This window comes from Triticum urartu, chromosome 2, assembly GCF_003073215.2.
Source record: "Triticum urartu cultivar G1812 chromosome 2, Tu2.1, whole genome shotgun sequence".
Taxonomy (NCBI): Eukaryota; Viridiplantae; Streptophyta; class Magnoliopsida; order Poales; family Poaceae; genus Triticum; species Triticum urartu.
Window position 1 is genome coordinate 742,730,751 of NC_053023.1, and position 72,089 is coordinate 742,802,839.

General features: G+C 46.1%; 4 protein-coding genes across 4 annotated transcripts; 1 reads left to right on the plus strand and 3 right to left on the minus strand.

Moving 5' to 3' along the window:
• Positions 1-12,011: 12,011 nt before the first annotated feature.
• On the minus strand, positions 12,012-13,195 carry LOC125534580 (transcription repressor OFP13-like). The gene has a single exon (XM_048697766.1). It carries the CDS (start codon positions 12,911-12,913, stop codon positions 12,209-12,211), a length of 705 nt encoding a protein of 234 aa, XP_048553723.1. The 5' UTR covers positions 12,914-13,195; the 3' UTR covers positions 12,012-12,208.
• A 17,474-nt stretch (positions 13,196-30,669) lies between these two features.
• On the minus strand, positions 30,670-31,805 carry LOC125534581 (transcription repressor OFP13-like). The gene has a single exon (XM_048697767.1). The coding sequence runs from the start codon at positions 31,591-31,593 to the stop codon at positions 30,886-30,888; it is 708 nt and encodes a 235-aa protein (XP_048553724.1). The 5' UTR covers positions 31,594-31,805; the 3' UTR covers positions 30,670-30,885.
• Positions 31,806-50,677: 18,872 nt separating this feature from the next.
• On the minus strand, positions 50,678-51,917 carry LOC125540402 (NDR1/HIN1-like protein 10). The gene has a single exon (XM_048704014.1). The coding sequence runs from the start codon at positions 51,560-51,562 to the stop codon at positions 50,939-50,941; it is 624 nt and encodes a 207-aa protein (XP_048559971.1). The 5' UTR covers positions 51,563-51,917; the 3' UTR covers positions 50,678-50,938.
• A 6,104-nt stretch (positions 51,918-58,021) lies between these two features.
• LOC125540403 (NDR1/HIN1-like protein 10) lies at positions 58,022-59,231 on the plus strand. The gene has a single exon (XM_048704015.1). It carries the CDS (start codon positions 58,255-58,257, stop codon positions 58,876-58,878), a length of 624 nt encoding a protein of 207 aa, XP_048559972.1. The 5' UTR covers positions 58,022-58,254; the 3' UTR covers positions 58,879-59,231.
• Positions 59,232-72,089: the final 12,858 nt, after the last annotated feature.

Consider the following 72,089-nt stretch of genomic DNA (forward strand, 5'->3'; position numbering starts at 1 on the left):
CCTTTACAGTCATAAAGGGACAGTTGTATAGAGAAAGCGCGACTGGAGTCGGTCAGAAGTGTATAACACCAGAAGAAGGTTAGATAATCCTTGATGATATCCACTCGGGGACCTGTGGTCATCATGCGTCCTCTCGGACCATTGTGGCTAAAACATACCGAGCGGGATTTTACTGGCCAAGAGCGAATGAAATGGCAAAAGAGATAGTAGACAAGTGTGAAGGGTGCCAGTTCTACTCCAACATGTCACACAAGCCTGCATCAGCCCTGAAGACCATTCCACTCGTCTGGCCCTTCGCTGTTTGGGGACTAGACATGGTTGGCCCATTGAGAACAGGCAGGAGCGGTTTCACACATGTGCTTGTGGCAGTCGACAAGTTTACCAAATGGATTGAAGCTAAGCCTATCAAGAATCTTGATGCTTGCACTGCTATCAGTTTCGTCAGAGAGTTAACATTCAGATATGGAGTCCCACATAGCATCATCACCGACAATGGGTCAAACTTTGATTCAGACAAGTTCAGAGCTTTTTGCGCCTCTCAAGGCAAACGAGTCGACTACGCATCGGTCGCCCACCCCCAGTCGAATGGACAAGCAGAAAGGGCAAATGGTCTGATTCTCAAAGGACTAAAGCCTCGGCTGATGCGTGATCTCAAGCACGCAGCAGGCGCTTGGGTCGATGAGCTTCCGTCGGTTCTATGGGGATTGAGGACTACCCCGAATCGGTCGACTGGAAGAACTCCGTTCTTTCTGGTTTACGGAGCGGAAGCAGTCCTGCCGAGTGATCTACTTCACAATGCACCCCGAGTCGAGCTTTATACCGAAGATGAAGCAGAACAAGCCCGGCAAGACGCAGTCGACCTCCTGGAAGAAGAAAGAGAAATGGCTATGATTCGATCGACCATTTATCAGCAAGACTTGCGTCGATTCCATGCCAGAAATGTGAAGAGTCGAGTCTTCCAAGAAGGAGATTTGGTCCTCCGAGTGGATCAACAAAAACCACACAAGCTCGCTCCTACTTGGGAAGGTCCCTTCATCGTCACCAGAGTCCTCCACAATGGAGCGTATCACCTTTAGAATGTCGATCGCCAGATCGATGAGCCATGAGCTTGGAATGCAGAACTGCTCCGCCCCTTTCACACTTGAATTCTCACTCGGATGAGATGTAATAAGAAAAGTTTCTGTAGTCTATTTATCAAAGAAAAGAGTGTTACAAATTTTCCTATAATTGTTGTTGCTTTTGTTTGCGTGTGAAATCCCCCAGTGGGTGGCTTAGGTGCGAATCCGTTTCGCCTAAGTTTGTAAAAAAAAATCCTACCGAGTGGCGAGCCAGACTCCCACTCGGAGGCTTAGCTGCAGCCCAGTGCTCGCCTAAGTGTTTAAAAATCCTACTGAGTGGTGAGCCAGACTCCCACTCGGAGGCTTAGCTGCAGCCCAGTGCTCGCCTAAGTGTTTAAAAATCCTACCGAGTGGAGAGCAAACCTCCCACTCAGAGGCTTAGCTGCAGCCCAGTGCTCGCCTAAGTGTTTAAAAATCCTATCGAGTGGTGAGCCAGACTCCCACTCGGAGGCTTAGCTGCATCCCAGTGCTCGCCTAAGTGTTTAAAAATCCTACTGAGTGGAGAGCAAACCTCCCAGTCGGAGGCTTAGCTGCAGCCCAGTGCTCGCCTAAGTGTTTAAAAATCCTACCGAGTGGTGAGCCAGACTCCCACTCGGAGGCTTAGCTGCAGCCCAGTGCTCGCCTAAGTGTTTAAAAATCCTACCGAGTGGAGAGCAAACCTCCCACTCGGAGGCTTAGCTACAGCCCAGTGCTCGCCTAAGTGTTTAAAAATCCTACCGAGTGGTGAGCCAGACTCCCACTCGGAGGCTTAGCTGCAGCCCAGTGCTCGCCTAAGTGTTTAAAAATCCTACCGAGTGGAGAGCAAACCTCCCACTCGGAGGCTTAGCTGCAGCACAGTGCTCGTCTAAGTGTTTAAAAATCCTACCGAGTGGTGAGCCAGACTCCCACTCGGAGGCTTAGCTGCAGCCCAGTGCTCGCCTAAGTGTTTAAAAATCCTACCGAGTGGTGAGCCAGACTCCCACTCGGAGGCTTAGCTGCAGCCCAGTGCTCGCCTAAGTGTTCAAAAATCCTACCGAGTGGAGAGCAAACCTCCCACTCGGAGGCTTAGCTGCAGCCTAGTGCTCGCCTAAGTATTTAAAAATCCTACCGAGTGGTGAGCAGACCTCCCACTCGGGGGGCTTAGCTGCAGTCCAGTACTCGCCTAAGTTTGAAAAAATCCTACCGAGTGGAGAGCAGACCTCCCACTCGGGGGCTTAGCTGCAGTCCAGTACTCGCCTAAGTTTGAAAAAATCCTACCGAGTGAATAGCAGACCTCCCACTCGGGGGCTTAGCTGCAGTCCAGTACTCGCCTAACTTTGAAAAAATCCTACCGAGTGGAGAGCAGACCTCCCACTCGGGGGCTTAGCTGCAGTCCAGTACTCGCCTAAGTTTTTAAAATCCTACCGAGTGGAGAGCAGACCTTCCACTCGGAGGCTTAGCTGCAGCCCAGTGCTCGCCTAAGTACGGAACACATCCCAATCCGCAAGGACGACGAGGTGCAAATCGACTGCTACCTTCTCCTTCGGAGTTGCACCACAAATACAAAGTTATTTCGAGTGAAGAACAAGTTCCACTCGACAGATAATTCATAAAGATATTCAACGATAAATCAAGTTCAGATAAGATCCAAAGGTTCTAGACCGCAGATCAAAGTACTCGAGCCTCCAGCTCGATAGAGTTAACGGTTACAAAATCCACTCGGCATTCCGAGGCAAATTTAAAGTGAAGCATAAAAGTTTTTATTCCTCATGCCGAGGACTGGAAGGGGCGACGAACTCGTCCAAGTCGATCCCGTCTGCAATGCGAGTGGCAGCAGCAATGAAAGTCTCCATGAAGTCTTGAAAGTTGTGCTTCCTGGTATTGGCAACTTGGATGGCGGCCAACTTTTCTTCTCGCGCCTCCTTGCAGTGGACGCGGACTAGAGACAGAGCGGCGTCAGCGCCACATCTAGCAGAAGATTTCTTCCATTCCGCCACTCGACCTGGGACTTCATTCAGTCGAGTCATCAGGGACTCGAGGTCATTCTGAAGCCGTCCTAGGCCAGAGCGACGTGTCGATCCGTGACATCGCAACCTTCAACCGAGCAAGATAGTCAACAACGCCGGCAACACGAGATTACAGTCGGAGCACGTTCATAGCAGCCTCGTCCTTCACTGGAGAATTGATGGGGTCCAAGTCTGTCTCCACTCGACTGGTCTCCTCTTCGAAGTTCTGGCAGAATTCTGTAAACACAATTCAAGGATAAGTTAGTGGCTCTACGCAGATTTGGTAACTGCAAGTCAGTCGGGCCGGAGTAATTACCCTCGAGTATGACGAACAGCTTCTTGGCGAGTCCACCGAGATAAGCCTCCAGATCGTTCCTCTTCCCCGCCAGTTCACTTGCCTTGTCATTCAGAGCTATATTGCCATTCTTCAGACGGCTGGCCTCTCGATTAGCCGCGTCGAGAGCAGTTTTCAGCCTGGAGTTTTCCTTTTCAAGAGTACCGACTGAAGCCAATTTTTCTTCAGCAAGCTTCGTTTTGTTCAAGGCCTCCTTCTGCGCTTCGGCAAGGTCTTGATCCTTCTTCTTCAGAGCCTCCTCCATTTTGTCTGCGAAACAGCAAGTGAGATCAACATCGAGGACGGCCAGAAAGAAAGGACAGTCGACAAAATCTCACCAGCCATACCTTTTGCTTCGTCCCTCGCCTTTTGCAAGTTCTCCTGAGCAAGCTTCAAGTCAAGGTTCAGCTGGATCTATTTGTTCTCCAACTCAGTGTAGCGAGCCACAAGTTCGCAGGATTTCTGCAAAAAATCAGTCGACAGACATCCAAGATAAGTTGCTTCCGAGTAACCAAGAGACAATGATGGTGTTTCTAAGACTACAGCCGAATCAAAAACATTCGACAGTAGTCTCGGGGACTACACCCAGTGGGTGCACTCAGCGTGCCCCCACTGGTTCGACCAAAAAAAATCGACTGCCCGCAGCTGACCGTGTACAGTTCCATTCGACATGGCCTGACCAGACCGAGTGAAGAAGTTCAGCTAAAGCAACACAATATAAAGACTATAGTCGACTGCCAGCAGTCCACCGTAGTTTCGGGGACTACACCCAGTGGGTGCACTTAGCGTGTCCCCACTTGTCAAAAAGATTAATAGACACACCCAGTGGGCGTACAGATATAAAGATCTTCAGAAAAGAGATTCTTCAGATAGCATATCCTAACAGAACAAGCGGTGAATCAACTGACCTGGACGTTGCTCTGAAGAGCTGAGCTCGCGTCATAAGCTGCTTGGCTGGCTTCCCGAACAACCTTCACTTGCTCCATCATGATCCCCGCCTGACGTATAGCCTCTTTAGTGGCACCCACTTGGTCCTCAGAGACGTGGTGTGTGGCAAAAAGCGAAGGCAGATTTGCAGTCGACGTCGAAGGCTGGACACTCGTCAGAGGTTCAGCGAAGGTCACAGAAACCCGAGTGGTATCACCACCCTCCCGGACTGCGGGCTCAGGCGCCGGAGTAGTTTGTGGGGTCTTGCCAGCCGGCGCCCTCCTGTTCCTTCGCGCCGTTAGCGGCACTTCGTCGTCATCATCAGGGAGGTCAATGACATGAGGAGGAGCTACAAGAAAAATCCAATCGACCGGAATTATGAAAAATCGTCAGTCAACTAAAAGCAGAGCATCAGTAATCGTACCGGGGTTGGAGGTAACAGCGTCTTCCATCTCTTGATCATCGTCCTTGGCGGAGATCTCCGAGGTGGTAGCACTGCAAATTTCGAAAGTCAGTCAGCTTATTCAATGAGTCGACCAAGAGTCCGTCATGTTCGACAAAGGAAAACAAATTCTACTATTACCCAGAAATGGTGGGGACAGTCATCTTCATCTTGGGCAGAGCCTTGGGCGGCTTGGACGGCGTCGCGCGTGGGTGCTTGGGAGCTTTTTCTGTCGGCGCTGGAGATGAGGTCCGAGGGCGCTTCGACGACTGCCCAACAGGGACAGTCGCCTTACCACGTTCCCGCGCAGGGTCGTGTGTAAGCTTGGATCGCCGTTCCGAGCGGGGAGGTTCGACTTCTTCCTCCTCCTCTTCACTGGAGTCGTCGTCGTCATCCCTCTCTCCTTCGCCATCAAATTCCTACTCTTCTCCCTCGTCTCCACTTTCGCCTCCACTCGCCTCTCCTTCCTCGGCCTGCTCCTGTGCTCCATTGGGTGTCGAGTACATCTCAGTAGTGGCCTAGAGGACAATAAACGAGACAAAAGTTAATCGACTGATCCAAAAAGAACTAATAAAGAAAGCAAGATCACAGTCGGAAACGCAAGATCAGACCTTGTCCACTTCGTATGTTTGGTCGAGTGGAGGAATCCTCCTGGCTCCTCGGGGGTTGTCCTTGTTCCCTGTGATACTCGACAGCCACCCTTCCAACATCTTGTCAGTGACCTCCTCTGGGTGAATCCGAGTGGTGTCTTCGAGACCCGAGTACAGCCACATCGGGTGGTCACGAGCCTGAAGCGGTTGGATGCGCCTCCGAAGGAAGACTTCCAACAAGTCCATGCCAGTCACACCCTCGCGGACAAGGTGAACCACTCGACTGACCAGCACCTTGACTTGCGCCTTTTCCTCCGGTGTCACTTTCAGAGAGGCGGGTTTTTGTGCTCGATTCAGAGAAAAAGGGGGGAGCCTAGTCGACTGTCCTGGGGTCACCTCGTCTTTACAGTAAAACCAAGTCGAGTGCCACCCACGGACTGACTCGAAAAAAGTGATAGACGGAAAGGAACTTTTTCCCTTCATCTGGATCGCCAGACCCCCGCACAGCTGGATCACCTGCGTCCGTTCGTCACTCGACTTGACCTTCTTGACCGACTAAGAGCGGCAAGTGAAGATGTGCTTGAAGAGTCCCCAATGGGGGCGGCAACCCAAGAAGTTTTCACACAAGGAAACGAAAGTAGCAAGATACACAATAGAATTGGGAGTAAAGTGATGGAGCTGCGCTCCGAAGAAGTTCAAGAAGCTCCGGAAAAAAGGATGAGGAGGCAGAGAGAATCCACGATCGATATGGGTGGCGAGGAGGACGCACTCACCATCAAGAGGATTGGGTTCGACTTCTTTCCCTGGGAGGCGCGCAGATTCGTGGGGAATGAATCCCCCCTCGACCAGATCATCGAGATCATCCTGCCGAATCACCGACGGCATCCAGTCGCCCTGGATCCAATCCTTGGGCAGAGCAGTCCTCAAGGAAGATCCGCCCCCAGCGGACTTCTTCCCCTTCCCCTGCACCGCCGCCTTCTTCACGCGCTCCAGAGCTGACGTCTTCTCCTTCACCATCGTCGCCGGCGAAACTCGAACAGACCTACAGCACCAAGGTGGGAGCGGAGGTGGCGGAGGATCTTGTGAAGGAAGGGGGAAAAGTGAAGGCGCACTGTTCGGGGGTCCCGAGCCGGCAGCTTATAAGAGGTCGCTTCCAAGTGGCTGACTGGTAGGCCTAGGCAATCCCGTCAAATCCCGCAACGGGCGCGCGCGGTACGTGGCGAAAAAGATGGCGCGGGGATTGAGGAGCTTCCGTCCTATCCCATCCGATTATTGCGGCCGCCCCCGTCCCGCGCGCTTCCCGAAATTCAAATCCCGCAAAATCCGCGGGCCGCAGAACAACTCGTCAAACAGAAGATCCCTTTCACACCGTCACTCGGAACTTCACAAGTAAAGAAATTCACTCGACAAGTGGCCAAGAATGGATCAAGGCGACTGAAAGAAGTTGACGACGTCATCCGTGACAATTGATCCAAAACAAGACGTTCATATAACATGAAGAACCAGTCGGAAAGATCCCCAACTCCTTCCCCACTCGAACCTCTATCCATTCGGGGGCTAATGATGAAGCTATGTACCTAGGATAGGGGCATGGGCCTGTCCTGAGTACCCTACCCAAGGACATCCCTAGAAGAAGTCACCTTTCAATCGACTTGGAGGTATCCCACTCGACAGATTCAAGACACTCGACCACGAAGCAATCACTCGACCAAATTCCAACCACTCGACTGCCAGGAGATCTAAAGTCACCCTGCACGCAAACGGTCGGTGTTTAAGTAGCTTTTATGGTCATCATAGCACTTTATTAGGGGCGTTCCCAGTAACCCCCAGTCTTAATATACTTTAAACCTTGCATTACTGAGGGCTGGAGGGGCCTGACGAACTCTATATAAGCCACCCGCCTCCTCAGTATCAAGGGTTGGCACCCCTGTTATTCATACACACATAATTCAGTCGACCGCCTCCGGGCACCGAGACGTAGGGCTGTTACTTCCTCTGAGAAGGGCCTGAACTCGTAATCCTCGTGTGCTTACAACTCCTCCATAGTTAAGATCTAGCCTCTCCATACATACCCCCCTATATCATTGTCAGAGTTAGAACCACGACAATCACTGCGATCATGTCGTCCTGACATGTTGAATTTCGAACTGAATCTGTTAGTATATGTGTGTTTTTCCTTCCGTTAAACTTGAGACACCATAGCGGGTGCACCCCTAGTTGTTAATCTGCGGACTCCTATAAATATGATCATACATATATTGTTCCACTACGCAGGTTGTGTTAAATTCACACGGTGGCAGGCTTAGCAGCATACATAACTTTCAGAATTCTGAGATCTGTCCTATGAAACTACTACTAGTACAGAGTATATGTATCTCTGACGGTGGTCGGTGACCTTTGCGCTGAAATCTTATGTCTGACCAATTCGATCGACGCGTTGCTGTTTGCTGACACAGTGAGGCCGTGCTTGGAAGCAGTGTAATCAAATACTGACGTATTTATTTTACACGTGTAACTCAACGGCCATTAGCAGATTTCCAGTCGGAAACAAAACGATGGACAAATGTCTGTATTTCTTTCTACAGAGGTATTTGAGGCTAAGGCCATGTGTGGATTATCGTGTTTCTTTCAAATACACCTGTAAAAGATACACGCCTCTGCGCCTCTGTATAATTTCCGGCAGGAAATCACTCTAGTCCGGCAAGATACACTTGTAACGGCCTGTTGAATTACATTCGATCCAAGCGCGGCTTAAAACGATAATCCAAACAAGGCCTGAGTGGGCAAGTAACTCCAGCGGTTCATATACATCTGACAAATCCAGCAAGCCTCTGGCGAGTTTTTCCTATCTTGTTATCTTAGTTTGCCTTTCCCTGTATCTTAAGACTGCTTGTGGATTTCTCAACGCCGAATGGTCAGGTTCGCGAGGCGAGGATAATATTTAAGCTTGAGAGAGACTTGGGGTCATGTTTTCCTCTTGATTAATACATAAGGATTAGCAAAACAATTAGAATTTGTGCATAGACATAAAAAATTTACTAGATTTATTGAACAGAAAATACGTACAGTACAACTAGACGCACATAGCTGCACGCGCACGTTGCTTGGACTGTATTATTGATTCGTCGTCACCATCGTACGTGTAGATGATCCATGAAGAAAACACATGCATGCACCTTCAGCTGCACTAGCGGTGAGCTGAAAGCTCGTTGCTCACTGGGTTGATAAGTATCTTGTGCTACTGTTAGAGTGATCGCCAGTTTGGAGTATCTCGATTCTCGAAGAGTTGGTGAGGCGCGGATGGGCCAAGGGACGGAGCACTACAGTTGGGCTGTGGATTCAGTTGAGGCCATCAAGATTCAGGCCACCACCACCCAACCAACACAGTGGCGTCCATTGCTGTATAAATACGCTGTACCTGTGCAGCCCTCAAATTTTTTTTTTTGCTGTACCTGTGCAGCCCTAAAAAAAATGCTGTACCTGTGCATATAGAAACAAACTGATGATTTTTCTGATCCCAAGGATCGGCCGACCTGAAAGCTACCTGCACTCACGTCCCGGCGATTTCTTTCCATGTTCACCTGCCTCAGTCTGTCAGCAAACAGAGGCAATGATCTCTGCTCTGCTCATCACTTGGGCGGATCAGGTATAGTACCCCGTCAGGGAAAATGGGCTACTGTTGCTCAACTTATCAAGAAAAAGAGAAGCAAACTTTGTCTGCTCTGCACCCTGACCGATCGCAGATTAAGCAGTCTAGATGGCATCAGAACGTGCGTAAGAAAAACGACCAGTCCTAGTTACTGCGCTGGGGGCATTATTTGTCCCGATCATCATCGGCCGTACGTAGATAAGGTGCTCGACGATATGCGTCGTCTTGGGGCTTGGGGCTTGTTTGTTCCGGTGAGACGCGTCGTCGTTGCTGCTCGATCCACGAACGATCGAGAAGCACCTCCGTCAGCTGCACTAAAAGCTATCTGCATCTGGACTGACAAATTCGGTTTCTCAAACGCCCGCGAACTGGCGCGTCCGCAGACAGTGTCTTATCACGCCCTAAATTACTTACTCTGCATTTGAGTTTCTCATACTTCAACCTCTATATCCATACAAAGCATGCAAATGAGATTCTATGTACTACATACTACGTACTATCCTAGCTAATCTTGATTGTCGGAGTTGTCCGTGATGTCGGTGCCGGGCGCCAGGTGAAGGCTCCGGCTCATCCTCCTCCTGCTCGACCTCATCCATGTAGGCGAACATCTTCTCCTCCTCCGCGGTGTGTTGCGCCTCCATCTCCTGCCGGCGACGGCATCTGGCCTCCGCACCGACTCCGGGCGGAGGGAACCGAGGATGGCCTGCTACTCCGCCACATCATCGGCGTCCCCCACATCTTCCTCCGGCTCCACCTCCTCCTCAACCTCCTCCAGATCCACTGCATCTGAAGGTAGCCCCTCAACGATCCGGGCTTCGTGCCTTGCCCGGATCTACTCAAGGACCTACAGCAGGCGCTCTGGAGGTAGACAGGGGTAGCCCCTTATCCGGCTGCGTGGGGGCGTGGCTACTAGTGGTGGCGAACGAGGAGTGGAAAGTGGCGGCGGTGGCAGACGAACGGAGAAAAATGTGAAGGGGTAGGGTTTCGTTGCCGGCGGTCGGCATAAATAGCTGGGCTATGCACTAAGCGGCCCGCCGGAGCCACGTGGCTACATCGGTCCGTTGGAGGAGACGAGTTTTAGACGGCTGGGTTTTTAGGCGATTCTGCATGGGACCCCGGCGTCAGTCCGACGTGGCGGGCGCGCCCATGTGCTTCATATTCGCCCCGTATTTGGGTTGGATATGAGGGTATCGGTTAGTTCGAGCATTTGGGGTCAGTTTAAGGCATCTAGTTGGGTCAAAATTTCATGACCGGTCAGCACTAACGTTAGAGACGGGTTTGGCTGTAGATGCTCTAACACTACTAGTGTCTGGTGGTGATGGTGAGGTGAAAGGTCGTTGCTGGATTACTCGGCCTGACTGCCTGAGACGTGCATGCTACTGTTAGGAAAAGAAGCACTGTTTGGCTAGGCTGTGGATATTACAATTATATTCAGGCCACCACCCAAGTTGAAACAGTGGCGCCTGCCAATCAACGCACACCATGCATGCAGAGAAACAGAGCCCGATCGGATTGCCGCTTAATTTTGCCGTACGAAACGGGATTGTGTCGACGTGCTTTCGCGTCTCGCCACCCACATACACTGCAGACTGATCGGGCGGCGCGAGAGAGAAGCATCTTTCGTGCACTCGACGAGCCATGGGAGGCTTCTGATGAGATCCAGGCATGTGTGCTGCTGCTGATCTTTTTTTTTTCGTGACACTGAAGAAGTAATCGATCTTGACCTAACACGTACGGGCTGACAATGGCAGAGATAATGGATCGGTTGGACACTTTTGGGCTGGCCCGCCGCGGACCACGTACGTGCCTGCCCACCATGCAAAGCCCCAATGACTTGAGACCTGCAGTGCCTACCAGATGGCCAAGTACGTCCGGTCCAGGCGATTTCCATGTTCATCCACGACAGCTTCACGCTCTCACCCAATGGCCTGCTCACTTTGGTCAGGGTAGGGATGGCAAGACCAAACAGTGCGTATATAGCGGTACACTTTTCCAGGGGTGTACATGTTGGGGGCTTGGGGCAGTGCAATTTCCATTTCCTGAGAAAGGGAAACAAGTTTGACCATGTTTGGACTTGTTTACTTCCACTCTATTCTCAAGTTGAATTTCCAATCAGTCGATCCCTCACTCGCGCAGTCGATTTTGAAGTAGTAGTAGTAGAAGAAGGCGAGGGCTTGCCACTATATCAGGGAAACAAGTATGATCATATTTTGAAGTAGTAGTAGAAGAAGGGGAGGAAGAGGCAGGGTCCGATCTCGAGACAAGACGTCGTAGCGTTGCGGCCGCCAAAGTGGCAGTGGTAGGGGTACAGAAGCAAGGCTTTCGCTTTCAGTTTCAGAAAGAAAATTGAGCACCACGGCCAAAATGCCGAAATTTTCACTTTAATTCAATTATATTTTTTGAAAATATATTTAAATAATTTGAATTCATGTGTATTTTCGACATTGTTGAAATGTTTTGACTAAAATGTAAATATATCAGTGACTGCTGAACTTAATGAAACTCAGTGAATTTCATTGAAATATCACTGAAAGTGAAAAACCATGTATAGAAGTCACTCACAGCACTGTGAAAACAATGTCTAACATTTGGCCAGATGGGTATAGTTATCAGTCTTGCTAAGTCTCACTTGATTAAGACTTCGTTAAGTCTCAGTCGATACTATATTCGTGTAAAATTTTCTTTTCAGTTTTTTCTTTTACTCTCTTACATGTTGAATCATTTGACTGCGACTTGGTTAAAGCTCAGTCGATGCTATATGCCTGTAATTTTTTTCAGTTTTTTCTTTTACTCTCTTACATGTTGTATCATTTGACTGAGACTTGATTAAAGCTCAGTCGACCGAGACCTAGCCACACCCCATAGTTATTAGCGGTACATGATGGGACTCATGGGAGCGAGAAAGCTCGAGCTACGTACGTAGCACTCCATCGAATCATCAAATAATTCAACTATATCTAGCTGGCTGGCGATTTGCAATCATCGAATAATTCAACTATCAACATCCACATATAATTTGATCAAGTATAGTAGTACTAGTACAGGCACGCGTGCATGCTCTCAACAAACACAACACAGCCTACGCCTCTCGCTGGCTCAATCCATCTAGGTCGAATCGCTGATGCCACCAATGGCATGACACCGTTTCTTCCCTAAGCAATCGCATTGCGCGCTCGCATGGTAGCTAGCACTGGCCGCTCTGCTTGTTGTTGACGGCGGAGAGGCCGACGAGCAGGTCCACGAAGGCGCCGACGATGAGGCCGTGGGTCTTCTTGCCGTTGGCCCGGAGGTACCACCCCAGCATCTCCTCCAGCCACCCCCAGTCGTCCTCGCCCCTGCCGCCGCCGCGGCTCAGCACCATCTCCTCCATGGACCGCCGGAAGTCGCCGTACGGGTCCGCAGAGTCGATGGCCAGCGCCGTCGCCCCGCCGAACGCTGCCTGATCCGCCTCCGGCTTGCTCGCCGTCACGATGGATTTCGTCGCCTCGGGCTCGAAGAAGAGCCGGCTCGACGCTCGGATCTCGCGGATGACCGCCTCGTCCATCGAGGGCTCCGGCTCCGGCTCCGGCGCCGCAGTGGAGGCAGAAGAGGAGCCGGAGGCGGAGAGGAAGGAGTTATCGGCTGTGTCGTCGCAGTAGGCTGGGTTCATGATCACGCGGGTCCTGCAGCAGTCCCAGCGCGCCGACGACAAGGACGCCTCCCCCTTCACACTGCTGCGGCCGTCGAAGGACGCGGTCCTGGCCTGCGCGCAGGAGGGCCATTGCCACGAGGCGGCCATGCTGCGAGAGGACGCAGCTGATATGGACGGAGGAGACGACATGCTCTCGGCGGTGGCGTCCACACTGCCGCTGGTGAAGAAGAGGGAGGCGAGGGCGAGCTTCTTGACCATGGCTGCTGCTGCTTGTCACTTGTTATGATGTGCAGAGGATGATTGATCAATGGCGAGGGAGCTGATGGGGAGGGAGATGAGCTGAGATGGCCTTGCTTTTAAATGGAAAGGAGATGGAAGTGTTTGTTGTGTGCGTGTGAGAAAGGCAAGGGAAGATGGGCGTCGTTGTTGTGTGAGTTGGGAGTCTCCTCTTGTCTGGCCGGCCGGCGGTGATCCACCGGTTGGCCCAATTGTATCCACGGTCTTGCATGGTAGCTGCCCAAAATCATATAATACTCTCTCCCTTTGTACAGCTGTGTCAAAAAAATCATCAAGGAAAGGAGCCCCAAATTATGTCATATTCCCTTGATTCTGACAGGTTGGGTACACATATGAGTTAGAGGCACCGTGGGCCGGCGCGAAATAGATCGGAAGCGTGGATGGCACTTCTTAAGTGGGACAGTGGTATTCTTAGCCCATCATGGTTCATGTCCTGGTGCTCGCATTATTTTTGAATTTATTTCAGGATTTCCGGCGATGCACTTTCAGTGGGAGGAGACGTTCGCGTCGATGACGAGGCGTCTATGACGACTTCATAAATTTCAAGATGCCATGCCGGTGCAGTCTCTTGAAGGTGCTCATAGAGATAGGGTGTGCGTGTGTGCGTTCATAGAGGTGAGTGTATGCGCATATGTATGAGTGCTTGCATCTATACTAATGTTAAAAAAAAGTGACACCTGGCCCGACCCGCCACGGCCGAATCCGCCACATAACAAAACCCGCTGATGCACACCTGGCAAGCTTTAGCTGACCACACTGACCCATCCCTGTGGCGTCTCGAATCCCTATTTCTCTCTTGCTCAATGGGTTAGGAGCCTGTGAGATGATCTCCATCATTTGGTCCAACATGACCAAACCAATTGTGAAAGTGCGAACGAGTGAGGTATGGCAAAACTCATGCTTAGACCGAGAGCAACCGTTGAATGCCACATAGAGCAAGCATGCCTATCCCGGCCAGACAACCAGAGGCCATGACGGCGGATGACGCACATGTAGGGGATTAGGTGATGCTAATAGCGCCATGGGCAACAACTGTGGTCAAGAAGCTCGCCTTCTTCCTCTCTAGGTCGATTTCCTTGGTGGATAAGAGGTGGTCTGTGGTGGATGAAAGCTTCAAGAATAAGCTCAGCATCCCGTCAGAGAGGGTTAACCTGAGTTCTTTCTCCCCATTTACTCGTCGTCATGGTGTGGCGGTAGAAGAGGGGGGAGGGGTGGATCCATGGTCTGGCCTTCAGATCTGGCGTGCTGCAGGGTATGATGATGGCTTTGTTGCTTCTTACACATCTTCTTCAGCTGCCTCAACCTTTGTCGTATAATATACGGATCAAACAAGGATATGTCTTTGAAGAACGACATGGATGGCTAGGGTGGTTTGCTAGCCTTTGGACGATATGTCAGCTACTCCATCCGCCCCACAATATAAGATCCATTTTCAAGCAGGGGCTTTAAAAATACTCGCTCCTTCCCAAGCCACAATATAAGATTGTTTTTCAAGCAGCTTGAAAAATGATCTTATATTGTGGGGAGGGGGGAGTATTTTCAAAGCCCATGACTTCATCCTCCGTTGGTGAGGCCTTTCGCTCCTTCTCCCAAGGTAAGGGTTTGGTTAGAGATGGCGGTAAAGCATCACCGATGATGTCATCGGTTGATTTAGGATCCAATTGCTTTTCTTGCTTTCTCCCATGAGGCCCTGAATGTTGAATGGGAGGACATGTTTATAATTTTTAATTTCTTTCACCTCCTTTGGGTAGTGCTCTACATCTTTGTTATAATAAAGTCGGCTCTAGGTCCTTATCATCCCTTCCCCTGTTAAAAAGAAAAGGAAAAATCACTTCCCAAAACATATCTAAGCATATGGCTCACAAGTGTCTAGCCAACATATTTAGAGCGATAATGTTGGTCAAACTTTTCAAATTTTGACTCGAAGTACATTAAAAAAATGTGTACCCAAAGAAATAAGTTTGTACCTTTTTTCAATAAAGACATCCAATGGTTATCTTAGGTCTAATTAATGTAAGGAAAATAAAACCGATACAATGGACAGATAATTGAACATAGAGCGATGAGTAGAACATTACATTGAAAATCGTATTAGCCTTCTTCTTTCTTTGATTCTATTATGTCTGCCAAAAATAAAAGGGTTAATTTGATAAATGCCACTCCAATTATGGCGATTCTGAGAAATGCCACCGCAATTTCCAAACTTTGAAAAATGCCATTTCATGCCACTTCCAGTGGCATTTTTCGAAGTCTGCAGTGGTGTTCTTCAAAGATTGCAAAAATTGCAGTGGCATTTTTCAAAGTTTGGAAATTGCAATGGCATTTTTATGAATCGCCATAATTGGAGTGGCATTTATCTAAAAATTGCATTGAATCACATCAAAGGAAAGGGACACCCGCAAATGTCCTCGGCATACCAGGAATTTGAAGACTGCAAAACCACTCGCTCCTTGAGACCAGATCTATATATCTCTGAAGGAACAGGAAGAAGATGTCGAAGTCGCTGCACCAATAGCCAGTCAATAGCTCTTCTTGAAAGACACACGAACTTCCAAGATATGAAGGGAAGTAACAAATCTAAAGGCACAAACTCCCACATGCCCTTCGTCGACGCCACACCAGACGTCGTCGAGATAGGGAGATACCTAATTCCAACATGCCATTGCCACCACCACCTTGTTGATGTCACCAGAGAAACAAAAACCAACGGAAAAGAACACGAGAGGGACGGTTCCCCACTCCTCCTACCGCCAACGAGGCTGCCAGACGTGGTAGAAGTGGAGCACCGAGGCGGTGACATGCAAGGAAGCTGTGTCAGCGACGACGACGTGTAAGGAAGTTGTGCCAGCAACGGCTAGGGTTGGGATTCTAGGGCTGGTAGTTTGTACTTGGCAGTTCGCATCCCGCTAGTACTCCCTCCGGTTCTTTTTACTCTGCATATTAGAATTCTTTGGAGTCAAACTTCACAAAGTTTGACCGTATTTATATGAAAAAATATCAACATCTGCCATGCTAAAGTTATATAATATACTCCCTCCGTCCGTGAATAAGTGAATATCTAGGTTTTGCCTTAAGTCAAAGTTTTAAAATTTTGACCAACTTTATAGGAAAAAGTAGCAGCATTTATGACACTAAATTAGTATCGCTAGATTCATTTTGAAGTGTACTTTCATAATATATCAATTAGATGTCATACATGCTACTATTCTTTTCTATAAAATTGGTCAAAGTTTTAAAACTTTGACTTAGAACAAAGGCTAGATGTACACTTATTCATGGACGGAGGGAGTAAAACTTTAAGTCATGACGCATCTAGTGGTATTGATTTCAGATTGTGAATGTTGGCACTTTTTTCTACAAAGTTGGTCAAATTTTACGAGGCTTGACTTCAGTCAAATCTTATATGCGAACTAAAAAGGACCGGAGGGAGTACTGCCTATTTAGCATTTAATATAGGACCGTGGTATAAACATGCTGGGATTTATTTTAGAGAATCAGTCGACATCTTCTACAAGCGCTTTCTTCTGTTTCCCTTGGCGGCTAGGGAAAACTCTCCACGCTAGACTTCCCCGACGAGTTTGCGGAATTTCCTCTCCTCTGCCTACCACTCCAGCAGCTGGTGGCGGAGACGGGAATCCTGGTGTAGTGCTCTGGCTAGTAGTTTAGGATAAGGTTTTTAGTCCTTGTAAGTGTGCCGCTTGGGCGGATGGCAACACTTCTACTTTGAGCTTGTCTATGAGCTCCAATCCTCTTCGAGTTCGTCTATCTGCATGTGTTGACGGAGCTCCGACGTAGATTCCTACCGTCTCCTTGGGGCGGCAAGGTTAATGTTTCTCATTTTGCGTGTGCGACGCTAAGATCTTGTGCCAGGTGCTTCAGATCTATTTAATAGTGCGATTTAAGGGTCCTTAGGTGCTCGTGTACGAAGCCTTCCCGATTGTCGTGACAAGATCAAGCTGGCGCCTTCACGGGAGCGGCGACGGTGATGCGTTGTGTTGACACCTGATTTTGGCAAGATACAGATTGCAATGAAGATGGTCTCGAGTGAATGAGTTTTCAGCATAAAAATATTCACGTCACCGAGTGGAACCACTTTGATGTTTCGGTTATATTCATTCGACTTTATCTTACGGACCGAAACTATACTCCGAGTGGCATAGTTCAATGTTTCGAGTGGTTTTTGGTCAATCACGTCTTCAAGATGACCTTGGATGAAGGAGCACTCTTAAGGAATTGTCTTCGTCTCGTCGAGGCAATCGATTTTGATATATAAATCATCTCAATCCGAGTTCATATGCAAAAGTTAGAGGCAATACACTGCAGACTGAACCTCAACGGAAATATGGCGCGAGGTGCCAGACCCTTGTCTGATGGGTTGCGCGAGTAATTCGGCCATAAAGACGGCCTTGAATCGAAAAATCTTCAACACGGAAAAGTTTCGTCTCGTCGAGCCGATCGATTTTCATATATAATTCGTCTCAATCCGAGGTCATACGAGGCCTGGAGAGACAAATCAAGATCGGACTATATTTTCAGTCGGAAATCCGAGTGAAAAGTTTACCATCCGAGTGAAAGTTTACGGTCGAGTGAAAATTTCCCGGTCGAGTGAAAGTTTGCTGACCGGATGAACTTATTATTATCCAAGTGGAAATATAGTCATCCGAGTGGAAATATGTTCATCCGAGTGAAATTGTCGTCTAGGTGAAAATATTCCGAGTGAAAAGATTACCATCGGGACGAAAACTTGCCGATTGAATAAGATAGTGCCTTCCGAGTGGAAATATAGTCATCCGAGTGAAAATATAGTCATCCGAATGAAAGATTGTCTTCCGAGTGAAAAAGTCCAATCGGACGATCCGAGTGAAAAAGTCTAATATCCGAGTGGATGAGCTCAAGTCCGAGTGAAATTGAACATGTGCTCGAAAGTTTATCAAAATGACCTTGGATGAAGAAGTGTTCAATACAAAAGTTGTGCGTATCATCAAGACGGTAAATTTTGATTTTGGAGTCATCATCATCATCAGAGATAATATATAGCCTACAAATTCACTACGAGACTCGGATAATCCAGTCTACTGCAAGACCGAGTCCGACTGGAATATAAAGATGACCTAGAAAAGTATTCAAGATGGCTTTATTTGAAAAAGTGATCAACATGAGAGTTGTTCGTATCGTCGAGGCGCACAAGTTTGATATTTGGGCCGTCTTGATCGGAGATCATATGCAAGCCCGGCAGCCCGCGCAAGAAGGAAGACAGAGTTTGGGCCAGATTCAGACTAAATCCGAGTTGGAATAGAATTAGGACTCTAGGATATGAACTGATGTAATTTTTCTTGTAAGGAAAGCCTATATGAATCCTTTAATTGTACGGGAAGTCCAGCCGCCTCTTATATATGTTGGGGGTGACGGCCGATTGAGCAACACACAATCAAACAAATCAATATACTACTTTTTCATCTACGTTTTATCTCTCCATCGTTTTTCTATCTCGTTCTTCGCTGTTCTTCATGTTTTACAGCTGCGAATCTCGAGGCTCTAGGGGCGAGCGAATCGACCTAGGGCATCCCATAGCCGCCGCACTCCCTGACGGGGTCCCTCCCGGGGGTGTGGGGTTTTCGGGTCTGCAAAAGCGCCCGTCGACTGTCTTGCGTATCGCGCTGTCGGTCGGGTCTCCTTCGACGTGAGCTGCGGTGCATCACCCCCGACGTCGAGGGTACACGTGACGTGTTCGTGTGTCAACACACTTTTTGGCGACTCCGCTGGGGAACGAAGATCAATCGTCATCATCCACCATGTCCGATCTTCCCAAGCCATCTGAGGTAAACGCCGATAACATCATTAAGCCCAGTCTTGATGAGATATCGGCCGATCATCGCCAAGTCTATGAGGAGTACAAGAAGGCGCGCGAGGAGACGGACCTGCAGGAGTTCCTTGCAAAATTCAAGAAAGATCGCCAAGGCAACATCACTCCAATTGAAGAAATCAAGTTCCCTCCTCTTCAAACTGAACAGGTTAAGCCTTCTATAAGTACTGCCTTTTCTCCTGAGCAGTGGGCTGAGATTGAAAGTCGTATTGCTGATGGTAACAATCTAGTCTATCAAACTTTTATAGAAAATACTAATGCTCAGAAGAATATATCTCAATCGTCTAGTGGTAATAATGGTGTAGTTGCTAGTGTGCAAAACCCTAATCTGGCTTTACCTATTGCATCGGCGCCTCCCGTGCCGATGACTTATTATCCTACCCAAACAAATTAGATTGTGGCTATACCCATTAATCCTATTATGAGCATGACAGGTTCGGTGGCAACGCCGAACCAAACTCTACCTACAGCTACAACCACTCGACCACTACCAAATTATGGGTCGACATACATGCCACAATTCCTACCTACAACTAGTAACCATACTCTTCCTATGTCACTGCCACAAGCTTCATCGTCCACTACGGATGATGGTCTAGCTAATCTTAGAGAGGAGATGGCTAAGATGCTTAGAGAGAATTTTGGAGTTGAGTTACCTCGGAATCAGATTTACCAAAAGCCGTACCCCGAGTACTTTGATGCCATCCAGTGCCCTCCGGGATATAAGATTCCAGATTTTGTTAAGTTCAATGGAGAGGGCACAAAAACCACATGGGAGCATGTTAGTCAATACTTAGCACAACTAGGTGAAGCAGGCTCACTAAATGAGTTGAAAGTGCGTTTGTTTCCTTTATCTTTAACTGGTACTGCATTTTCATGGTTTTCTTCTTTACCACATGGTTCCATTTGGGTTTGGTCACAGCTAGAGCAGAAATTTCATGATCACTTTTATAGCGGCGACAATGAACTCAAGTTATCACATCTAACATCGGTTAAACAGAAGCATGATGAATCGGTCTCCGATTACGTCAAGAGATTCAGAGAAACAAAAAACCGGTGTTTTAGTTTGGTGATAACCGAGAGAGACTTGGCAGACCTAGTGCTGAGTGGTTTGAGAACTCCCATTAGAGAAAAGCTAGAAGGTTATGAGTTCTTAAATATCAACCAAGTCTTACAAAGGGCTTTGGCTCAGGAAAGCCGAAGTAAAGATCTCAAAGAAGTGCATAGATACAAAGCCGATCGTCCAAAGATGAATATGGTGGAATATGATAGTGATCACTCGGACGATGAGGGTGATGTTTTTGCTACTGAATTTGTTTGGCCATCTAAGGCCAAACCCTTTACTTGCAATGATCTGAAACCGATTCATAAGAATCGTGATGAAGAGATGAAGTTTACTTTTAACATTGCTAAGTGTGATAGAATATTTGATGCTTTGTTGCAGGCTAAGATTATTAGAATATCTCATACTTTACCGCCGTTTGAAGAGCTAAAACGGCGTGCTTATTCCAAGTATCATAATTCTTTTTCTCATGCTACTAATGATTGCAATGTTTTTCGACGACAGATACAATCGGTCATTAATGATGGACGATTGAACTTTTCTGAGATGCAAGTTGATAAACAGCCTTTTCCAATGAATACCATGGATTTGGAGGGAAAGAAGCTACTCATTCGGCCGGAGGTAGCCGAATCTGCTAATAAAGCTAATGTCATTGTTGGTGAGCCCAGGAAAGACAAGGAGGACAACAAGGTCTTGGGGAGACAGGTTGTGCTTGGTAAGCAACCCGATGGCAAGGAAGTAATCAAAATCACCATCAAGAATCCTACACTCGGGGGGAAACCGCAAGTGCAAGAAAATACGCGAGTTAAATTTGTCAAACCCAAGAGTCCAGAAGTTGGCAAGTGGAAGAGGAATGAAGCTAAAGTGCAACGCAAGCGGATCAAGCCAACTTTTGATATGTTGCTATCCAAATATGCTAATCAGTCGGCTGGTCCCAGCTCTAACCGGCCATCATACCTGAAGCGATCAAGGTCACCATCAGCTGATATGTTCAGTCAGTATATAAAACCGAGTGGACCAAGGGTGTCGTTTTCAGAAAAGCATACGCAATCTGTTCGGGATCGACTTGACTATTCATATAGAGGCCGACTGAACATCGGTAACTATCGGTCGGCTGGTCAAAACATGCGACCGGATGGAAATTATCTGAGTGTAAGAATGCACCCAGGTGGAAGCTATCCGAGTGAAAAAATGTGGCCAAGTAGATTCCATCCGACTGAATTCCATCCGGATGATATTCATCCGAGTGGATTCCATCAGAGTAAAAAGGTGCGCCCGAGTGGAAATTTCATGCATCTGGAAAGTCGAAAAGAATGGCGTGTTAAATCACCAAGTGTTGCAGCAGTTGAGTCGGGAAAAGGCAAGGAGAAAATGGATGTCAAATCACTTATCTTGGGCACCGAAACATTCGCCATACAGCAGCCGATTGTGCATAGCAATCCGACTGAGCCGATACTTGCTATCGCGCCAAAGCACTCGGCTAATGACCATGAAGCAAGCACCAGCCGAGTAAAAACGAGAGATCCTAAATACACTCAGCCGAAGTGGTGTCCTCCAGGGCTAACAAAGACACAAAAGAGGAAACTACAGAGGTTAAGGAGTCGAGAGATGGCAGAACAGGAGGCCGAGAAACAAAGAGATAAGTTGTTCAATGACACTCGACCCATGGTTCCACCAAAACAAGTGTGGAGGCCTAAACAAATACAAGATATAGCAGCTTCTACATCTATCACAACAATACCTACATCACCAAAGGAGGACGATGCAACAGATATGACATCGTCTGCGACACTTCTTACTTATCCTTCACTCGGACAAATTTCAGAATCGGTGGATGCACTCGAGGAGGAGGCTGATATGTTGGACTATGAGTCTACCCCGGTTCATGAAGGTATGGATATCAATATGGTATACTACTTACCTGCTGAGTTTCGTGCTGTAGATGAAGAAGGGGAGGTGGCTCAGCTGGATTTTGGCCCTAAAAACGCAATATTCGAGAAGCCAAAAGAACCAGTAACGCATCTTAAACCATTATATCTCAGAGGTCACATCAATGGGTCGCCGCTCACTCGGATGCTTGTTGATGGTGGTGCTGTGGTAAATCTTATGCCCTATTCGGTCTTCAAGAGATTGGGTTTGCCTGATGAAGAATTGATCAAGACCAATATGGTGCTCAATGGATTTGAAGGCAAAGAGAAAACTGAAGCCAAAGGTGTGATGTATGTGGAGCTTGCAGTCGGAAGCAAAACTTTGGCTACTGCATTCTTTGTCGCTGAGGTGCAAGGTAACTATAATGTCATACTAGGCCGCGATTAGGTTCATGCAAACCAGTGCGTGCCATCCACTATGCACCAGTTTTTGATTCAGTGGGTTGATGATGAAGTGGAAGTTATTCACGCGGATAACTCGGTCTGTGTTGCTTTGGCTGATGCATCGGTGGATTGGCAACATCCCAATGCTACTTGCTTGACGGGACGTGACTTATCAGAATTTGATTTTCTCAGCGCAACCAAGAATGGTTTTGTGCCCGTCTCTTTAAAGCCGAGTGAATGCAATCGGCTCCAAGGTATGATATGTTTAAATGGATCCTAATTCCGAGTGGTTACAAAATGTCTTGTAAAGTATCGGTCCAATGAGAACGATATGTATGAGTCTATAGAGGAGTTGGATGACATGGATAAACTTGGACAAGGTTTTACATCAGCCGATCCGTTAGAAGAGGTAGATATTGGGGATGGTTTAGTCACTCGACCGACATTTATAAACAAAAATTTGAAAGCCGATTGTAAGGCTAAGTTAATCGAAAGAATATGTTTGTTGCTTTGCATGGGAATATCATGAGATGCCAGGATTAAGCCGAGAGCTAGTGGAACATCGGTTGCCTATAAAGGTCGGTTTTAGACCTTATAAATAGTCGGCCAGAAAATTTAATCCGAAAACATATGACCGGATCAAGGAAGAGATCAGTCGACTGCTTGATGCTAATTTCATTCGACCTTTCAGGTATGCCGAGTGGATTTCTAACATTGTCCTAGTGGAGAAGAAAGGGTCCAGTAAGTTGAGGGTGTGCATTGACTTCAGAGATTTGAATAGGGCTACACCCAAAGATGAGTATCCTATGCCAATAGCCGATATGCTTATTAATGATGCTTCTGGACATAAGGTTATTAGCTTTCTAGATGGTAATGCCGGATACAACCAAATTTTTATGGCCGAAGAGGACATGTACAAGACAACTTTTCGATGCCCTGGTTTTCTTGGTTTATTCGAGTGGACAATGATGACATTCGGATTAAAAAATGCTGGCGCCACATATCAAAGGGCTATGAATTTGATTTTTCATGATTTACTCGGTGTCATACTTGAAGTTTATATTGATGATATTGTTGTCAAATCGGATGCTTTTGAATCTCACTTGGCCGATTTGCGTTTAGCTTTTGAAAGAATGAAAAAGTATGGATTGAAAATGAATCCTTTGAAGTGTGCTTTCGGCGTGTCAGCTGGCAAGTTTTTGGGTTTCATTATTCATGAAGATGGTATAGAGATTGATCCCAAAAAGATAGAGGCTATACAGAAGGTGGAGGCTCCAACATGCAAGAGAGATATGCAAAAGTTCCTTTGCAAGGTCAATTATTTGAGAAGGTTCATAGCTAATCTATCAGGGAAAGTTGATGCATTTACTCCTATCCTTCGGTTAAAGAATGATGCTGATTTCACTTGGGGGGCAAAACAGCAAGAAGCATTTGATATGATCAAGAATTATTTGTGCACTCCTCCGGTGATGAGAGCACCCAAGCATAGGGAACCCTTCAGACTTTACATTGCAGCAGAGGAAGGAGTTATTGGTGCTATTCTAACTCAAGAGACCGAAGGAAAAGAGCATGCCATCACTTATTTGAGCCGCCGCTTATTGGACGCAGAGACAAGGTATACATTTATTGAGAAATTATGTCTATGCTTATATTATGCTTGCACAAAACTGAGACATTATTTAGTGCCGAGTGTTTGTGTAGTAGCTTGTCAAACCGATGTCATTAAATACATGTTGCATAGGCCAATTCTTAGTGGTAGAATTGGCAAGTGGGCTTATGCTTTGATTGAATATGATTTGGCTTATGAATCTCTAAAATCCATGAAAGGCCAAATTGTTGCTAATTTCATTGTTGAACATCGGATTAATAACAGGCATGATGTTGATATGAACCTTGTTTCATTAGTACCATGGAGATTATACTTTGATGGTTCAGTTTGTAGCAATGGCCAAGGTGTTGGTATTGTTTATATATCTCCTCATGGTGCTGTTTTTAAAGCCTCATGCCGCTTAGAATATTTTTCCACAAACAATCAAGCCAAATATGAAGCATTGTTATTCGGCCTAGAGATGTTACTTGCTATAGGTGCTACACATATTGAGGCTTATGGTGATTCGTTACTAGTGGTGCAGCAAATATCCAAAGTCTTTCAGTGTTTGGACGAATCACTTAATGTTTATCTTGATAGATGTCTAGATATAATTTCTACTTTGGATTGCTTTAGCATTGCTCATATATCTAGACATGACAATTGGAAAGCAAATGAATTGGCACAACAAGCATCCGGATATCATGTTGATCATGGCATGTTTCATATCTCTCAAAGACCGATGTCTTGTCTTGCCAATATGGGAGAGGCCGAACCTGAACCCACTGATTCGGCCATTAACAAAAAGTCTAGTGCAGGTGACAATCCCGACTGGAGGAAGCCCATTGTTGATTACTTGTGCAATCCGAGTGAAAGGGTCGACAGGGATGTTCGGCGTATGGCTTTCAAGTATACAATGAGAGATGATGGTCTTTATCGCTGAACCGTCGATGATGTTCTTCTAAAGTGTTTGGATGAGGACCAGGCAAGAGTTGCTATGGGAGAAGTACATGAAGGTATTTGTGGCACTCACCAGTCGGCTCCCAAGATGAAATGGTTATTGCGACGTGCTGGGTTTTATTGGCTGACTATGATTAATGATTGCTTCAGATATTATAAGGGGTGTGAAGCTTGTCAAAAGTTTGGTGATATTCAATTGGCTCCTGCTGCTATGTTACATCCTATTATCAAACCGTGGCCTTTCAGAAGTTGGGGTTTAGATTTCATTGGACAAATCCATCCGTCTTCCTCAAAAGGGCATCGGTTCGTATTGGTGGCAACTGATTATTTCACTAAATGGTCTGAAGCAGTACCTCTCAAGAACATGACGCATACGGAGGTAATTCAATTCATAACCGAGCACATTATTCATAGATTCGGTATTCCTCAAACGTTAACTACAGATCAAGGTTCATCTTTCATGTCACACAAAGTCAGAGAGTTTGCCGAATCTTATAACATAAAGTTGCTCAATTCCTCTCCATATTATGCCCAAGCTAATGGACAAGCTGAGTCTAGCAATAAAATTTTAATCAAGCTCATCAACAAGAAGATTGAGGATAATCCAAGGAGATGGCATGACTTGTTGTCTGAGGCATTATGGGCACATAGAATCTCAAGGCATGGTGCTATGAAAGTGACTCCATATGAGCTAGTATATGGTCAGGAGGCTGTTTTACCGGTGGAAGTAAATTTGAATGCTTTGAGAATAGCCAAACAAAATGATTTATCGGCAATAGACTTCTATAACTTGATGATGGACAACATTGATGAGGTTGCTGATAAACGTTTGGCTGCTTTGAATGCCATAGAGAGAGATAAGTTGAGGGTGGAAAGGGCTTACAATAAGAAAGTCAAGTTGAAGAATTTTCAAGTTGGTGATCTCGTTTGGAAAGTGATTCTGCCGATTGGTTCAAGAGATAGAAAATTCGGGAAGTGGTCTCCAAGTTGGGAAGGTCCTTTTAGAATTGCAAGAGTTGTTCCCGGAAATTCATATTTGGTGGAATCAATACAAGGGGCATTGTTAGCTCGAGCTCTCAATGGCAAATATTTGAAGAAGTACCACCCGAGTGTGTGGCAGGAAGCCTAAGTGGGCAATGGCCGATATACGATTATCGCCCTTAGCACAAACATGGCCGATACATAATTATCGCCCTGAGAAAAATAAATGGCCGATGGAGTGTTGATATCGTCCTTAGAACAAACACTATGCATATTATTTTTCGGCGTGCAAGCTTTGCCGAAAAACAGGGGGGCATGTGTTGACACCTGATTTTGGCAAGATACAGATTGTAATGAAGATGGTCTCAAGTGAATGAGTTTTCAGCATAAAAATATTCACGTCACCGAGTGGAACCACTTTGATGTTTCGGTTATATTCATTCGACTTTATCTTACGAACCGAAACTATACTCCGAGTGGCATACTTCAATGTTTCGAGTGGTTTTTGGCCAATCACGTCTTCAAGATGACCTCGGATGAAGGAGCACTCTTAAGTAATTGTCTTCGTCTCGTCGAGGCAATCGATTTTGATATATAAATCATCTCAATCCGAGTTCATATGCAAAAGTTAGAGGCAATACACTGCAGACCGAACCTCAACGAAAATAAGGCGCGAGGTGCCAGACCCTTGTCTGATGGGTTGCGCGAGTAATTCGGCCATAAAGACGGCCTTGAATCGAAAAATCTTCAACACGGAAAAGTTTCGTCTCGTCGAGCCGATCGATTTTCATATATAATTCGTCTCAATCCGAGGTCGTATGAGGTCTGGAGAGACAAATCAAGATTGGGCTATGTTTTCAGTCGGAAATCCGAGTGAAAAGTTTACCATCCGAGTGAAAGTTTACGGTCGAGTGAAAATTTCCCGGTCGAGTGAAAGTTTGCTAACCGAATGAACTTATTATTATCCAAGTGGAAATATAGTCATCCGAGTGGAAATATGTTCATCCGAGTGAAATTGTCGTCCAGGTGAAAATATTCCGAGTGAAAAGATTAACATCGGGACGAAAACTTGCCGATTGAATAAGATAGTGCCTTTCGAGTGGAAATATAGTCATCCGAGTGGAAATATAGTCATCCGAGTGGAAATATAGTCATCCGAATGAAAGATTGTCTTCCGAGTGAAAAAGTCCAATCGGACGATCCGAGTGAAAGTATCTAATATCCGAGTGGATGAGCTCAAATCCGAGTGAAATTGAACATGTGCTCGAAAGTTTATCAAAATGACCTTGGATGAAGAAGTGTTCAATACAGAAGTTGTGCGTATCATCAAGACGGTAAATTTTGATTTTGGAGTCATCATCATCAAAGATAATATATAGCCTACAAATTCACTACGAGACTCGGATAATCCAATCTACTGCAAGACCGAGTCCGACTGGAAGATAAAGATGACCTAGAAAAGTATTCAAGATGGCTTTATTTGAAAAAGTGATCAACATGAGAGTTGTTCGTATCGTCGAGGCGCACAAGTTTGATATTTGAGCCGTCTCGATCGGAGATCATATGCAAGCCCGGCGGCCCGCGCAAGAAGGAAGACAGAGTTTGGGCCAGATTCAGATTGAATCCGAGTTGGAATAGAATTAGGACTCTAGGACGTGAATTGATGTAATTTTTCTTGTAAGGAAAGCCTAGATGAATTCTTTACTTGTACGGGAAGTCCAGCTGCCTCTTATATATGTTGGGGGTGACGGCCGATTGAGCAACACACAATCGAACAAATCAATATACTACTTTTTCATCTACGTTTTATTTCTCCATCGTTTTTCTATCTCGTTCTTCGCTGTTCTTCGTGTTTGAGAGCTGTGAATCCCGAGGCTCTAGGGGCAAGCGAATCGACCTAGGGCAGCCCATAGCCGCCGCACTCCCTGACGGGGTCCCTCCCGGGGGTGTGGGGTTTTCGGGTCTGCAAAAGCACCCGTCGACTGTCTTGCGTATCGCGCTGTCGGTTGGGTCTCCTTCGACGTGAGCTGCGGTGCATCACCCCCGGCGTCGAGGGTACACGTGACGTGTTCGTGTGTCAACACGTTGACGACTCATTCTTGCGACGATAGTGTTTGTTCGGTAGTCTAGAGACCTTGATGTATTTTTTATTATCTTTTACGTGCTTTGAACTTCTACGGGAGATCTAGATCTTTCTCGCACACAAAAAACAAGCTAGGATTTGACAACACAGTGCCAGTGTTCAATAAACACACGCGACAATACAAGCATTTCCACACTAATAAAATATGGCCGAGAGACCAGACCAAGCAGTACTTGATGGATCATTTTTAATAAGAACAGTACTTGATGGATCATTAGCAAGTCCTCGCTCCTGGTTTGTTTATCCCTTATATCATCAGTCCATTGTGGTCTACCAACAATACTCTAAGAAAGAGCAGCGATGTTTCCTCCAAATCCTGCACAACACGCGTGCCAGGATCTCACGTCATTTGAAAACTCTCACCTTGTGAGCTGAGATTCGGAGCTCTCCATGATTAGTCGTGTTGTGCCGGTGGTTCCGGCGGTGCACGAGGTAGGGGACATGGCACGGAACAGAATGCAAGGTCGCTTAACCACAATTATTTTGTGTACTTGTTCCTTGAGAAAGTACGGGGAACTTGCAAAGATCGATCCTACACCCTGCTGCTTTATATCTGCCATGTCTCAGGACAGATAGGCTGGTCAAGAATCCTGACCTCCCCAACTACTGTAGCTCTCTTGGCAAAATGTTTTAGAGACGGTGTCTGACCTGACCAAAGAGATCGGCTCCACTGATGCAATTAGAACAGCATTGACTAATCAATCTCCAACAATCATGCTTAGTAGTACCAGCATGGGTCGTTTCGCCGAGTGTTATTTAGCCTGGGGAGTAAGTAGCAATGGCATTCCGAGTGTTATTTCCTCTGTTTGAGTAGCAGAAGCGGCATGTAATCAAAGGCAAATGTCTCTCGGTTTTCGCCTGGTAGTTTTCGTTAATTAGCTAAGCAATTCTTTTTTGCTTAATTCATCAATGAGGCAAATCTTTTGCCTCCGTTTTTAAAAAGGCAAACTTTTCATAAATACAAAAATCTCGATCCATTCTCATTGCCTCGAAGTGATATCAACACTGAAGAAGACATGTCTTAACGGAATTCATCTAGCTAATCAAGTGGGCTGTCATAAACTCATGATCCAATCTGATTGCCTTGAAGTGATATCAACGCTGAAGAATTGAGGATTTACAACATCAACTTCATCGCCTATTTATGAAGATATTATGTATTCGGGCTAATTGTTTTGTAGAAGTGATTTATTCATTCTGTCCTAGAGATGCAAACCTTGTAGCCCATGCTCTGGCTAAGGACTGTAGGCTGGAGAGTTTAGTTATAACAGATGATCCTCCTAGCTCTATAATCCCTTCGATGATTGATGATGTAAGTTTGATTTCAGCAATAAAGGAGCTATGATGTAAGTTTGATTTCAGCAAGGAGAAGCACCTGGCTCAATCAGCTGCACGCACGCACTACTAGTGGTGAGGTGAAAGATCGTTGCTGGATCACTCGATGAGCTTGAGATGTGGATGAAGCACTGTTGGGCTAGGCTGTGGATTCAGGTCACCACCCAAACAGTGGCGTCGATCGCCCCACACATGCATGCAGACAAACAGGGCCTTATCGGATGGCCTAATTTCGCCGTACGAAATGGGATTTGTGTCGACGTGTTTTCGCGTCTCGCCACCCACATACCCTACAGTCTACAGACTGCGGTGCAGTCCAGAGCGGCATCTTTCGTGCGCTCCACGAGCCATGGGCTGAAGATCTTGCGGAAGGAAATACAAATTGTGCTGCCGCTGATTTTCTTTTCTTTTCTTTTCTTTGGGCTGGTCACCCGATGAGGCAAATCAACCGAGGCATACGTTTTTACCGTGTAGAAAGTAGAAACATGCGCGTGCAATACTGTTTCTTGTCGTTAATTGAAGAAGCAAGTAATCAACGTAGTGACTATACTGTTATTCTTAAAACCAAATTTTATGTAGCGACTACTAGCACTTGTTCATGCTGTCAGTCTCTGATCTTTGGCCTAATATATGCAATGTTTTTAATTTCGGAAACAAAATAATCTCAGACGTTATCGAAAATGTGCGAAATTTTGATTTTTTGTGTGTGCATGTTTTGGCAATTCTTTCGGATTTTTAGTTTTCAATATCTCCTAATGAATTGTAACCTAATTTAAATTTATTTCGAAATCATTTCGAGTATGTGTTGAAATTTTAGGGTTAAAACTATTTCAGATCCCACTGAAATATACGAAATTTTAGATTTCATTGAAATTTCGTTGAAATTTTGAACCCTGCTAATATGGCCTGACAGTGGCAGAGATGGGCCTCACCGAAATATTTGAAATTCCGGAAATTTCGTTGAAATTTTGAACACTGCTAATACGGCCTGACAGTGTCAGGGATAGATCCATTGGACATTTTGGCTTGGCCCCCAAGGACTCAAGACCAACCTGCATGCACGTCCTGGCAATTTCCTTGTTCACCCACAGCCACAGCAGCGTCGCGCTCCCACCAAGGAGCGCTGCTACAGAGTTAACGCGTTCTGGACGACTTTCGGACGATGCAGCGCATCAAGCCGTCGATGCGTAGAGCAAAGGTGAACAGCACCGTTCAATTCTTCAATCGTCCAAAGTTCAGCCAGCAACTGCCGTGTGTATAGTCATTTCACCCACCAAATGGCTCTGTGCTCACTTGCTCAGGGACAGCAACAGCAAACACTACAGCAGCACACTTTACTCGAGCAGCGTTTTGACTCCCAGGATCAGATGAGCCCGGGAGTGAACAGTAACACGATTTAAAATAGGAAGGGCAGGCGCAATTTTAATTTCCTGATGAGACTCGTGGGAGAACCAACGAAAGCTCGACGTCGCTAGCAAATGTGCAATCATCAAATAATTGAACAGTCAACGTCTAGAATACATATACTACAGACACGCATATGCTCTCAAACAAACACAACACATGCATACACCTCTCGCTCGACTCGATCGAATTGCTGATGCCACCAATGGATCGGACAATGGTGTGGCAGAATTTCTTCCGTAAGCAATCGCATTGCACGCACGCATGGTATTAGATGATCCTAGCTAGCACCGGCCGCTCTGCTTGTTGTTGACGGCGGAGAGGCCGACGAGCAGGTCGACGAAGGCGCCGACGATGAGGCCGTGGGTCTTCTTGCCGTTGGCGCGGAGGTACCACCCCAGCATCTCCTCCAGCCACCCCCAGTCGTCCTCGCCCCTGCCGCCGCCGCGGCTCAGCACCATCTCCTCCATGGACCGCCGGAAGTCGCCGTACGGGTCCGCGGAGTCGATGGCCAGCGCCGTCGCCCCACCGAACGCCGGCTTGCTCGTCGTCACGATGGATTTCGTCGCCTCGGGCTCGAAGAAGAGCCGGCTCGACGCCCGGATCCCGCGGATTACCGCCTCCTCGACCGAGGGCTCCGGCTCCGGCGCCGCAGTGGAAGCCGAGGACGAGCCCGTGGCGGAGACGAAGGAGCTGTCAGCCGTGTCGTCGTCGCAGTAGGCCGGGTTCGTGATCACGCGGGTCGTCCTGCAGCAGTCCCGGCGCGCCCACGCCGACGACGACGCCTCCGCCTCCACGCTGCTGCGGCCGTCGAAGGACGCGGTCCTGGCCTGCGCGCAGGAGGGCCATTGCCAGTAGGCGGCCGTGCTGCCGGAGGACACGGCGGAAACGGACGGCGGAGGAGAGTAGGGAGGCGATAGGCTCCCGGTGGCGGCGGAATCGACGCTACCGCCAGCAAAGAAGAGGGAGGCGAGGGCGAGCTTCTTGCCCATGGCTGCTGCTGCTTGTCACTTCTTATGACGTGCACAGGATGATTAATGGCGATGGAGCTGATGCGGACGGAGCTGAGTGAGATGGGCTCGTTTTATTGAGGGAAGGAGATGGATGGATGGGGAGGCGTTCGGTGTGAGCAAGGCAAGGGAAGATGGGCGTGGCGGTGGCTGTCGTTGTTGTGTGAGTTGGGAGTCTCCTCCTGTCTGGCCGGCCGTGATCGATCCACCTTACATATATCACAGCTGCTTGGATGATGACTATTGGTGCCCACCGGTTGGCCCAAATTTATATACTTTATCACGGTGTTGCATGGTTGCTGCCAAAAAGCATGCATGTACATACTCTCTCCTTTTGTATATGCATAGAAAAATCAAATCATCTACCACATTTTGCCCTTAAGTTGTTTTGAGGGGTCATTTTGCCCTTGAGTTGTAGCCCTGTTTTCTGACAATGTTGGGTACACACGTCACGCAGACGGTAGGACGGACGTCAAACCAGCCAAAAGCGAAGTAGAATCATTGGTATCACCCGCCCCGCAACCGAACCCGTCTCACGCCCATGAGGTTTAGCTAACCAGAGGGGGGCGTCAAAAACCCTATGCAGTTTAGCTACCAAATACCCATCTCGTGCCGAATCAACCCGTTCATCTCCGGGTAGATAGGGTTAGGGATTTCAAAGAGGGTAGTGGTGAAACATCTTGATCACTCGGTCCATCTAGACCAAACCAACGGAACGAGTGCGGATGGGTGAGGTTGGGCATCACCGATGCTTGTAGGTCGGACATGTTTGCTGGATGCCACAAAGGAAGTCGATGATAGTGGTTTATATATCGTGAACGGGATATTTCATGCATGGATCCACTATCCGTGGTTGCTTTGATAATCGGCTAATTTTTGGCTGTTGTCAAAATTTATTTTGTTTCAAAATATTTAGTTTGGTTTTCTTTTTCATCAAGTATCATCATGTTTCATTGTGTATCAATAAAAAGAATGCACTTATTTTGGATACACGATGATACATTAAGATGCACTTTCGAACATGAAGAAAAACTCAATGTAGCACTTTGAAACAAGACAAATTCTGAAAATAGTCCAAAAAATAGCCGGAATCTCAAAGCAACCACGGACAGTGCCTCCATGCATGAGATATCCCTTGTACGATAGAATGGTTTTCTCGGAAGTTGACTCACCTGCAACGGATTTGGCAAGACCATTTTCTTACAAGTGTTTTCCGCATACTTGCAATTTTCATATATTATTTGGATGATTTATTTACGCCTTTTGCTGGAGTGTTGCAATAATGTTATATGCCGAGTTGTGTGCATCTTCATGTCATAGAAGCAGTAATACCATTTGATAAAAAATAGACAGTGGTGTGATTTTTGAATTTTAACTGTGACCACTAGTTCCTACTAAAGGATATGTATACCCCCCCCCCCCCAAATTATAGTACACGGAAATAACCACTCGAGAAAAATCCATGTGTAGAGTAGTTGAGGTTTTAACCACATAGTTGTGACGTTGTCCTTGGGAAGTCGGATAAGCAAAGTAATCCTTGATGTCACTCTCGCAGTTCTCTTTGGTTCCCCTCCATGGCTAGGGCAATCTATTCCCCTCTGGGCTCCACAAGCGAGCTAAGGGCTTCGCCTCTCGTTGGTGAACTGCTCCGGCAGCCGGTGGTAGGGAGGGGAATCCGGTGCCTCGGCCCAGCTAGCATTTTAGGTTAGTTTTTTTGTTCTCACAAGCGCAATGCTTAGGTGGATGGCGGCACTTCTTCTTCGAGTTGTTCTTCCAGGCTTCGATCCTCCTCAATCCGTCCATCTGAATGGAGTCGACAGAGCTCTAGCATAGATTCTTTCCGTCTCATTAGGGTGATGAGGTTACGGTTTCTTGCCTTACATGCGGATGACAAGATATGATGTCAGGTCTTCGGGTCGATTCATGTGTTCAACGACGACGACTACGGCTCCAAAGGTGCTATTACTTAGAGGCACATGCACGAAGACTTCCCGGCTGTCACCGACAAGATCGAGCCGGCTCTGGTAGGGAAGCGGCGGCAATGACATGTCAGCGACTTGTTCTACCTTCTTTAGTAGTCACTCGGTAGTCCAGAGACCTGATGTAATTTCTATTTTGTTTTGAGTGCTTTGTACCTCTGGTGAACTTCTATAATAGATTCGGAACCTTTTCGAGAAAATGGGTTTAAGCTTTCAATCTAACAACATCAGCAGTAAAAGATTCCTAACTTTACCGTGTGCTCGATAAGACATCAATCTAGTGAACGGGTAGTCTCTACTCAGTTCGGTTTATATGTCAGGCACATATTTTTAGGTCTTCAATTTAACAAGAGAAATATGTATCGGAGTCTATAAAATATTTCTTCTGATTCGATCAAACGTAGTTTCTAACCATGTAATTTTTGTGACATATTATACTTGTTTTATAAGTCAAATCGATGACCTAAAAATACTTGCCTGATTTATAAACCCAATCGGAGGGAGTAGGACGAATCGACATGCTGCAGTTTGACAACATGATGCCTTTATTGGTGATAGGTCAAGCGAACAAGTGATAGGGCTCCTTGCCTCCTGTTGGCGCTGCCGCCTATCCGCCTCGTCTCCTGTAACCTTAGGCCTATGGAGGCCTGATGGATCCCAAGCGTTGCCAGGTGGGGCTTCGTTTTTTGTTCTCTTTTTAAATTTGGTTACGGTTTATGTCCTACTCAGGATGGCGAGGCGGCGGCCGTGACTCTCTAAAGACGGAATAAGGTTCTCCTCGCCTAACCTCCATCTCGATGGTGTGTCTAATCTCGCGGAAGGCATGCGGTGGTGTGTCTCCGACAGATCTCGAGGGATCCGGTCGGTATTAATTAGTCTTTGGTGGATTTGTTTGGATGCGGTCTTTGTTAGTCCGTGTTCGTTGTCTATAAACTGGATCTTTTCGATTTATAATTCTCTACATCAGCGATAATTGTTGTTCTGGTGTGATGGTCCTATGGGTCCTTAGCACGACGACCTCCCGACTGTTTACTACAATATGGTTTGCCGGCTACGACGATGAGGGAGGGCCGCCGCCGACGACCCACATTTGGCTTGCTCCATTCCTTGTAATCGTCGCTAGGTGGTCCATGAACCTGGATGTAATCTATGTTACTTCGTGTTTTCTTTGTACTCCTGGGCAGTCATTAAATAAATTGGATTTTTTTTTTGCAAAATAAATGAATAATATGTGGCCCAGAGACCAGGCCAACAGTACGTGCGTACTTGATGTATTTTATTAATCACGACAGTACTTGACGGATCATTAGAAACCCGGCGCTTCAGATTTGTTTATCCCCTCCCTCCCTACATTATCAGTCCATGCATTGTTGTCTAGCAACAACCATACTGCACCCGGGGAAGAAAGAGCAGCGCTGTTTCCTCCAAATCCTGCGGAACACGCTTGTCGAGGATAGCGCGTCATTTGAAAACTCTCCTAGTGATCTGAGATTCGGAGCTCTCCATGATTGGTCGTGGTGTGACTGCGTCGCATCACAGCGCACGGTGGTTTCGGCTGTCGACGACGGTGCACGAGGCGGGGGACAGAATGCAAGGTCGCCTAACCTCAATTATTTTTGTGTACTTGTTCCTTGAGAAATTGTATGTATGGGGAACTTGCAAAGATGTTTCAGAGACGTATAATGGTGTCTGACCTGACCAACGGAGCGTCCCACCTGATGAATTTTTTCTTTTAGAATTTTCACCTGATGCAATTTGGCAGCAATGACCAATCACTCCCCAGTAATCACAGATATACTAACGCGATCTCTCTCCATTCCCGTTCATTGCATTGCATTGCCAGCTCGCCCTTCCTTCTCTTCTCTGCATCTTCTTCTTGTCGACAACAAACTAAAGGAAGGAAAAGCGCTCTCTCTCTCTCTCTTCACATGGCCTCTCTTCAGATCTAGTAATGCCTATCTCTCATTGATCGCTCACTCATGTCTTCATCACGTCAGGTACGGCACAGCAAAAGGGCTCTCAACCGAGAAACCTGTGACATTTTTAAATGCCCCTTTCTCGAGGTACTTATCTCGTATCTATCCACATCTGTCTAGGCAGGTAGCTGGCCGGCCGGCTGGCGGTATCAAGTAATCCTCTTGCACGGATCACGTTCCGCACGAGACGTTTCCAGAAATTCAGGTCGAACATGGGCTCACGTTCTGCATATGCATATCACCCAGTCCCAGGCAGGCACCCTTCAGCCACGCAGTGAGCGAGAGCTGCATGCTGCTGCTTCGGTGCCGTGGAAATGCAGCAATATCTTATCCTCCGGATCTTCTTGTTTTGAAAAAGAAAATATCTGCAAATAATTGATCTATCTAGCAAGAAAGATCGGGCTTCCATTCCATGCATGTATCATGATCAGGAGATCTCCTTCAGTTTCAGCCTGATGCGGACATGTCCTTGCAGTAAAAAAAAGGTCTGCTAACTAACCTGCTCATGTACTTGCCTAGTAGATTGGATTGTACTGGTTGTTTCTGAGTGCTGTGTGTGGCCGAGCTAGCAAGCTTGGTACTCAGTGGTAAACAGTTGCCTGCATCTAAACTGTAGAGCTCTGAAGAGAAGAGCTGCCTGTTGGCTGAAAGAAAGCCTGTGAACATGTACATGCAGCTGTTTGCACTTTGCAATAGTATTACTGGCAGTTTAGATCCTGAATGAACACGTACGTACACATGCGAGATGGAAGCCATGGACACCCGAAGACCTCACGCACATGTTTTACCTTCTCATAGAACAAAATTGTATATTTGGTTGCAGAAAGTGGGGTGTTTGTCTGCTCAAGTTTGTTTGATTAACAACTTTGTGCGCCTTTTCCCGGCCGACAAGTTGAACATTCAGTGTAACTTAGTAACTTATTGATGCATGAAACACATTTCAGAAGAAATTTCTAGCCACACAAATTCAAAATTTTAACTTGATTCAAAGCAAGGGGAGCTTGAGAATCTGCCAGACAGGTTTTCCTGTAGTGAAACATGGCAGAAAAGCTAAGCCAGCTTTTGCAAGGACCATACATAGATCATAGATGGGCCACTGCACTCTGGTAACTAACTAACCCACTCCTGTGTTGTGGAACATGCAGTCCTTAATTTGTACAGTTTCTCATCATCCACGCCCATAGGCCTGTTCGCCTGTTTGCACAATGAAATCACTGGTCCGTTTATATCTCCTTGTTTGTTTGGGTGCAGGCTTTGTAGAGAGATTACAAGAAGGAAGGCCCAATAAGTATAGTAGTATGAAATGATGAAACCTTCATGTTTGCTAATGAAACACTCCCTTTGATGAGATGAGATCTTCCTGTTGTAGTAGATTACAATCTTTTTTTAACGGAGGCCAAATGATGAGATGCAATGATGCAGAATTGTCTTCTGTCAACCGTCAAGCAGCTACTACGGTATGTAACCAGCGAGAGAGAGAGAAGCATCAAATCTGATATTGCTTCTGAATATTATCTCAAATACATGGGCATCAATTCTTGCTTCTGAATCTCAAATAGACTTGATGCTGCTGCTGAGCACTATTATCTTTTTTAGGTGAGAGGACTAGCCAATATATGTTGTTTTCTTTAATGTCGTCATTGTTCTTTTTTTCATTTTTTTGGTGTAGTTTCTAGGGGGATTTTTGTTTGTGTATTGGCATTGCCATGTGATGCATATATATACTCGTGCACTGTCGATCAGCCCAACTGGCTTGACTCAGTGTCATCAAAGCATGTAACTAATCTGTAGGGAGATGTTCGGTGAGACCGAAGCAAATCAATCAAGTTGTCCGAGGGGGCTACAAAGCAGATCTATGTGCTTTGTTCGGTGGAACTGAATAGTAACAAATCGATACCGAGACACAAATAGAAAGTTTTGAAGTTCACCCCTAGTCAGATCGGAGTTTCCGAATGCTCCTCGTCTGGAGGAGCCAAATAAAAGTTTTTATTAAATTTTGTGACCAACAATAAATGAATTTAAGACAAGGCATGCGATAGATAGATAGAAAGGGTGCTTAGGCATTGTTGTTCATCCAACTGGACAAAAGATCCAAATTAACCAAGCAACAATTGGTTGATCTCAGATGAAATAATATGCATCTTAATATACTTAGCCAAAAGAAGACATAAACAAGTAAAATATGGTTAGAACACATATTTTCCTCTCTTATTTCATTATTAAGTAGTAGCAGGTGTGACAAAACATATCTTTCAGCTAATCTTTTAGAATTAGTCCAACCTGACTGTAATTCTAAATTAGTTACACAAATATAAATTACTTACTTTTGCTTAGAAAATTACAAATATTAAGACAAAAAATAATAGTTATAATTATTATACTAAACATTTTTACCTTTTCAATTGACTGACATAACCTTTAAACTATCTATATGACTCCACCACTAATTATAAAGATATAATTGCTTTTTTACATATGCTATTTTTTTATAATTGCTGATACATTTTGAGTAAAATAAACATTTGCTAGAACTATAGATTTTTCTTGATTATAATTATGTGTGATAGTTTTCTTAATTGAATCTGCATATTTCTAAGTATTTTTTCTCAAAAAGAAGAGAGTGCCCCTAGCATGTTGCTTATTTGAATTAAAAAAACATAATCACATTCCTCACCAATTAATTCATGACACTTATATTTATACTTATATGTGCTACCATCTAGTTTGGTATTCTTAAACCATGGTAGAATGTTACATGTACAAATAAATATCTTGGTTGTTATTTCTAGAGCGAATAAATATATATTTTATTGTAAATTAAAAACATATGGTGTTCATGGAAAGTTTGTCCTCGTTGAGCTTGCTATTTTTTTCAGTCTATATCTGTCGGAAGATAACAAAAATGGGGAGACTCCAAAGGAAAAGAAAAAGAAAAAAGAGAGGCGGAAACCAACAATGGGTCGTCTAGCATTTGCGTTCGGCCATCAACTTTATGTTCCAAAATCAGAAATAGGCAGCCTCTTTCACACACTGACACACATCAAACGAATGTACCCGGCGCCAACGTGCGATCAGCTGCGATCGCCTACTAGCGCACCAACATGAGAAAAGACTTGTGCACCGCTATATTAATATAGCAAACATCCGATATAGTTAACGATAGATGCTGGGATGGAAGCAGCACAATTACAACAAAAAAATGAAAAAGAAAATAGTAAAGGAACAAATGCAGACCACGACGGATCAACAAAAATGAAAAAGCCTCGCGACCGTTGCGCCCGCCGGAGATCTCCCACCAAGCTCCTAGTCTTCGAAGCGCTGGCACCAATCAACACCTCCAAGAAGGGACGCGACAATGACGATGCTGCTGCCAAGGGTTCCCCCAGGCACGCAGCAATGAGAAAGGAAGGGTAGCACCCGACGCCCTTCCGGAAGGTCCGGGTGCCACCGCGTCGGTGTCGGACATGCCGACAGAGATTTCTCCCGATCCCAACCATCACCCCGGCCACTCCGGAGCACGCCACCATACCGTCCACCACTCTGCGCCAACATGGTCTTGAAGCCTCACACGTTGTCTCTCCACGGCAGCGCGAAGAAGAGGAGTTGGGACTAGGGGCGCAGGACCGTCGGCATGCGGGAGGGCCCAACCTCGACATCAAGGACGGTAACCGACCGGACGCAACAACAGGAGCATACCAGGCCCTGCCGGGCCGTGAGATGCCCGTAAAGCTCCCGCCGTCGCGCTGCAAAAGGCACGTCGTCGGCGTCGCCGCCCCTCGTCCGAGCTGCTCCTCTTCGCCGCGCAGTAGGCAGCGAGGTCGCGCCGAGCCAGCCCGCTATGACCCAGATGGGGCCCTAAGGGCCCAGATATGGGCCGGGGTGCTTCGCCGGCAACCCCACGCAACCAGGTCACCTCGCCGCCAAGGAGCACCACCACCACCCCTACTGCCGGCCACCGCCACCAGGTCACCGGACCACCGCCAGCCTCACCATTGCCTACCCCCTGCAATGGGAAGGAGGGATGCGCGCGCGGGTACGGAAGATCCCGCCGCTGCCAACACCACCCGGGCCAAATCCGGGGACGCCCGCCGGAGGTAGCGGGGGAGTGGGAGGAGGAGGCGCGGAGGGAGGGGAGCTATCGCCACCCTGGCCGCCTCCCGGGGAGCCAGCGCTAGGGCGGGGCCGGGAGGTGGTCAGGAGCAACAAGCACTAGTAGAAAACGGAGGTTTAGCGTCGGTTTGTAAGGGCCTTTAGTGCCGGTTCCATAACCGGCACTAAAGGGTGGGCACTAAAGGCCCCCCCCCTTTAGTACCGGTTCGGCACGAACCGCGCTAAAGTGCCACCACGTGGCGTGAGCTCGCGCCCTGGTATGGGGGACCTTTAGTACCGGTTGGTGTTACCAACCGGTACTAAAGGTTTTCTTTTTGAATTTTTTTTTTGAAAATTTTGGAAAAAAAATTGATTTTTTTATTTTTTATTTTTTTGAATTATTTGATGATTTAGTCTCTAATCACCTCTCTTAACTGCTCAAGTGTGGATCACTCATTCCAAATCATCTAACTTCCCGACCGGTCACCCATCCCTCTCACTACTCCAGCCCGAGCACGCTTAACTTTCGGGTTCTATTCTCCTTCGTTTCCGAGTCTGCACTTGTTGTTTTCCTAACAATAGTAAGATGTCAATCCTATTAACCCTCAGGAGTTTAGCTTGAGCATGAAGTCACACATTTCACCGTTTGAGTTTGAAACTATTAATCTAAAAAACAGTAATTATTTAGTAACGCTAATATTTCTTGAATAAGTTTGACCATAGTTTGACCACAGTTTGACCAGATTTGACCAAAATTCAAAAAATTGAAATAATTATTTAGTAACACTAATATTCTTGAATAATTATGTAGTAACATTAATACTTCTTGAATAAGTAGTTTGACCAGATTTAACCAATTTTTTTAAACAAACTGAAATTTGACCATATCTTTTTTCCTTTTGGAATTTGAGGATTCTAAAAAATTCCAAACATGCCATAGGCCGTCTCCATAGGATGCGGATTTTCGTGCTGAATTTTTTGATATATTATACTTTTTTCCGACATCGTATGCAAAAGTTATAGCCGTTTTACATTTTCCCTACACTTTTTGCAAAACATGTCCAAATTGTAGTTTTTAAATTTTTCTAACTAGTAGATGTAGTAATATAACTACCTCTCGAAGGATTTTATTTTTTGAAGTTTTTATCATTTTCTTTTGATTTTTTGAGAACTGAAATGCGACACACGGGGAGGGGGGGATAGAGTTTGAAAATTGCCTTATAGTGCCGGTTTGTGTCACAAACCGGTACTATAGGTCAGACCCCTTTAGTACCGGTTCGTGGCACGAACCGGTACTAAAGGTAGGCCTGACGCCAGCCTGCCACCACCCCTTTAGTACCGGTTCGTGCCACGAACCCGTACTAAAGGTTCAACACGAACCGGCATTAATGCAAATCCGTTCGAACCGGCACTAATGGTACCATTAGTACCGGGCCAAAATCAAACCGGCACTAATGTGCTTCACGTTTGACCCTTTTTCTACTAGTGAAGCTATGATTCCCGATCAAACCTCTGGTTGGATGGTTGGGAATACAATGGTATCCGCAGCTCAATGGAGTTCAAGTCTCGTATTAACATCTATGCTTGCATGTTCCTGGATTTATTTTACACCCTGCCCTGTATATCGTCCATGTCTCGGGACAGCTAAGCTGGTCAAGATTGGTGCCTTCTTCTCCCTAACTATCTCCCTTGACAAGATGTTTCAGAGACGTACAGTGTCTGACCTGACCAAGGGATCGCCTCAACTGATGCACTTTTTTTGTTTGCGGGGGAACTGATGCAATTAGGCAGCAATGACTAATCAGTCCCAAATAATCATGTTCAGTGGCAAGAACTAAGGGGGCTGCATGCGTGCGTGTCTAAATTCAGAGGCGAAGCGGCAAGAACTAGAGGCAAAGGCAAGGGCGCATGGCGATCACAGATAAACTGACGCGCTTTCGATTGCTTCATTCCCTTTGCATTGCCAGCTCGCCGTCCCTTCTCTTCTCTGCATCTTGTCGACCGGAAAAAAAATACTGTTCACATGGTTTCAGATCGAATGGCTATCTCATTGATCGCTCACTCATGTCTTCGTCACGTCAGGTACGGCACAGCAAAAGGGCTCTCTCACTCTGCTCTGAACCGAGAAACCTGTGACACTTTTTAATGCCACTTTCTCCAGGTATCTAGTATCTATCCACATCTGTCTAGGCACGTAGCTGGCTGGCGGTATGAAGAAATCCTAAAGAAACTGTTGGATCTTCTTGCACAGATCACATTCCGCACGAGACGTTTCCAGAAATTCAGGCTCGACATGGGCTCACGTTCTGCATATGCATATCACCCGAGCACTCTTCATTCATACAGACAGTGTGTGAGCTGCATGCTGTTGCTTAGGTGCCGTGGAAATGCAGCAATTAATATCTCTTTCGATAAAGGGCGCATTTATTAACTTAAAACGCAGCATCAAATGGATACAACAATTAATATCTTACCCTCAGGATCTTCTTTCTATTACCAAGAGAAAAATGAGCAGATTATTGATCTACCTGTCAGATCAGGTTTCCATGGATGTATCATGATCAGGAGATCTCGTTCAGTTTTAGCCTGATGTGATCTTCAGTACTACATCCGTCCGGGTTTATTAGACCATCTAGTATTTTGAACTAAATTTTGATCATTCATATGACTAATAAAATAGAGAATATATGCTGCAAAAAGTACACTCTTGGATTTGTCTTTGAAAGAGCTTTTCGAGGGTATAAATTTTGTGACATATAGTTTACATTTTATTAGTTGAATTTGTTGGTCAAATTTCGCGCAAAATAAGAGGGGACCTAATAAACTCGGACGGAGGTAGTACCATTTGCCGACATGTTCTTGCAGTAAAAAAAAGTCTGCTAACTAACCTGCTTATGTACTTGCCTACAGTAGGACTATAGGAGATTGGATTGTACTGGTTGTTTCTGAGTGGTGTGTGTGGCCGTGCTAGCTTGGCACTCAGTGGTGAACTGTTGCCTACATGTTGTAGACTTCTGAAGACAAGAGCTACCTGTTGGCTGAAAGAAAGCCTGTGAACATGTACATGCAGCTGTTTGCACTTTGTAATACTATTACTTACTGGCAGTTTACATCTTGCAAGAACACGTACGTACACATGCGAGATGGAGGCATCTTAGCACACCACATGCACATGTTTCACATTCTCATATAACAAAGCTGTATATTTGCTTGCAGAAAGTGGGGTGTTTGTCTGCTCAAGTGTTGTTTGGTTAACAACTTTGTGCGCATTTCCCCGGAAGACAAGTTGAACTTTCAGTGTAACTTAGTAACTTATTGATCCATGAAACACATTTCAGAAGAAATTTCTAGCAACACAAATTCAAAAAAAAAATCACTTGATTCAAAGCAAGGAGAGGACACTGATGCTTGAGAATCTGCCAGACAGGTTTTCCTGTAGTAGAACATGTCTGGCAGAAAAGCTAAGCCCGCTTTTGCATGGACCATACATAGATCATAGATGGGCCACTGCGCTCTTGGTAACTAACTAACCCACTGTTTGGCTGTTTGGGTGCAGGCTCTGTGGAGAGATTACATGAAGGAAGGACAAATAAGTACAGAGTGAAACCTTCCTGTTGAATCAAATGATGAAACCTTCCTGTTGTTTGCTAATGAAATAAAGTAGATTACAACCTTTTTGAAAGGGAGGCCAGATGATGAGCAATAATGTAGAGCATGCCCCTCACCCAGTGTGCTACTGTCCCCTGTCTGCTGTTCACTGTGAGAACATTATCCAGATGGAGAAAGAGAGAGAGAAAGGAAAATGGAGAGAAGCATTAAATCTGATATTGCTTCTGAATATTATCTCAAATACATGGCATCAAATCTTGCTTTTGAATCTCAAATGGGCTTGATGCTGCTGCTGAGCACTATTATCTTTTTATTTTTAGGTGAGAGGACTGGCCAATATTTGTTCTTTTATTTAATGCCGTCACTGTTTTTTCTCCTTTTTTTGTTGTATTTTTTAGGGTTTTTGTTGTTGTTATTGTTGTATTGTCATTGCCGGGGGATGCATATGGGCTTGTTCACTTGCTGGGCTGATCATGAACAAAAAGGCCGTGCCAGGCTTCCTGGAAGGATCTTAGAGTGATACCAGAAGTCTCTTTTTTTTCCTCAAAAAAAAAGTCTCTTTTTTTTAGCAAGGGCGAGCATGGAGGAGTTTCAGACTTTCAGTCGCCTACCTCAAAATGTGGATACACCAGTACCTTAGTTACCCCTAAAAAAACCAGTAGCTTAGTTTTTCTTTGTTTCACGGCTTCTTTTCCTGCGGGGCTGCTTGTATGTATTTCTTTACGAATGCACACGTGCATGCACACCCACACACCATCTCTGTGCCCAGTAGTTGTAGTCTACTTTCTCTAGTGACCTTAAACGTTTTATATTAGTTTACAGAAGGAAGATAATACACCCTGAATAAATCCATAAATCTCGTTGTATCTCTATAGAATATGCACCGAGATATACGTACATGTGAGCATCGCGAAAAAAAAAAGAATGATAATGTTAATATCAAGATGATATGAATGCATCCAACCTCTATAGTTCCACGATACCAACACATAGTCGAGATAGTACAACCAATAGAGGACAAAAAAGAAGAGAAAACAAACAAAATTGACACATCACACGACTTGCAACACGCCAGCATCAACATAATCGACTGTTGTGCCAATATAGGAGCAATGAGAAAGGTTCTCCGAAAACAATACCTCCAAGAAGATAACGACGCTTAAACGCCACCACGCTAGGATATGGTGTGCGACCTTCTGCGCCACGAATTGGTACTCACATTCCAAGGTGGTGTTCAGCTCATCTAGCGACATGTCGGCTATGTCTTCAAGGGCGGCTGCCACTCCATCCACGGTCTCTAGACCGCTCATGGCAGCATGCACGACTGCGTCGACAACACCGGTCTACTGAATATTTAGGAGTCTGTCTATATCAGGATGGCGGGTCGGCAGCGGTTCGTCGTCATCGAAAGCGCTCCGACTAGTTGTGTCCTCACCATGCGACACCTCAACATGTAGCTATAATTCAGCCAATCTAGTCTTTTCATGATTTATTTGCATCCATTAGGTTCCTACAAGTTCACCGGTTTGGAAAAACTTCTAGGTTCTCTCAGTAGGTTTTTCATGTTATTTCTTTATCTTTTTTCGTTCATCCTTTCTGTTTATTTTTCTTTTTTTGTTATTTTTTTAGATTTTCTCTTTTTTTGTTTTTTCTTTTAAAAATCAAAAAATAGATTTTCAAAAAATATTTGGAATTTTCAGAATATGTTCCTTTCCCAAAACAAGTTCAAAAATTTCAAATTTTATATGCATTATTTAAATTTGGTTCACATTTTTGAAAAAAAAGTGTTTTCAACTTTTTCTGAATTTAAAAAATGGTCATGTTTTCAAAATTTTGATCATTTTTTCTTCTTCCTTTTCTTTTTTAAATTTTTTCGGTAAATCATTATTTTCATCGAAATTCTAAAAACTAATCACATTTTCACTAAAACACCAAGTTTTCAAATTTTTTTCATCAAATCCAAAAATGTTCAGAAATTTCAAACAAGATTTCCATTTATCAACTTTGTTTGTAAATTTGAAAAGTGTTTGTGCTTTAAAAAAATCGGAATTTTTAGAAAGTGTCCTTATTTTCCAAAGATTGTTTAGAATTTTAGAAAATGCTCCTGTTTTAAAAAAATTCATAGATATAAAAACTGTTTGCATTCGTAAAAAACTTTTGCTTATTCTGAAAATTTGTTCAGAATTTTTAAAAAATGTATCATATTTTTAATTTGTTCAAATTCAAAAAAATGACATTATTGAAAAAATTGTTTGCAACTTTAAAAAATGTGCGTGTTTCTCAGAACAAAAGTTCCGAATTTTAAGAAATGTTCCGTTTCAATTTTCTTAAAAATTCAAAACAATCAGTTCTAAAAAAAGCTCAATTTTTCATGTTGTTTTGAAATTTTTTGTATTTTTACTTATTATTTTCCGTATAGAAAATGTTCACAATTTTACATGAAGTGTTCAAAAAACTTTGATAGTGTTCAGATCTACCAAGGTATTTAATTCTTAGTATTTGGCGTAGTTCATAGGACACTTACACTCATCTAGGTCAACTGGCTAGCAACATTGGTACACACAACTGTGGCAATAGTACTATTCCTGGTAGACGCACCTCATTTTTTTTTGGAAATTTAGACTTAAACCTAGACATTGTACAGGGTTCTTAAACAATCTGCGCTTCCCATCATTGCTACGAGCCAATAGTTAAGTGGTAAGCAGGGAGTCTAAGCATCGCGGATTGGTGAGTTCAATTCCTCCCACGGTCTAAGCACCTCTGGTCTCCAGTGTCCGTATGATAGGCCAGCCCAGCGAGTAGCGGTCTCCCTTGCGGGACACGCCTTCAGTGCAAAGTTTGGGTTTTGTATTTTATGATTTCTTATTTTCTTTTCATTTATTATTTTTATTCTTCCTATTTACAATTTTCATAGTTAATTATTTCTTTTTTAGGTTTTCTTTTCCTTTAATCTATACTATGCTATTCTATTTTTTTTCCTTATTTCATCTTTCTTTTTAATACAAGTTTACATTTCCCGTATACATGTGGAATATTTTTTGTGCAAATTAAAAATTCAAATACATGAGAAGCAAATTTTTAAACATATGCTCGATTTGTTTTTCAATTACACATTTTTAATACATATTGGACATTTTATAAATGGCATGATTTTTTTTACATTGGATATTATTATTATTTTAAATGTCACTAATATATTGTTTGAAATGTATGAACTACATTTAAATGTCACATAAGTTTTTTGAATTGTATAAAAACATTAAAATTCCCTTTATTTTTTTTGTAAAAAATGTCACATGAATTCTTCAATCATGTGACACAATTCTGTAAAATAACATGGTCATTTTTATATATTTTAAAAAACTCTAATGAACATAGTTTTAAATGGTTGAGGATATTTGAAATGTCATCAATAATTTTTGAATGTCATGGTCGATTTTTCAAATTAAGAAAGAAATTCTTCCTGAACATTCTTCTATATGTCATGAACTATTTTGTAAACTTGTCAACGGTTTTTAAAAGTCACACATATTTTGCTGAATTACATGAAATTTTCAAAAATATGTGAAACAACATCTACATTTCGATGTATTTTTGGAGCATGCGATTAATATTTTAACACTAAGTAAAGTTGCTCTTTAATATATGCTATTTTTTAATCAAACTGACTGAAACGCTACAAACCAAGAGGGCTATATCTTCTTCCCAAAAAAGGAGGCTATAACTCGCTTCATGCGAGATATATGCACTTCTGGCCACTGGTGTCCGTTTATATGGCCCTGCCCAGCGAATAACGGTTTTCCTGACGGGCATGCCTTTAGCACACAGTTTCTTTCAAGTTTTCCTGGATATTTTCATTTAAACTTTTTCTGGTTTTTCTTTTCGTTTCGTTTAATTTATTAGTATTTTTCCTTATTTATTCGCTTTATTTTTGGTTTACGTAGGTTTTAAATACATGTTTTGGTTTTATGTTATTCTTTTTCCTTTTTAAAATATATACCTGATTTTTTATATTATTTTATACATGTGGAATATTTTTTGTACACCTTAAACCTTTTTCAAAGATAAGAGAAATATTTTAAAATATAAGTTTTTTAATGCATTCTACTCTGGCCCATAATGTAAGATGCTTTTGCAAGGTAATATACTTGCAAAAACGCCTTACATTATGGTACGGAGGAGGATTAGCATTTTTAAATACAGATTGAACATTTTTTAAAATCGTATGACACATTTTTTATATTGCATACTATTTCTTAATAATCACTAATATATTTTTAAAAGTAAAACTTCTTTTATATGGCACTGCATTTTTTTTAATTGTACTAAACAGTTTATAAACTGCATGAACATTTTTTACATTTTAAAAGCTCTCTTTTAAATATCCTTCCTTTGTGGGAGGCGGGGGGGCTCATCCACAACGGGAATCGGCTAGAATGTGGAAACAGTTTGGTTTGTGCGTCCCCTCAACTTGGTCAGCGTGGTGATAATGTTGGGGGTCTTTTCTTCGGAGTTATGATTTTTTGTTTGTAAAACACCTTGTCATATATTAATTAAATAAAATGTTTACACTCGTTCATTACAGCATTCAGCACGTAGACCAGGACACTTTTAACAGGGACACCATCCGATATGTTATCAAACTGGACATCCCAATCTGATATGCCACCACATAGGCCAACCGATTAATCTTAGAGAGCTTAAAATTATTGATAAGCTTCGTGCTGCTTATTGCTTTCTTCTCCAAATCAATCAAAGGGTGCATGCCATGGTTATCTTTTGTAAGGACTGCAGCCATAAACGCGCAGTCTCATTCTCTAAAATAATAGGATTTTGATAAGTGATACCTATACAAAAGCCGGCAAGGCATGCCGACGTTTTGAAAGTTTCTCCGGCGCCCAAGAAACCAAGTACGGACAAGTGGAGACCGCCAACCGAGGAGATGATTAATACTAACTTGGACGGATCTTTCATTCCAGGAGAAGATCATGTTGGATTGGGTATTGTTGCACAATCCACTGATGGCGGCATCGTTAGTGCTCGGGCTGGTAGACAGGATCATGTGAAGGATGCCTTCGCCGCTGAAGCATTTCCTATGTCACACGCAGCATCACTCGCCGCTAACTTGGGCATCCTTCCGGTGAAGTTTGAGAGTGATTCGCAGCTCTTGGTACTGGAGGCCCTGTATCTTCAGAGTGTCGATTCTTCATCGTATGCAGACGTTTTCAAGGACACGAAGTTCCAACTGAAGCAGGATGTAGTTCTCCAAGCATGCAATAAATGCATGTCGACGCAGTGCAAATACGGTTGCACATGAGTTAGCCAGTATTGGGCGTTTGAATCGTGCAAGCCATCATGTGGCTGCTTGTGTCTTGGGTGATTTTCCCCAACACCGGTAAGTTATAGCTATGCTTTATACGTCAAAAATAATAATTGAGAGCTTCTCCTTGAACCAGATTCATAGCATGCACACCTACCTTGGGTTGGACCCGGCTGCTTCCCACAAGTGCCTGAACCAGACCCGTGTTAAAAAAGAGAGAGAGAGAGAACCAAACCCAAAGGAAACGCTTGCACCCGCACGCAACATCACCACCGCACTCTCATATACTACAAGCAAAAGGTTTGCAAGCTTTTCTTCTGTAACCCTACAAGCAAAAGGGCGGCGTGTGAATTTCATCACCCCACGGCGGCGCCAAAAACTTGATCCATTCCATTCACGGCAAGAAGGTTTCCATTGAAAGGTGCGAAGTTGCATAGCACAAGCTAGACGTGACGGTGTGATAAGGAAACAGGGACACTAGAGAAAGGAAAGAGGTCGGGTCGTCTTGGCTGCATGCCGTAGCCTGAATAGGCCGGCCGGCCGGCATGTGGGGTTCCACTACCACATCTGGGTTCGCCGGCCGGCCACTGCGACATCGGAGCCATCGAGGACGGGCGCAGGTCAGGTCGCACCCAAAACCACTCTCAGAGCAAGAGTTAGTTGGGGCGGGGAGGAGCTTATCCTTGAAGCGTTTCAGTTTCGTCGGCGTATTTCAACGACCACGGCCCTGGCGACGCGCATCCCAACTAACTCAACTCGCGCGGAAACGAATCTCATCACGTCACCTCGCGTCGCGTGTGTTGAGTCTGATCCATGTCCATCCAGTAGACACGAGAAGCTCTTGTGATTTAACTGCCGTTGCTGCGATGCCATGTCGGCTAATCTGGGCGGAGCAAAGTGAGTTCTGACGGCGCGGCAGATAAACACACGAGTATTAATGGTACTCGCAGAAAAACTACTAGTATGTAGATTCCTAGTCGGACGGCTGTAGTGCAGTCCTGATGCAGTCGCGACGGAGCACTCACTGGCCCAAGATTGAATGAACCATGTGCACACTACTCAACTCTGAATGCACGGCCATTGCCAGCCGCCACGGTCCTCCTTCCTTTTCTCAGCAAGTATCCACCACGGGGACCGGCCGGCATGTGGACACAGTACTACTGGCCAGCTAATCTCCTTGGTCTGCCTCTCTCTGCCAAACTGGCCTTCAGTTTCACTTCCAGTTTCAGGCCACCAACATCATTTCATTCAGAGCAAGCGCGCTAACAGTTTGCCACGAGTATTCAGATAGGAGTAGATACATTCACGAGGCTAAATTTCGTGTTTTGACCCATTTCGAGAAGTTGTTCAAGATCTGACCCTTTTCCTACCGTCATGTCATACCCCGGCGGTAGTATATAGCAACCTACCGCCAAGGCCCCTGACGGTAAGAAACTTGACCACGTCAGCACAACACATCTAGGGGATGGCGCCGCCAAGGTGCCCGACGGTAGGTGCATAGACACACTGTGTCTGAAACTTAGAATTCTTTTGCAATAGGGCGTGAAATCCTACCGCCAGAGACCTTCGGCGGTAGGCTGTTATACCCCTTGACGATAGGAAAAGAGCCATATCCCGAAATTTTTACAAACTAGGGTTAGATCTCGAACAACTTCTCAAAAACGTCAAAACACGAAATTTTGCTGATTGACGACTCTTTCGCTGAACAGGCTCGACTTGGACGCTTCCGTCAACTGCCTCTTGTCTGGACGTGTTGGCTGCTTGACAGGCACCGACGCGCAAACTGAACAACAAAACATATTCCGCTGGTCGCTGGCACCGGCAGCCGGCAGGCAACAATCCACATCACCACCGTACAGTACAAGCGTCTCATCGACACTGAAAAACAGATAAAAAAGCTGGACGTCTTTTCGTGCGAACTCGTCCCGCCCTCGACTGCCGTGCGGGTTTAGTCATTCCACACCAGCTAAAGAAGTTGGTCGCACTCGCACTTGACTTCATTCACCCGAACGAGTCGCGATGAACCAGCAAGTAGTAGCAGGAGTATGAATGAATACATCAGCAGAGATATCGATGAATGCAACAGCAGAGTCTGAATGAAAGAAATCTGAATATAACCAACAACAGGTGGTAGTAGTAGTAGTAGTAGTACTGCTAACAAAGAACCAAAGAACGATTGATCTCTACCACCGATCCATAATATGTGCATATAGCCAACAGAATGCGACTGGTACTACTACTAGACAGTGAAAATCTCTAGAAAGACCACGGCGGGCGATGCAGAGCAAGAGCATCCCGCAACCAACCGATCGAATCGAATCGAAGATCAGATTCCCCAGTGGTGGAGAATCGAATCAGAACCAGACTTTGCAGTCGGTGGGCTTGAATGCGGGGGCGGCGCCTGGGGCGGGGAGGGAGAGCGGGCAGCTGATCCTGGCGCGGGGCCCGGGCACCTTGAACGCCCACACCTTGACGCGGAGCTTGGCGTTGAGCTTCACCTCCACCTCCACCGCGCCTCCCGCCAGCTGCGTCCGGAGGTTGGCCTGGGTCACGTCCCCCTCCAGCACCTGCTGGCCGCCGAACGCCGGCTTCACCTCCGTGGACGCCTGGTGGCCCTGGAAGAAGGGGTCGAGGGGCGCGAACCCGAAGCGCTGGCCGTCGTAGAGCGCGAGGGCCTCGACGTTGTCGTAGTAGAGCCCCACCCGCTTGTTGGGGTTGCGCACCGTCATGGCGAGCGTGAGGTTGTACTGGAGCAGCGCGGGGCTGGCCGGGGTGCCGAGCGCGAACTGGGCGAGGGAGGCGGAGTCGACGGTGGCGGCGATCATCTGCGGGCGGAAGACGAAGTAGAGGATGAGGGCGAGGACCCCCGCGGTGACGAGGAGCGAGACGAGGATGCTGCAGAGGCAGCTGAAGAGCCCGCACGCCAGGCACTTGAACGGGCAGCACAGGCACGACGCCGCGCGGCTCCCCGAACCCATCCCGTCGAGAGCTGGTGGTGGACGACTGCGGCGGCGGCGGCGGCGGGGAGGAGCTGAGGGGGATTCGGCTGGATGTGGTTCCCGGCGGCGGCGAGGAGTGGCGAGGCAGATTGGAGGTGGGCTGGATTTGGGTGATTTGCGGCGAGGTGGGATATAAGTAGGGGATGGGGGAGGGGATTAATTTGGGGAAGGGGATTGGGGACGCGGTTGGGTTGGGTACGCAAGCGCGTGAAGGCGACGGACGACTCTTCCTTGCTTGTTGCTTGACCTGATTGTGCGTGGATTTTCTTCCTCGTGAGTTCTGGTGGGATTTGGGATGTGAATCGCGGTGATTTGTGCAAGGTTTTGGGTTGGGTTGGGTGGGGTGGGCTGGAAGAAGAAGCAGGGGGAAGGCGCGGGGAAGAAGTGGGTAGTGGTGGTGCGGTGGGCGTGGTTGGATGGTGGAGTTGTAGCCGTTGTGGCCTTGTGGGACAGAGTGGGTGGAGGTCAACAAACGCACGGCTGATTGGTTTGACCCTGCCGTTTGTTTGCGCCAGCCAGCTTTGCACTGCGGTTCATTGGTTGGTTGCCGTTCCAGCCGCCCACGCCCTCCTCCCCCGACCTGTAATCACGCCCCTTTGGAAACCTCGACGCATCTCCCCGTTTATGTGTGCCAGATTTCATGCCAAATGTCGCCTAATCGCAACAATTTTTTTTGGTAAATCCCATACTAATATAACAAGACCTAAAGGGTCTGATCCAACTAACCGCAACCATCAAACAAGCTCAATCAAACGGCCTATTATAAACTGCTTAAATGACGAACGATCTAACATGTTTACCAAATGTAGGGCTAACCATTAATATTCTACCTAATATTCGCATGCAATTAATTCTATTGTCAAAGATTAATGTGCATTGCGCGTACATATTTTTTATGCTGGTGACTACAAATGCGACATCTCGGTCTGTCTATATTGCCAAAGGATGTTTTCCAAACCATGGAATTCGTGTTTCATATTCCTCACAATTTAGCTCTTCTCCTTGGCACAATTTAGCTCGTGTTTACAATTCCGAATTCACTAAACCTTTATTTTCCGTCGAATGTTACATTAGGGCATCTCCAACGTTGACCCCCAAACGGACACGGCAGATGTCCTTTCTTTTGGGCGGACGTGGTCCGCGGACATAATGCGAGAGCCGGCCATGCAATCATGTTCTCTAAACGTCCTTCTATGCAAGTGCATGTCACGGTTAAGGAGAGAGGTGGAATGTTCGGATGTCCGACGTGCTGGCTTTTGATTGGCTAGACGGATGTACGAACACCCCCAAAGACCCCCCAAGTGTACCTAGCCTGAAGGAGTTTGGAGTTCGGATGCATTTTGTGAAAACTTGGGGGATAACATTGGATGGCAAAAAGTGTCCAAACTCCCACAAATGACAAATGCCGGAGCTTTGAGGGTCCCCTTTGAAGATGCTCGGATGCAATTACATCATCAACATGGTTGGATGATTAGAACGTGGTTGTACCCACAACCAATGGCGTATCCACGTTATAGTTGTGTGGTCAACTAACCCCACATCTATTTTGCTAATCCTTCATATACATGTATGTATTCATATAAAAAAATTCAAAAGCCATGTAATTTTTTTGATAATCATCTCTTTAAGCTCACAGTTTATCGTCCTGGCGCTGCCATTGACCCACAACTAATTAGATATGGGTGTTGTGACTTTCGTGATGTAATTTTCTTTAACCGAGTTGAATAAAGAAAATAAGCAAGGCGTGCATGTTTGTACGCATATAAATTATAATTAGTGTTTCTCAATCAACATCTAGTCTGCACATAGTCAATGGCAAATCTAACAGTTGGCAGGAAGCATTTTTTTTTCTGTAGCTCAGATGGTTAGATTCATTGTGGTGGAACTATCCCACCAGGGTTCAAGTCCTCGTGTTCGAATTTTTAGAATTTCTTTTATGATTACCTACAGCGTTCGTTCAGTGGGAGGAGACGTTCTCATTGACCGTAAGGCGTATGTGGTGTCAATCTCAAAATATGATTTGAGTTCAGTATCTTCAAGGTGTTCATAGAGATAAGATGTGCCTGGGATGAACGGATATGCATACATGTGAACATCTACGGTTATACTGCGCTAAGAAAATGGTTACCAGAAGACAATTTTTTTCAGAGTTAAGCGCATGCTACTTTGCAGTTTGCACGCACGAATAGCAACACGTGATAATCACCTCCCACGAGACCGGACCGGGCAGCATTCTACCGGGAACCACGTTGATAATCAAGGGGGCAACCACACGAAAAACTAACCGCAGGAACGTGGTGGGCCAAGGCAGATCAGCCATCCGGGCCCCATGCATGCATGTGCTCTGCTTCTCCCCCGAGATCTGACGAGTTCATTTTTCTCCCCACAAATTAAAAAAAAAACACGCGGTAAATGGCCACTTCATCTCAACCCTGCAACTGGTCAAACTCGTTTCCCTTTAAAAAAAACTGGTCAAACTCGTACGATTGTGCCGTATCCACCACATGGATAATCTAGTTTACGTACGTACGAACGGGCAGGTACGTGCCCAGGGGGCCGGGTTCCCTGTCGGTCGTTTCGTGCGATCTTTCGCATGGATTAAATCGCCGACGACACCGATCGGTGGCACCGTGACAGTGGCAGAGTATCAGTGAATTTAGCCTCAGGTGGCCTGAGATAGTTTTTTTTCTTTTGGAACACGTCAGGCCGGTGGCCTGAGATAGTTGAAGCGTTCGCCTGACGTGTTCTTCGACTCGCTCGGGTCAAGGCCACGTCGCTCGCATCGTAGTACATGTCACTTTCCTTTTTTTTTTGAAAGTTAGTACATGTCACTTTCAACGTCGCGCGCGCGCACACACGGTTCGTGTAAGTTTCCACGGGAGATTTCGGACGGCTCTTCCATCTTCTTCATCTGTGTTGTGTTCAGTTTATCTTTTTTTTTTTGCGGGTGATGTGTTGTGTTCAGTTTATCTGGAGAGAGAAGCAAGCGATCGGCGTCAGTTCGTCGCGCGGAGCCGCGTGACGACTTAACTGCGTTTACTAGTCCATCACCGACAACTTTTCGTTTCTTTGTATCGAGAAAACGACTCGCGTGTTTCTTCAGCGTAAACAGCAAACAAAGCTTCTTCTTTTTCGAAATTGCTCTGAGTACGATGAAAAGGGCGTACGACTTCCAAAATTACACTCCTGAGCTAGCGTGTACGCCACACGATTCGCTTCCTTTCGTTAATGAAATCGGAGCCCCCCACCCCCCCTCTTTTGCTAAAAAAAAACACGATTCGCTTCCCTTGGGCAATACATGAAAAAAAAAACTTTGCCAAAGAGGTCCTCTGTACACAGATGGTCCGCGAATATCGGTGCTACAACTGACGCAGAAGAACCTCCTTCCTGAAGAGTATTAACAACCCCTGCACAATCAGACTAGATAACCAGAGTTTGACAGCCAATTTGATTTGCGAGATGAATTCCGTCTAGAACTGCTCGCAACAGTAGCCGCGTCTATAGCATATGGAATAAGCTGGGAGCCCGCCTCCCCTTATCATCTCTAATCACCAAACCAGTAGCTTCTGATCCCAGATTAATATCATACTTCGCATCAACATCTAAAGTGACAAATCCTTTAGACGCGCGACACTGGGTACTTGACTTTGGTTGTGAGTCTTTACTGATGTTCTAACGAAACTTGAAACCAAAACTTGGATTGACAATGCCGCACGCGATGAAGACTACATGGTTTCTTCATGGATCTTTTGTCTTCTCCTCCACCAAATGTACCAAGCTGATGTCAAGATTGTTTCTCTTATGTACTTCACCTATGCACCAACCGGCTTCATAAACTTTCCTACCAACAAATAATCTAAATGAGTGATATCCAAGCGATCGACTTCACAAACTTCTATAACCACCTCCCTCGAGCCGAGCTTCAACCAAATTTCCTTTGCCTCTGCACATTGAAAGAGGTCATGTTTTATATCCTCGCGATGTATTTTGCAGACTGGACACACACTATTGTTTATTATGTGAGATTGGCCAATACACCATAATAAGGAAGAATACCGTGTAAACATTTCCAGGCGAAAATGTTAACTTTTGCTGGTACGAGGCAATTCCACACATCTCTCCAAACCAAGTTTAAATATGATGACTGAGACCCATCCATTCTTTTCATGGAGCCGCCAAAAGTCGATTCCCACTCTATGCGGTAAGTAGAGCGGAATGAAAAGAGCTCATTCTTGTTATATTTCCATGCCACGAAATCACCCATGCCATTCCGACTCAAAGGAATAGCCAATATTTGGTGTGCATCAAACTCCTAGAAAATGGTTCGAACGAAATCAACATCCCATGTCCCTGTACCTCCCATGTCCCTGTACCACGATCAATTAGTTCATGGACATATCTTAGTAAGCAATGGCCTTTGGGCGTCAAGACCCTTGCAGTATTAATATATGGCAGCCATGTGTCCTCCCATATCTCAATCTGTTGACAATCTCTACGCGCCAGATCGCCCCCTTATTAACAGTATTGAGACCACACAATATACTCTACCACGCGAAAGATGAGCCCTATTTAAGTTTGGCATTAAGAATCTTACTATCAGGATAATACTTGCTCCTCAACACTCATTCACGCAAGCTATTTGATGCCTCCATTAATGTCCAAATTTGCTTCGCAAGCATTGATAGGTTGAAACAGTGAGGGTCCCTAACCCCATTCCACCTCTAGATTCTGGAACACATACTTCCAGTAGGCAAACCAGTGCATCTTCTTATTTCTGACGTCATCACCCCACCAACACTGTGCTATTGCATCCATGATTCGTTTGCATGTATTTTTTGGAATCCTGAATATAGACATTGCTTATGTCGGAAGAGCTTAGGATACAACTTTAAGTAGAACTTCTTTGCCACCAATGGATAACATTTTCTCTTTCCATCCTTGCACTAGTTGACAAACCTATCCACCAAGTATTGGAAATTGTCACTCTTTTCAGCCCCGACTAACAAGTATTTTTTCAGTTAATGCCTCCACAAGAGTATTAAGAGTTATGCACACATCAACTCTTTTATCCACAGTTATATTTAGGCTGAAGTACACCGATGGCTTTCTTCACATCTTTCGTAGCCGCTTCTTGACATTGGGCGAAGTGAATATTTTTGTTACCTTTTGGGCACGAAATTGTTTTGACTAATATGGCCTATGGGGGATAGATGCTATCCGCGAGGCAGTAACCCATCGAGTAGTTGTGCCCCTTGGCCGAATACTTGCAAGCATGAGCATCTCCTATAATAAGCCTAGAAAACAGTGGTGATCTCGACAGCACACTCAAGTCATTGTGAGAGTCGGGGAAACCAAAGAGTGAACGCCATATGTAAAGATCCTTCATTGCAAGTGCCTCAAGAATGATCGTTGAGTGCTCTCAAGTATTCCAGTCCAAAAACATCGATCACTGCTTTAGTCTATCTTCGAACGGCCTCCAAGATTGTGCCTTCACCAACGCGGTCATAGTCGTCAACCGCATCGGCTGAACCCCATATGCCAATACTCAAACAACCCCAATGCACTTCATCGAAGGAGTTGCGCTTATCTCTCCGCTTGCATTTATTTGAAGCTTAAACCAGTCATCATACTTCTCAACAGCTTTTGCAATGGTCGGAAAAGGACTTGTGTGCATCTGAAAGCGCCAGCGAAAGTACATCTTCAGATATGTTGGATTTGGATGTGGCCGGGGGATGGTAGCCGGGAGGTGCGCCGGTGAAGAGGCTATGGCGGGGAGAGGCGTGGGAGAGGTTGAGTTTTTCCACTGAGCGGGAGCGGCGGAATAAATGTAGGCGCCGAATAGGAGGTGGAGTAAAATTTATCCTTCTTTATTCGGTTCAGGGGATCGACTAGGTGTCGATTATACCTGGCCAAACCTCGGGCCGGGCCGGGCCTAGCCAAGCCCAAGGCAAAAACCTAGGTCCGGGCCCGGGCCTGTTTTTTGGGCCCAAGCCTAGCCCGAACATGTAAAAGCCCGACGGGCCTCGGGCCGGGCCCCTTAAAAAAATGCAAAAACAACAGGCCCGGCCCGGTCATCGGGCTCAAAATCTAGGTCCGAGCCCGTCCCGGAAGCAACATCAGGCTGGGCCTGGCTGGGCTTTTTCGGGCCAGGCCGGCCGGGCCGGGCTTCCCATGGCCAGGACTAGTGCCGATTAAAGAAGTACAAGCAGAAATTACTTCTCTAGCGTCGGATAGGGGATCGGTTAAGTTGGCCTGATTGATCTTTAGTTTGGACATTGATCTTTGCCCTCTGTGAGATGAGTCCCACGAGAAATGACCAGAATACCCCCGGCCACCAGATTGACCTCGCACGCAGCAACGCCAGGAGACGGCGGCGGCGCCCTCCCAACGTCTTCTTCCACGCCAAAACCTTCAACAAATCACCGCGAGCGATTCCAATCACAAATCCCACAAAAACTCACAAGGAAGAAAATCCTGGCACAATCATCAGGCAACAAGGAAGAAAGAGTCGTCGCCTCCACGCGCTTATCCAACCGCGTCCCCCAATCTCTTCTACTTATATACTACCTGTCTCGCCACAATCCACTATCCAATCCAACCCACAATCTAGCTAGCTCGCTCCTCCCCGCCGCCGCCGCCGCCGCAGTCGTCCACCACCAGCTCTCGACGGGATGGGTTCGGGGAGCCGCGCGGCGTCGTGCCTGTGCTGCCCGTTCAAGTGCCTGGCGTGCGGGCTCTTCAGCTGCCTCTGCAGCATCCTCGTCTCGCTCCTCGTCACCGCGGGGGTCCTCGCCCTCATCCTCTACTTCGTCTTCCGCCCGCAGATGATCGCCGCCACCGTCGACTCCGCCTCCCTCGCCCAGTTCGCGCTCGGCACCCCGGCCAGCCCCGCGCTGCTCCAGTACAACCTCACGCTCGCCATGACGGTGCGCAACCCCAACAAGCGGGTGGGGCTCTACTACGACAACGTCGAGGCCCTCGCGCTCTACGACGGCCAGCGCTTCGGGTTCGCGCCCCTCGACCCCTTCTTCCAGGGCCACCAGGCGTCCACGGAGGTGAAGCCGGCGTTCGGCGGCCAGCAGGTGCTGGAGGGGGACGTGACCCAGGCCAACCTCCGGACGCAGCTGGCGGGAGGCGCGGTGGAGGTGGAGGTGAAGCTCAACGCCAAGCTCCGCGTCAAGGTGTGGGCGTTCAAGGTGCCCGGGCCCCGCGCCAGGATCAGCTGCCCGCTCTCCCTCCCCGCCCCAGGCGCCGCCCCCGCATTCAAGCCCACCGACTGCAAAGTCTGGTTCTGATTCCGCCATCGGTTCGATTCGATTTGATTCCTTGGTGCGTGCCGTGCGTTGCGTTTGGGGATCTGATCTCATCTCTTCTCTCGATTCGATTGGTTGGTTGCGGGATGCTGCTGCTCTGCGTCGCCGCCGTGGTCCGTCCATTAGCATGTAGATCTTGGTAGTAGAGATTTTCGCATCTGGTACTGCCTTGTTAGCTTTGCACATACTATCGATCGGTCGATTACTGTTCTTTTGGTTCTTTGTTAGCAGGAGTACTACCCACCGTATACTATTACTAGTTCTTGGCCTGTATTGAGATCGTACTATTCGACCATTGTTGATATTTTCATCGATATTCAGATTTCTTAAATTCAGGCTCTGCTGTTGGATTGTGTCTGTTGATATATTCATTCATGATCGTTTGTTCATCGCAATTTCTTCCGGAACCATGACCAACTTTTCGTGTGCCGTGACCAAATCCACACGGCAGTGGAGTCGAGAGCTCGATGATTTCGCACGAAAAGCCTTCCAGCTTTTTTTACCTCTGTTTTCAGTGTCGATGAGGAGACGCGAGTGGGACGGTGATGGCGATTGTCGCTTGCCGGTGCCAGCGTATGTGTTTTCCGTTGTTCAGTTGCGCGTCGGCGTCAACTACAGTAGCAAATTAACACGCCGAGACTAGAGCAGGTTTCGAGCAGTTACGGAAGCGTCCAAATCGAACCAGGTCAGCGAGCCGTGAATATGAATGCTCGTGCTTCATTAGCGCGCTCTGAATGATGCTGTTTGCCTGAGACTGCAAACCAATTTGGTTGGCAGAGGCAGACGAACGAGATTAACTGGCTCCACATGCCATGCCGGCCGGTGTCGTGGTGGATGCATGCAGACAAAAAGGAAGGGCAATGCACAGTTGTATAGCAGCCTGGCTAGCTTGTACTCGTTGAGTTGAGGTACGGTGCACATGCTCTGTATCCGTTGGATTGCACATGGTACCGTGTCCATTAATTCTTGGTGCCGATTCAGATTTCGACACCGTTAACGTGACATCTGTGGTAAAATAATAAGTATTACTTTCTTCATCCCATAATATAAGATTTTTTATAACACTATACTAGTGTTCAAAGACGTCTTACATTATAAACAGAGGGAATAATATTTATATTTCGTCAGAACTCCATGACAGTGGAGATCGTACCACAGTTAGAGTGTATACGGCCGTGGACAGCAAATGCAGGCCTTCAAATTCCCGTGGGTGCGCCTAGTGACCGAACACATCTTAAATTTGCTCCTTGCATCCATATATAATACATTAAACCTTAAATTGATACAAAACATGCAAAAGTGCAAAATCTATTAATCTGTTACTCTATCACTCGTCGGAGATGTCCATGGGTATGCCAAAAAAAGCGTACCAAATCCAAAGATTATGTGATGCAACTGCTTCGAGAATTATGATGGGCTTCTTAACATGACCCTGATATTGCCCTTGTAAAGCCTGCTGGTAGTTCTTTTATTTTTCCAATTCACGCGATCAAGAGATCCAAGTAAACCTGGTCACCCTATTGCATCTGAGATTGCCAAGAGCCTGTCAATGTCTCCCACGGTTGGTTCTTTCAGATACTGAGGTTCGAACACCTCAACCATGACAATTGCAAACCTGACCACAACATCTCCACATGTGCTCTCAGACATCCGTAGGTACTCGTCACATGAATCACCGGCCGTGGCATATGCAAGCATCCGGAGTGCGGCCGTGCACTTTTAGTAACCAGAGAACACAATCGTTCCCACAGCATCCATCTTCAGGATGAAGTAGTCATCATAGCACCGGACGCCATGGTACAAACGATCAAAGACAATCTTGCGCACCCGAAAACGCCGGCAAAAATGGTCAGCGGAGAGTGCATCGAGGCAAAGTAATCGGCCATCAGTGTCAAATGGCCGCGTGCCCTGTTGCGGTTGAGCACTCGATGACCCTTGATCGAGCCCTTGAAATTGAGAACATGATCGTCTGCACGCACCACGTTTTCAAGGACCACCTGCATCATCGTCGTATCATCGGAGTACTCCTCCTCATCCGACGAGCCGTCAGACGACTCAACATACTTCTTGTATATGTACTCCAAGTCGGAATCCATTGCTAGAAAGAAGAAGGGAACTGTTTTTAGCTCCAATGATTCATCAAACAGTTGCCGGATATGGTGAGTATAGCAGGAGCGGATGGTACCCAGCGGGGCGGTCGGAGGACAGGGGTTGAAGGCGACGGAGGAGAAGAGGGTTGAAGCCTTGCTGGAGCGCTGGAGGTGACGAAGACGTATAGTTCCGATAGGGGTTTGACGTGGCGGCCGATGTGGTGGAACGGCGGCGAAGGCAAGAGAGAAACAAGTAAGAAGAGAAAATGAGGAGGGTGGACAAGCAGTGTCCAGAAGGGGTTTTGGATGGGCCTGGGTGTCGAAGTCTTATGTGTCTGGGTTTGGATTAACGCGTCCGGACCATACTTGGCCAAACGGGCCGGCCCGGCCCGGCACGGCGTAAACGTGCCTGGCACGGCACGGCCCGTCTTGGCACGAATAGTAACCGGGTCGGCTGTGCCGGCCCACGGGCGGGAGCTAGCAGCCCAGGCACGACACGTAGGCCACGTGGGCCGGCACGCGGCACGCTCAGGCACGCCGGCCCGTTGGAGGACGCTGACTCGTCTGGCGTGATTTTTTTTCTTTTTCTTCGTAATACCTCTGAAAACAGCAAAAAAAGGCCAAAAATGTAGAAAATTGCAAAATCTGGTAGACTATTATGTGAGATAAATCTAGAGTTTTATTAGCACATGTACATCATTAAAACTCCTATCTGAAAGAATAAAAGAATACAAGACATACTCTATAATTACAAAAGGATAAAAAATACAAATAATACACTATAACACTACTACTACTTAGATTCAAGCATTAATAAAATACGCATGCACTATGAAAATATTAAACATATTAGGGTATTCGGTATTTATATAGGACATATATATTTATACTTTTAAAAAAACTAAAAACGGGTCGTGCCGTGCCGGCCCACGTGCCTAGCCTCCAGGCCCAGGCATGGCCCATGGCGTGCCGCATGCCAGGCCTGGCCCGTTTAGCCCAGGCCGTGCTGTGCCTGGGTCGTGTCGGGCCTGCGTGCTACCTGGCCGGCCCAGTTAGCATGGCCCATTTGGCCAGCTATAGTTTGGACCACCCTACGGACAGATATAGGAGAGTTCCTAACCGGCGCCTTCAGCGCCGGCTGGAGTTTCTGGCGCCCACGCGCTTCCTGATATGGGCTGGCCCATCACGTGGCAAAAACGGAAGCGCTCGCTGATCACACCAAAAACCAAAAACGGAAGCGCTCGCTGCTCGCTGCTCACACCAGCTACCTGGCCGGCCCAGTTAGCATGGCCCATTTGGCCAACTATAGTTTGGACCACCCTACGGACAGATATAGGAGAGCTCCTAACCGGCGTCTTCAGCGCCGGCTGGAGTTTCTGGCGCCCACGCGCTTCCTGATATGGGCTGGCCCATCACGTGGCAAAAACGGAAGCGCTCGCTGCTCACACCAAAAACCAAAAACGGAAGCGCTCGCTGCTCGCTGCTCACACCAGCTACCTGGCCGGCCCAGTTAGCATGGCCCATTTGGCCAGCTATAGTTTGGACCACCCTACGGACAGATATAGGAGAGCTCCTAACCGGCGCCTTCAGCGCCGGCTGGAGTTTCTGGCGCCCACGCGCTTCCTGATATGGGCTGGCCCATCACGTGGCAAAAACGGAAGCGCTCGCTGCTCACACCAAAAACCAAAAACGGAAGCGCTCGCTGCTCGCTGCTCACACCAGCTACCTGGCCGGCCCAGTTAGCATGGCCCATTTGGCCAGCTATAGTTTGGACCACCCTACAGACAGATATAGGAGAGCTCCTAACCGGCGCCTTCAGCGCCGGCTGGAGTTTCTGGCGCCCACGCGCTTCCTGATATGGGCTGGCCCATTACGTGGCAAAAACGGAAGCGCTCGCTGCTCACACCAAAAACCAAAAACGCTCAAAAAAGATGTCCTACGTGGAATCGAACCCGCACACTAGATTCCTCAAGCATCTTGCGAACCACTGGACTAGCCACATAGTTCTGTCTCATTTCAGCGCGAACATTATAAGAATGATAGCAGCCGCGCTATCTGTGTATCAATTATATTTTTGCTATTATTTGATAACAATATGGATAAACATGATTTTCTTTTAAAAGAAGGAAAGTCAATTTGGATAAACATGATTTTCTTAAAAAATCATGAACAAGCAAATTAACATTAGTCTATTCAAAAAAAGTTCACGAATTAGAAAACGTTCACATATTCAAAAAGTTCATTAATATGAAAAAAAGTTGACTAATTTGAGAACATTCATCGTTTTGAAAAACAGTTCATCGAATTTGAGAAAAGTTCATCCAATTTAAAAAAAGTTCATTGACTTTGAAAAAAAATTAATCGATTCTGAAAAAAGTTCAAAGAATTTCAAAAAAGTTCATCGAGTTTGAAAAAACATTCATCAACTTTGAGAAAAGTTCATCAAATTTGAGAAAAGTTCATCGATTCTGAAAAAAGTTCATTGAATCTTAAAAAAGATCATCGAAATTTGAAAAAATGTTCATCAACTTTGAGAAAAGTTCATCAAATTAGAAAAAAAGTGTGTCAATTTTTGAAAAAATTTCACCGAATTTGAGAAAAGTTCATCGAATGAAAAAAAGTTCATCAAGTTTGAAAAGAAGTTCGTCGATTTTGATAAAAGTTCATGGAATTTGGAAAAAAAGTTTACGTATTTGGAAAAACGTTCGCGCATTTAAGTAAATAAAGGAACAAGAAAAAAAAGAGAAAAAACCCGCCCAGAAATCAGCGAACCAGTGAGATCGTGATCTAAAAGAAATAAAAGAAAAAAAAGAAATGTTAGACATAAGTTCTTCGTTGTCCTTGTGGTTAGTGTGCTGCATCTTTAAATGAGGGATCTTGAGTTCGAAACCTTAAAAACATCATTTTTACTGCAGGTTTTGAACCAAAGAAAAAAATGAAACAGGCCAGCCCAGCAAGCGCGGGGGTATGCGCCCGTTTGCGCAAACCGTTTTTTTTTGTTGAAAGAGACCCTCTGCCCAGTGGAATTGCCGAGACCCTCTCCAGACGAAATTGACAAAAGAGACCCCCTCACAAGTGGCGGCAGGCGACACGTGTCACCTGCCGCCACGCCATGAGGCGGCGGGCCCAGCCACCACCGCAGGAGGCGGCCGCGCGGGGCACAACGGCTTCTGCATAGTGCAGCGTGCCGCGACGGAACGGGCCGCGCCAGGTGGGCCTGGCCGCCACCAGGTGAGGCGGCCGCCGCTGCTGCTGTCGCTCCCCGGCCGACACGGCCTGCTGCGCGCGGGCCCAGCAGGTGGGCCACGCCGCCACCAGCCGAGGCGGCATGTGTTGTGCTGCTGCACGCGCAACAGTGCGCAAACGGCGCTGATTCCGAGGCGCGACAGCGACACTGACGACGGTTACTCCGACGCGTGGGAATATGGACGCTTTTGGTTCTTTCGCCCAGGAATCAGTCCTGCCTTTACTTCTTTTGCCTCTCCGGATGCGATGGCACTGGGATTCCGATGCTGCGGGAAGCTGTTGTGCCGACACTACAGGGATCCTAAATATCCCCGCTTAATTTTCTCGCCATCATTTATCGTCTGAGCTTATAAAAGGAGACACCGAGGCTAGCCATCCTCGAAATCGGCACTGCGCAAAGTGTGTAACACATATTTTCAGTCGGTATGAGTTTGCCTTGCTCGGATCAAAGCATTAGGCCGAGGAAAATGAAGAATGCAAGTTTGCCTCCGGGGGTGGCAGTCCTGCGGTGTTGGTGTGGCGATCTTTGCAAGGTGAAGGAGGTTACGGATTTTTCAGATTGGTTGGGCATGAAGTTTTTCATGTGCGCCAATTATGAGGAAGATCCACCCATAGCTATTTCAAAGTACGACAAGCCTCTGGTATGCTTTAACCATCACAAATAGATATTGTTGGTATTTTGATAGATTCTTCAATAACATTCTGGTTTCTTGTTGTAGTCTCCTCCGCCTCTGTGCATGTACTATCGTTGGATTGACACGGAGATGCCGGCTTGGGCAGTGACTGAGATTCGTGAAAGAAGTCGCCGTGCGTGGAATAGTTTCTATGCGGAAGAGCGACGCGAGAAGGTGGAAGCTGAGGAGAAAGCAGAGCAAGAGAGAGAGTTAAAAGAATACTATGCGGAGCAACACCGGTTTTTTCAGGATTTAGGAAAGAAAAACAGGGAAGAGGCTCGTCGCATGGAGGAGCAGGAACGACAGCGAAAGGAGGCTCGTGAGGCGGAGAGGCAGAGAAAGAAAGAAAGGGCTCGTCAGGCCAAGGCAGCAGAAGAAGCTGGCGATGGAAAAGGAAAATATCCGCGTTGGACTCAGTAGATTCCTGTGATTGTATTTTAAATTTCGCAATCATTTGTATCTTTATTTCTGCAGTTTAATGTAGCTTTATTTCAGTAGTTAAATGTAGCTTTATTTAAATTCTACGATGTATCTTATTTTCAGTTGTACCTTGTCGTGTTGTATCTTATTTTCAGTTGTACCTTGTCGTGATGGAAAAAAATATAGTTTTAGAATAAAGTAGTGGCATTTTCTTTCCCTCCACTAATTATCGAACATCGTGCAACAACTACAAAATGAAATTAAGATAGAACATAATGCCTTACAATAAGAGAGTACAAACTAATAATGCAAGTACATCTGAATTAAACGGTACAACTGGAATACAACTTAAAAACTACATGAAGGCATCATCGTCATCCTCCGTCGATGCAGAAATCTTGCCCTTCGAGGATGCAGAACTCTTACCCTTGGACGATGAAGAACTCTTGCCCTTCGAGGATGCAGTACTCTTGCCCTTGGACGATGCAGAACTCTTGCCCTTTGACGATGTAGAACCCGGAAGCGGCGACATGAAGATATCATCTTCGTCCTCACTCTCCTCAGTCCATAAAAATGGATGCTCTTCTGTAGTCCTTCTAAAGTTTCACTCTTCGGCTCCACTACCTTCTTCCACCTTGCATTCAACCTAAGAAGTTCTTTGCATACCTCCTCATAGGTCCTTTCAGGCCACCCAGACCTACGTAATTGGTGAGCCAACTCATTCATTATGGTGTCACTACCGATGAGTTCGTCTCATGGAACTATCCTATTGTCCATCCTGAAATCGGTAGCTAGCCTCAGAAGAGTGCTGCTCATCCCAGGGTGAAAACTACGATCGAAAGGATAATGGGACATCTCGCCTACACTACACTCGAATGCTTATCAACCTCCGTCTGAAGGGGGTTTTATAGGTAGAGAGGAGAAAATGGTGGGAAAGAACGACTGCGGTATGGCGGGAAAGGGTTGGCGGGAACATATGGCGGGAAGGGGTTGGCGGGAAACGGGTGGCAGGAAGATATGGCGGGAAGGGGTTGGCGGGAAACGGGTGGCGGGAACATATGGAGGGAAAGCGTTGGCGGGAAAATATTGAGGGGAAAGCGTTGCCTGAAAATATATTTTTTCAATGTCTAAGATGGGCAATGGTTGCACAGTATTCATCAGCCAAAATTAAAAAAAATCATTTCGGCCTAACATAAGCAAAAGAGTGGAGCAGGATAGTATGGCGGGAGATATAGGTGGGAAAAATTGTTCCTGACTGGTGCATTTTTATTTCAGCATACACAGATGTTCACTTTCCTGCAGCCATGACTTTGGGACTTCTTTGCTTTCTCGTCCAGATGTCTTTGCATCTTTTCGGACCATGGCTTGTTCAATTCAACTTGTGCTTTGGCGACGGTGACCCTGTCTGCAAAGTATGACAGGGTTCGGTTTCAAGTTTCTTCAATTAGGGCTGTGATAGGCAGTGCTCGCACCCCTTTAAGAACACCATTGTACAGCTCTGACATGTTGCTGGTCATTATTCCATACCGAGCCCCGGTGTCGTGAGCCTGCGCCCACTTGTGCAAATGAGGGCAATTCTCGCGGATCCACCGGCTCAAATTTATGGGCGTCCTACGACCCCTCTGGTCTTCTCTCTGCGGCAAGGCCGCGCGGTCGATCTCACCATTGATACCTGCCCAGATCACATTCATTTTGGCTTCAGTTTTTTGCATGCACATCCTCTTGAATAACTTGAACCAATCCTTGTTTTTGAATTTGGAGTAAAAGTTTGCTGCCAAATGCCTCATGCACCACCTTCCCTCTAGATCGGGCCAGCCCCACTCTTCTTCCGATGCCTTAATTATTTCAAGAGCGCTTAATAATCCAGTGTTGCGATCAGAGATGATGCAAACACCTTTACGCTCTTTCACGATACCAATCTTCACGCAGCTCAGGAACCACAACCAGCTATCTTTGTTCTCGCTCTCGACCAATGCATATGCAATAGGAAGAAGCTGATTATTTGCATCCGCTGCAATCGCCACCAATAGTGTGCCCTTGTACTTTCTAGTGAGAAAGGTACCATCAACAGATAATACCGGGTGACAGTGCCTGAAGGCTTGTATAGTCTGGGTGAATGCCCAGAATAAGCAGTCCAAGATTAGCTCACCCGGGTTCATTGGGTTTGGACGTTCTCTCCCCCAAACTTGAGTCCCCCTATTAGCACTTGCTATTTGATGAAGCATTCTAGGGGCATAAGAATATGCCTCCTCATAGGTACCATACAAGTTCTTGAATATATTTCCCTTCGCACGCCTAGCCTTGCTGTAGCTAACAGGGAATCCAATTAGATCCTCTGCATCTTTTTGCAGAGCCCTAACACTAATCTTGAGGCTTCCCTGCACAATTGTTTCCATCGTCTGTGCCACAAATTTTGCTGTCACATTGCAGTGATCTGAAAGAGTCCTAGTTTGCTCACAGGTATGCTCCACTATTTTTGTGATATGCCATGACTGACATACCCCAGGCTTCAGTCTAGCGAGAACTCTTCCGCGACAACCTTTCGCGGTGTGGATGCATATGACCTTCAACTCTTTTTTATCAGACTGCTTCACTCTATGCTGGCGGTGGATGCCGATTGCATAGCTACCCATTGCCTGGTAAGCAGACTTCTTGTCTGGGAAAACTTGCCCAACCTCCAGGCTTCTCGCTCCTAGGCCAGAAGCAGAGTGAAATTTGTTGGTGATGCTCATATCCTGTAAAAACCCAGGTTGCAGTGCCGCCGCGACCGCCCTCTGAGGAGGAACATCTTCTTCTCCGCTTGACTCCGAAGACGCAGAAGAATGATCATCATCATCCAGCGCCTCCGGCAATCCCTCCACATGTTCGCTCATGTCAACGGCCGCAGACCAATATCCTGTGTCATACACAGGCTGGCCGCCCGTCGGTTTCGATGGGCCGATGCTAGGGGCTGGTGTGATGGCCAACTCGACCTCACCACCCCTGCTACTGCATCCGGCAACATCAGTGACTGAAATGAACTCCACATACACCATCCGCTGACCATACATTGAGTTATTGGGATTGCTTGCAAACCTCATGTACGACCCCCACGACCGATCACCTGTGACAGGCCGCAAACCCCAACGGGCAACTGTCCCATCATTTCCTCCATCAACAACGAAGGCCTCCATTGTTATTTTTTTCCCTGCATCCCTGGGCCAAACACCGCTCGGATGCACCTTCTAACAACTGCGTAACCCACGTTGACAATGTCTCTCACTACAACTGTAGTCGACTCGCACAAGGACACATCCACCCCGAATGGACCGTCGCGTAAGACGTTCCCATAGTACACTACTAAATTTTCCATAGTACCTAACCAACATACATGTTTACATTTCAAATAATTAGTAACTGAACATTTAGTAACGATGACAACATTTACATATCTTACGACTAAAATAATAACCGTATTTTCGTTATAAATATTCGGTTTGTTTTTAGAATCATTTGCTTAGACTTTAAGGGGTTGTTTGGTTAACAGGTATTTAAAGATCTATTTTTCTCTAACTCGTCTACGAGCGTAACAAACTAAAACTCTGTTTGCTTTTCTCTAACTACCCCAAAAATATCCTAAAATAGTTCTCGTAACATGCAAAAACTTAGCTTCTGAAAAAACGACTATTAGTAAAATATGGTTTTCTACATAATTTTCTTACAACAGGTTATGACAAAACTGAGGGTAAGTACTCGCTATCCAAACAACCACTAAACATAATATTACGATAATAACATTTTAATATCATATGAGTAAAATATCTAATTTCTTCCGGCATGATATAATGTTTTTCATATCATACGATAAAATTCATTTATTTACAAATAATAATATTTGCAGCGGCATGACAGTACATCAATATAAAAAATATTAACAAAATTACGGCGTCATTTTATACCTTAGGTCCAATATGGATGTGCTTGCAAATGCAATTAAGCGTCCAAATAGTTCGAATAAATATCCGTCACCAGTAATATATGAACGGAGTCAACCTATTATCACATGAACATCAATATTACACACGGATTTTTCTTTCTGCTATCAAAAGTATGAAAATAGCACTTGCATGTATGTGGTCATAATCTCAAAAGGGATAGCGAAGATGGTAACACAATTTCTTCAATCACGTCATCTCCTCATTGTTTGCTACTAAGATGAATTATTTTACCTAATTACATATATCATTAAGTACATTACCACCTAATCTTAACATATAAAATTTAGATTATTGTGACATAACAAAGTAGACCTACAGTTTCCTAACCATAGACTTATTAATAAACATACCACATGAAATAGCATACCACATGCAATGAACAATTACAGTGCAATTTTTTCTTAATTACCGTATTAAGAGCTTCTCGCATGTCAATACAAATGTACGCAACTAACATTGATACAACATCTTCAACCTACTCTTATCAAAAAATAGTTTAAATGTTGTATCTGTCGTTTGAATTTTTTCCTAACCTCTAAGCACTAACAGCACATAGCTAATGACGAGCTAAATGACTAACTATTTACCACCGTGCATCACAAAAAAATCCATGTATTGCAAAGCTCATACCTTGATCTCCCCCTTCGTACTTCACTTAGCACGGCAAATCCTACTCCAGAAACTCCAAATGACTCCTCCAAGTGCTGAAATAATGCCTAAAACAACATAGAATACACACTTAGGAACTAATCAAACAGAACAAAAACATCATGCATGCAAACAAAACCAACAAAAATGGATAGATCTTACCTTAATCTATCTTTTCTTCAACTTCACCATCTTCGAAAACCATCTCTAAATCGGCCAAAATCACGAGTGAAAGTGGCTACCAAGTATGAGAGCGGCCTTCCTACACGCAGCGGCAGATGCACGCAGCGCATCGACGGCCGCGGCGCGCGAGGTGATGTGTGCAAAGAAAACGTGAAAGTAATTAAACAGGCATACAATCGATGGATACACGCAAATACAGCGCACACGTCGCTTTCGGCGGGGTCGCCTCGTACTGTTTTGACGTACGCGAGGGCCAGTCCGCTTAGAGCGTGCAGGGCGATACATTATTAATTTTAACAGGCGGGCCCTGGCTAGGTGGAGTGTGACCAGGTTGGGCCCTTGTCCTACGTCTAGCACGGGGTCCCTTTTCACATCTGCGCGAAGGACCGCGACGAGCCGCAGACAGTGGTGGCACCCCGTGGTTCGTCATTTTCTGCTCATGGCGATTTCCGAAACGGCGACGCCGGCGAGCGGCGCAGAATCTGGGTGCGTGAGATCTCTGTTCCTTTATAATTTTTGCAGTTGGCATATAGTATACAACTAACGATGTTGCTACACTCGCCGGTGCTGCAGATCGACGTCGGCGGCCAGAGATCCAGGAGCGCACTTGGGGGCGTCCATCTCGGGCGGCGGCGCCGCCGCGGCGGCCGCCTCGGTCGTAGGCTCCCCGGATGCAGTCATGCGAGCGTTCTCTCCTGACATCCGTCCGCCGGATCAGGGGGCGCGCAGCGGGGGGCAGAGAGGGGTTCTCCTGATGTAGAGTTCTCCGGCGGGTCCTGTACCACTTTCAGCTCTGGTGGAGGCGATGTGGCGTCTAGGAGCGCCGCTGGGTCGGCGCCGCCCGTCGTCTCATGCAACTCGGTACAGTCCTCCACTCACTATGCCCGAGCAGCCGCAAGCACCACCATCAGAGTTGGCTGGAAGCGCAGGTATATCGTTGATGTTCTTACGCTCGTGCCAAAACCATTTTTATCGATTGCAAGGCATACGTGCATCTAGACATTAGTTATCTGACGGATTTCAATCTTTGCAACATCTGAACCAAGACTGGTTTGATTTAGTATATTTTGTACATGCCTTGGTGTGAACTCATGCTGGGGGTGGTATCTTCTGTAGTTAGATCGCGTCATTTTGCAACACGTATTATATGGGATTAATGAAAGGCGTGAAAGTATGACGATTAAGGCCTTTAGCCTGACATAGCCAGGATAGCAATATATTACCACAAAGTTCCCCAATTTGCAGCTCCCAGGCAACAGTGGTCTTGCTGGAGTGAAAGGCGTTGGCAATTGCACTCTGTTCAGTTATAGTTTGCGATCCACTTTCAGGATGTTGGCCGGACAACCAGCCTGCGGTAGTTTTGATCACTGGTTCGATAATCTGAATCCAGACTAGTAGGGGCAACCTTGGCGAATCGGTGCATTAGTCTAGCTGGGTTTTATATTTTCCTATCACGAACACATAAAGCTGGGGACATGAGCTGAGGGTGGTTACAAGTAATGCTCAGGTTAACCTAGTTTCCGCGAAAACCGCGAATTGCGTAGTACTAAGCCAGTGTCCTTGCAGGGGTTAGTTCCAGGGGAAATGGTGTCCCGTTTTCATTACACTTTCCGTCACACTGGCCACGACTTATTTATTTTTATGAATGAAAAAGAAAATGCAAAATTGAAATGAAAAGAAGTTATCCCCAATGCCGGCATGCTTTCATGTTTTCCTTACCTGTTCTCCTGCTAATGTTGGCAGGGCAAGAGGGCCACAAGGACCAGACGAGCGGTCGGTAGTAGTTGATCATGTGCCGGCACTAGAAGCTGCCATAAGAGGATTTGCTGACAGGGGGACTGATGTAGTTGTCCACCCCACGCTTGGCATAATTTTCGATTCTCTACCAGAGGCGTATGAATTTTACAATCTTTATTCGTGGGAAGCTGGCTTTGGGATTCGTTACGGCAAGAGCA

Bases quoted from the DNA above. Each gene is read 5' to 3' on its own strand.
- LOC125534580 (XM_048697766.1), bottom strand. From the start codon at position 12,913: ATGGTCAAGAAGCTCGCCCTCGCCTCCCTCTTCTTCACCAGCGGCAGT.
- LOC125540403 (XM_048704015.1), top strand. From the start codon at position 58,255: ATGGGTTCGGGGAGCCGCGCGGCGTCGTGCCTGTGCTGCCCGTTCAAG.
- LOC125540402 (XM_048704014.1), bottom strand. From the start codon at position 51,562: ATGGGTTCGGGGAGCCGCGCGGCGTCGTGCCTGTGCTGCCCGTTCAAG.
- LOC125534581 (XM_048697767.1), bottom strand. From the start codon at position 31,593: ATGGGCAAGAAGCTCGCCCTCGCCTCCCTCTTCTTTGCTGGCGGTAGC.